Raw genomic sequence first — 70,469 nt, 5'->3', positions numbered from 1 at the left:
ACAAGAGGGGTTAGTACAAAACATAAGCAAGCACAGAAAACAAAAGTACCTAATCAGGTAGATACTAGGGGTTTGGAGTGGCTCTACCTAGGTTAAGTTCCTAAGTCTACTATATGAGGGTTGGCTCTAAAAGAAGGGTACCCGAATCAGCGGATTCCTCGATGCTCACCCATTATAGGCTCATACGGATCGAGTTCGGTTCAGGGGAATACATTTCCCTATGGCCTTGCGGAGATGAAAATCTCACAAAGACATAGGTACGGATGTATCCCGAAAGCGATTCACTATCCCATGCGGAGGTGAAAACCTCACGAAGGCGTAGTTTCTCACTCCCACATAAAAAGGAGTGACCAACGGTCATGCAATGCAATGTGCAGAAATATACATCTAAACGCAGTAATTATAAACAAGATGATGAAGACTGAAATAAAGACGAATGAAATGCAATGAAAGGATCGTAAATTTAAACCAAAATTTCAAATTTCGGCAAAAAGACAAAAAATAATCAACTCGTGGCTTAACTCTCGTGTTATGCCTTCCCCAGTGGAGTCGCCAAGCTGTTGACACCATTTTTTGGATGAAAATGGGGTCGACTTGGTTTTTTTGAAAATGAAAACGAAAATGGGAGTCGCCACCAATCTTTTTTGATGAGGTGTGATCGGGTCACCTCGAAGAATGATTATTTTTAATAAACGGTTTAGATTTATTAAGACAACGCTTTTGTTCTACGAAATTCAGAAAAATGAGTTCGGGAGTCAGTTACACACGAGGAAAGATTAGCACCCTCGATGCGCCCAAAATTGGTACCTAGTTGATTACTTAATGTCTTGGTGTCGAAAATTAAAAACTCGAAAAGAATTTAAAAATACGATCCCTCTTTACATTGCGTTATTTTAAAAATGATTCGAATAAATCAAAATGAAAAATGCCTTCTTATCTCGAATTAACAAGATGTCACATCCAGTAAGTTAGGACACGACACCTCGTATTTTTTGAGAGTAAGCTTGCCTTTTATTTTGTATTTAAACCGCATGCTTTTAATTTTAAAAGGATATTCATTATTTAGAATCAACACGAAAAATCAAGCTCGATGAGTTAGGGCACGATTTTCTCAAATTTTCTAAATACAGAATATTGCCTTTATTTTCAAAATTTTATGTGTTTGGAAATTTAAAAGGATATTTTTGCTATTCGGGTTTAACGAAAAAATCGAGACTCAGTAAGTTAGGGTACAATCTTTTCTTAATTCCCGAGATTGTTTAAAACTTGAGTTTAAAAAGATTCGTGTATTTAGATTTATTATGAAAATCGAAACCCAAGAAGTTAGGTACGACCTTCTCGAATCTAAATACGAGATTTGGTTTTATTTAAAACCATATTAAATAAAATTAACTTAACACAAAATGGTAGGAATAAATGCAATATTAACATGTATAACACAATGATAATGATAATGCAAGTAAAACTAATATAAGCAATAATCAAAAAGAAATAAAATACATAAAATAACAAATCCAAAGATATGAGATAATTAAAGCGGTTCCTAAAAATAATAACGAATACATGAATAAATAAATAAATAAATATCAAATAGTATAACAATAACAATACAAATAGTAGGAAATAAAATGTTCATGTATATATATAAACATATTTAAGTTATAAATCATAAAGTAAGTGAATGTATATATGTATATAAAAAGTTATGGAATACATAAAATATAAAGATTATATACAAAATACATATATTAGAAGTATAAAGGATATGTAAATATATATATATATATATATTTATATTTATGCAAATAAAAGAGAATACATGTAAGAATGTATATATGCATGTAAATACATACATATATAAACTATAGTATATATAAAAAATAAACGTACATATGGGCACATATATACATATATATATAGAAGCAATTATATTAGTATAATAATAGTAATAATAATAATAATAATAATAATAATAATAATAATAATAATAATAATAATAAACTTAAATAATAAAAGTGCTAAAACGCGGACTAAATCGAAATAAAAAAAATATTGGGCGAATTTAAAATAAAAAACGAAAAGGACTAAATTGTGACATTCCCCGAAAGAGGGGGGACCAAAAAGGTAAATAGACCATAGCCCCAAAAGGCAGTGCTGCAGTGGACCAAAATGAAACCAAAATAAAACTCTGGGGCTAAATTTAAAATAAAAGAAAATAACAAAAAGGGGCAAATTGCAACGCGCTTCAAAAGCGGAAGGACCGCGCATGTAAATAACCCACCTGCACAAAAAACGCGGACACAGGTCGCGGGTGGTCGACTTGCAGGTTATGGGGCTAAAACGATGCCGTTTTAAATGCTATAAAAACTATAAAAAAACCCTAAATCTCATTCTAATCTGCTTTAAAAAAATAAGAAATAAAAAAAACAAAAACTCTCCACCTCCCCCCCAACCATCCGAACGATGGGGCTAAAACGACGCCGTTTTAAATGCTATAAAAACTATAAAAAAAACCCTAAATCTCATTCTAATCTACTTTAAAAAAATAAGAAATAAAAAAAACAAAAACTCTCCACCTCCCCCCCAACCATCCGAACGATGGCCTTCTTCGGCCTCCGCTGCGGCACCCCGTGGCCGGCGGTCAATGCCGAGAAAGAAAGGCCCTTTAGCCCTCGTTTGCGGCGTCCTTGAGAGCCAAGCTCTCTCAACCCGCGAGAAAGAGGGGAATCCTCAACCCCTTTCAAATCCGAATCGGAGACGGAGGAGAAGCCCTCCGACGGCGAAACCGTGGCGGTTCCCGGCGAGTCCCCTTTTATTTATTTTATTACTAATATTCTAAAAAGGAGTAGATAAAACAAAAGAAAAAAAGATCTTCTAAACAGAATGATAGAGAAAAAGAAGGGAAAACCTTCTCTGTTTTCTGCTTTGTATTTCTTTCTTTTAATTTTTTTTTCTTTTCAAAAATTGGGACTCCCGATTACAGTGATGAAGCCCCCTATTTCATTTTACAATATTCGGCTTTATAGCCAAAGAAAGCTAAATTTTTTCTGTCTAGTCTTGCCTGCTTCTGCTTTTCTTCTTGCGTATTTGCAGTGACCGCATTTGGTGGTGGTGAGGCGTCGACGCACATGGTGGTAGCAGTAGTGTTGGCCACTGAGAGGCAGGGAAACCCTAGGGTTTTCTTTTTTGCTGAAATTTGTTTATATTTTGGACCGTTTGGGCCATTGGTCTCTTTTTTTAAATTTTGGGCTAGGTTAATAATTTTGGGTTTGTTTGGGTTAGTTGGGCCTAGTGTATCTATTTTGCTGGTATGGGCCCGGGCAAAATGGGCTTGTACAAAGACATTATCCCAAGCTGATACTTGACATGCTCCCTCTTCAAGGCCCGTCATAAGGAAAATAAAAATCGAGATTTATTTTATCCAATATCAAATGTGAGCTACGAGTAAATAGAACAACTTTCAAAAATAAAGATATCGTTACATGAATAGTAAATGCATGAATGTGGTGGACCAAAAAACCCACAATTCCTAATGAAATAGATAACAAAGTAATTTTACCCCCTTCTGCCACCTAAATCAAATTGGCGCTCGATGTTGCACTTTGAGCCGTTGCACCGGGTGCTAAAATATGGGTATTTTGCACTCATTGAGCAAAGATGGGTTGTAGGACCCGACAAAAAAAACTTTAGTCCCTAGCTTATAAAGAGGGCATAGTTAAGGGTCTCTGTTCAATTAAGCCTATTAAAAACCCAAAAACCTAAATTCACGAAACCAAAATAGAAGAAAGCATCCCTGCTGGCTGACCCCCGTGCTTCACCTCCGTCGCCCGTCGGCCGTTCCCCCTGCTGGTGCCAGCTTTACATTTCTTCTCTGTCCACCGGCTTCCGCCTCTACTCCTCATCTTTCGGCTGCCGCCACCGTCCGTCACTCTCTCGACGGTAACGTCTCTCCCTCAGTCGCTCTTTCTAGTTTCTGCATTAAAACAAAACTGATCTTGAACAACAGTTGAGACAGGAGAGATTAAACAACAGCCTCCTTTTCCAAGTTCTAAGCATGAATATGAAGAAAAAAGAAACTATCATCCACTAATTTCATTGAATAATTACCGAAGCCCACAACGTGCACTGGTGTTGTTTTCAATGAGGATTGAACATTATTGGCTCCTAAGATTAGTTCTAGGATTGATTTCATTGAATAGTTAAGTGTTTTTCATGATGTTGTGGGTTTTTCTAGTGAGTGTGCTTTGTTTGAGTTATGATTAGATTTTAGACTGTTTCTTATCCACGAATTTCCTGTGATTGATGTCTGTGTGGAAGTTTCTTCTTAGTTTCCAGGATTAATCTCGGTCTGGGATTAAATTATAATTTCAACATACTAAAGGGACTGAAATCATTATTAGACCACAATACTAACAAAAACTAACAAATAAAAGAGAAAAAAACCTTAGGAGTTTGGAAAGGAGGCAATCGTCTCTGCCCCGCCATCGTCTTACCTTTCTTCTTCCTCCAATCAATAACTACTTTTGTTTTCTTGGGTTAGTTTTTAACGCCCCAAATCAAACATTAAAAGTTTTTTTTTTTTTTTGCTTTGTTGTTTGACGAAGTAGAAAAAGAAATGGGAGGTCCTTCACGGCAGTGTCAAGTTTGCAACCAAACTCAATCCAAATACAAGTGCCCATCTTGTCTTGTTCCTTAGTAAGTTCTTCAGCTCCCTTCCATTCTTTTTACAGTTTTCTTATTTCTGGGTTTTTATTTGTTTATTTTACTCTTTCATTTTTTTTCAGCTGTTCTCTGGCATGTTTCAAGACACACAAAGGTATAACACCCAACAATTCCTTTTAGTTCTCTTTTTTTCCCCTTAATTATTCTATTTCATCTTTTATTTCTTCATTTAGGTTGATAAATATTCAAATTTTGCTTGATTTTATTGCTTTTTAATCATAGGAATTTTGTTTGCCTAATCCTTTCCTCATCAACTTATATTCTAAACTTCTAATAATGGTGTTGAATGTGTGTTTGCTAAAAGTACCTAACCAATTGTGTATGGTCTCAATTTTTGTAGACAAAGATTTAAAGGAAAATTTGGGTTTATTGTCCTTTTTAACTTACTTGTACTTTGCAGCTAAATTCGTAAGGTGACATTGTTATTGTGATACTAGAAATTGGGAATTAATGTGCTTTTATGAATAATGCAGAAACTCCCTGCGAGAAGTTGGAATCCGTAAAAGAAAAATCTGGTGAGAATTTTTTTCTAATCAATGATGCTTATATTTTTAATGCATTAGATGTTCTAATGATATCTTTTTATAGATTGGTACATGTTGAGAGGTACTAATTGATTTCACCTCAGGTCAATTTTCTTGTGTTGATGATGCTATAAGCTCTTATGAAGTGATAAATTTGGAATTCTCTTTTTGTTTCGTAACTTTCAGCAGTATCGACACTGCTTTTCTGGTCTGTTGAATAATTCATATTGAGCTTTATGTAATTGGAAACCAACTGCAAATATAACCGATGTGTATTTCCACTCAAGTTCGGGTCAACAGAAAATAACATAGCCAAGGGGTTTTACTGATGTTTCCTAGCTGAAGTTGAGCTCTGCTCTGTGGTTCTAGAACAGCCATATTTAAAAACTAATGCGATTTGTGAATAATACAGGAACCCCCAGTGTGAATTCGGGGTCCATCGATAATGCTGTAACAACTAGTGTCAAGCCGGAGTCCACCAATGATGCAGTACCCCCCAGTGTCGAGCCGAAATCATCTGAAGGAAGACCCAGTAAGAACTCAGTTCATCAACTGCATGTTTTTCGGTGATTGAAAAATTCAGAAGTTGTGAAAGACTTTTCATCGATGGAAGCCACCGTTTCTTTTAAAAACAAATGTTTTTTGTTATATCTAACCAAGTGAGTACCTTTACGGTTCTAAAAGCCCAGGCAAAGGAATCATGTTTTACATTTGCTTGCCTGACATGTTACGGTGTCTAACTTTACGAGTTTTTGGAGGTCATTGCAACTCAAAGAACTCAGTTCCATGAAATATCATTCTCATACACGTGAATTATTTTTCTTCTTCTTGGTGTGTTAATATCAACAACTTAATCAAATCCTTCTTTTCTTGGAAACCTACAAAAGCTCAAATGTTGTTTGTTTTGTTTCTATTAGCTGCTAGTCGAGAATTTCTGGTGGGGAGGAAACTAGAAGTTGAGGACCCAAGTGAAGTGCTACAAATTATGCAGATGCAGGCTATTGGTATATTCTTTTTAATCTTACCTAGCTCGGATATCTTTAGTATATCTTTGCTTCCGATAATAAGAATTCAATGTATCCATGGGAGAAATACTGAAATCTCATAGGGATATCTTACAGCTCAATATATCGATGATGGTTTTAGATGATTCAATGGTTGTAATGCGTTAAAAGGATCTGCCGATGGTATTGTGGTGGACTTGTGGTAGAATATTTTTTGCATTTTATAGTAGGCCGATTGCATTGGTTTTAGCTAGATTTGGTCTGCATGAAGTTTCACGTCAGGCCCCAAAACATTTGTCCACATCAGGTAAATTGATTCTCGGGGACTCATTGTACACCAGATTGAGATGTATGGCTTCCAGCTTAAGATAACTAGCTCGTATGATCAAAATGTTTTCATTATCCATATGATGTTAGAGCCGGAGAAACTTTAGACAAACTGTCTTGATGCCGAATCAGGTTAAATCGCTTCACACAACTATTTATATCTATCATGTTCTCTCATGCAGCTTCTTCCGATGACATCCGTGAAGCCTTGAAGGATGAACATCTTCAAAAACTTATCTCTGATATCAATAGCTCCCCAGATGCATTGAATGTCAGTGATGTTATTCCCACTTGAAAACCAAGATCTGAGACTTATTTTCCTTTTTGCTGATGTTGTTCGTGCGCCTACTAAATCGTGTTTTTACCTTTTGTTAGGAACTCGACAAAGCTATGGGACTGGATGTTTTTCGCATTTTCAGCGATAAGGTATCTTAGTCAACAAGTGCAATCTTATAGTTCTACTTTGACAATATCATCTTTTCTTCTTCGCCTGTCAGGTTTCTGTATAATTACTCGATTGTTGCCGATCGGAACTTGGTAATGCCCGAAGTTTAACTGTCTATTGTTTTCTCTATCATCAGATTTTATCCGCAATCAATCAATGACCACATATCATAAGGCCTCTGAAGTTCTTTCTCCGAATACATTGATGCCAATATATATTTATGTCCAAGGTTTGCTGCTGTCTGAGCCTGGTCGGCGGTCGATGTTTCTGTAAGTTTAGTATTTTGGTTAATCGGAGGGTAAATTTTGTGCCCGGTTTTATCTCACTTAAGGTCGGTTTTGATTTGCAAGAATGCGGTCTTTAATGATTATTGTGAAGCTTTACGAGATACGATCTTCCAGATATAAGTAAAAGTTTATTGTTCTAAAGCCGGCAATCCATTAAAATAGAGCTTAAATCCTTCAAGGAGGGTCTATTACTGTCATAATTTGTAACACTAGAACCCCAAGCTCAATTTGCACTGATTTTCTTTTAAAAGAAAAAGATTATATATGATTAGAGAACGTAAATCATGTCAACATATATCTTCTATTAATTCTTGTAATGGTTTAATATTATTTTTCATTCTTGTGAGTTATGAGCATAAGAATATAATTAATTTTAATACGTATTTGATTGGTTGGAAAGGCAAATAATGATTGATGATTTATTTACCAAATGTATCACTAAATTTATTTTATCAAATTATAATTTTTAAAGGGTACAAAATCAAGAGGGATTAAATGTAAATTTACCCTACTTAAAAGAAAGCATGGTATTTAAAGAAGTTTTAAAAATTCAAGAGCCATAAACAGAATCCGATTTTTTTAATTTTGAAATTGAGTAATTTAGTTTCTCTTAAAAAATTAAAGCAATTTAGTCCAACTAATGATATTTTCCACCAAATGTACATAATTTTAGTTGATATAATAATAAATTTAGCCTTTAAAGTTTACATATTTTGTCAATTTGGTCTCAATTTAACAAATTTATCTTGTAACATTTGTGCAAATGTGTGAATGTTGAGGTTAAATTTATTGAATTTTTTAGAGCTAAGGCCGAAATGACTAAATATATCAACATGGAAAGCTAAATTTGTTATTATATCAATCAAAATTGTATACAATTGAGGAAAACATTATTGATGTGATTAATTGTCCTTAATTGCTTACTTTTAAAATTGAAAGGGATTAATTTGTTCAATTTTGAAATTGAGAAAGATTGGAGAGACCTTTTTACCAAAATATTCACTTTCCGGAGTATTAGAGGAAGACTTTAGTTTTAGGGGGCGAAACACGTAAATATTCCAAACCCAAACTCCTATAAACCATTAAACCTACTCCTTCCCTCACCCAAATCCTATCAGCAGCGCCGCTCATCTGCTTCTCTTCTCCTTCTCTTGCCTTTCCAGGTTCCAAACTCTCGTTCTTCCTCCAGCTCCTATCCTTGTAAGCTCCCACTCTTTGTTTCTCCATTCTGTTTTTTTTAGTGTCTGTTCTTCTAGTTTTTCTTTAGAGGAAAACTGTTATGATTTGTCAATTTAAACCTCATTAATATTTTTGATTTTCTGATTTACTTTTACTGGAATCAACATAGGATCGAGTTTCTTTCTTTATTACTAATGTTAGCAGTAAACTATCCTGTCTGCAACACTTCATCGAATCTTCTTTGCTTCTCCATAATTTTAGAAAGTAATCTATAAGCAATAAATATTAAAGAAAAATAACACTACTTTATCATGCGTTGTCAAATCCATGCGTTAATCTGTGTTTTGTTGGAAGATGAATTTATATTTTTCCATTCAGTTTTAATATAGATATGTAAAATATGTTACAAAAATCTAATTTATTTTTAATCGAGTTCGAGCAGCTCCATTACATCTTGAACTCGAGCCTCAAGCTTAAAGATGGAGCTCTGAATTTTGAGTCGGTCTTGAGCTTGTCAGTATTGGCTTGATTACAACCTTAGTATCGAATCCATTATTATAGTTTTTAAAAACAGTAGTTCATAATCTGATTTCTTCTCTTTGATTTCATTTTAATTTCAGTAACAGGAAATGGCAGTTACATTCAACGACTTGGGTTCTGCTGCCGGCTTGAAGAAGCTCGATGAGTATCTCCTCACTCGCAGTTACATCTCTGGGTAATTTTTTACTTTTATGAAATGTTCTACAGTGGTTAGGTTTGATCTTGTTCGGTTTAGGGTTTTTGTTTATTTGTTTGTTTTTGCAGATACCAAGCTTCAAAGGATGATATCACCGTCTACACAGCTCTATCTGGGGCCCCATCGTCTAGCTATCTGAATGTTTCTCGATGGTACAAACACATCGATGCCCTTTTGAGGATCTCGTAAGTTCTACTTTTATTTGTGATTATTTATAAGTTTATTATGTGGGATTTGGATGGTTAATAGAAATGTAATGCTTGATTTAGAGGTGTTTCTGAAGAAGGCTGTGGTGTGACTGTTGAGGGATTTGCTCCCGCTGAGGCTGTGGCCACTCCTCCAACTGCAGATTCAAAGGCAAGTTAATCCGGGTGCTTATATGTTCTAATTTAGTTAATCAATTGGTTTGCTTGCTGATTCTCAAGTTGCTTATGCAAGTGCAGGCTGCAGCTGCTGAAGATGATGACGATGATGATGTAGACTTGTTTGGTGAAGAGACTGAGGAGGAAAAGAAGGCAGCTGAAGAACGTGCAGCTGCAGTTAAGGCCTCTTCCAAGAAGAAAGAATGTGAGCCGCCTTTAAACTTGTTTTTGTTATGTTCGTAGTTGACTATTTTAACTTGGGATTTTATTCTTCTTCGGTCTCAGCCGGAAAGTCCTCGGTATTATTGGATATTAAGCCATGGGACGATGAGACAGACATGAAAAAGCTTGAAGAAGCAGTAAGAAGTGTTCAAATGGAAGGACTACTTTGGGGAGCTTGTAAGTGCTTAATCTAATATTGTTTATATATTGTATGCCATAGAATTTATCCATCAACTGACATTGGATTTCATTTCATGTTGCAGCTAAGCTTGTGCCTGTTGGTTACGGAATCAAGAAATTGCAAATTATGATGACAATTGTGGATGATTTAGTGTCGGTTGATACTCTGATTGAGGAACATCTTACAGTGGAACCAATTAATGAATACGTTCAGAGCTGTGATATTGTTGCATTTAACAAAATATGTAAGTTATCCCAGATTTTGATATGTTTTCGATTGCATTTACACCTGGGTTCTAGTATTATATATTATATACTTCATCAGATTGTTGGCACTTTCATCCTAGCCTATTACTTACCCTTTTTCTTTTTGTTTTTGCAGAAACTATTTTGGGATGCTGCAATAGTAGTTTCTTGAGGAGTCCTTCAAATTTAAGATTTTCATGTTTTCTTGTTCTGCTAGAACTTTAATTTATTGTGTTGGTTATTGTTTTTTGTTTTGCTAGAACTCAATTTATTGTGCTGGCTTTTATTATCTTATTTATAAAAGAAACAATTATTCATAATTTTTTACTCTTTTTCAATATTATGCATATCCGTTTACGTCTTTGGGTTCAAGTTATTTCTTCCAACAATGTTGTCTTTAAAGTTCAAATTTATTTTTCTCTTTGGGAGTACAATATATCCTATCATTATACCTAATTACTTATTGGTTTATCCATCTCTTTTAAAATGTAATACACTCATTATTTATTATAAATTTATTACAATTATTATAATTATGACATTAATTTAATTATTTAATTTACTGTATTATAATTATTGTGAAAAAATATATCGTCGAACCAAATCGCAATCATTGATTTCAGATATTAATTTTTATTTAATACAATTTCGATTTCAAAAGTTAAAAAAATGGAACGGATTGATCAAATTTTGCCCAAAAAGTGAACCCAGAAGAATCCTATGCTTTCAGAGATGAACACTACCAAGATGACTCCCATTTGAAACTCAGATGAGAACGACGTCGTTTGATGATGTGAAGCACTACTTGCCAAACTCCCATACCACACCTCCATCCTCTGTCAAAAAAAGAAAAGGTGCATTTAGCAATAAGCTTTGCCTAAAATGGAAGATATATATATATATGTATGTTGATGCAAACCAAGAATCAGATGTTTCATTTCTATTCACTAGTTCTCAGTTCTGGGTGACCTTTTTCCGGTTATAATTCAAACAAACAAATAAGCATTTAAACATGTTATGATAATAACAAAAAGTTCAAACAAGAAAAGTCGGATATATATACCTTTAATTTTCTTGTTTATCCAGACCTCGAGTAACATCCCGGCGCCAATCCCACCAGCAATACACGCTCCGTAAAAGGCAAGTGTAGAAGGAGTTGACATTCGAGGAAGGAAATAACAATCCGGGATTTGCCTAATCTTCTTTGGAAGTCGTTTCTTTACAACCGATTTACCGCCAGCGCTCGGATCTTTCTGCAACTCACTACCGATTGCTTTCCAATCTACCCCTTTCAACGGGTCCTTTGTCGCTTCGGTTCCCATTAAAGACTAACCTGTTAAAAGGGGAAACCACACAAATAATAAACTATGTGAGCATATCGTGCTGCTAATGCAAAAGAAATATTATCATTTTTTAGATGCCGCTGAAGAAACCACACACCCTCTCTCAGAACCTCTATTCGAACCATGCTTGCACTCTTCAGTGCCATGAATTCCGACCACGTATCGGTTCTTTAGCAGCATGGTTCTTGCACGACAACGGCTTCAAGAGGTATCTTTAAGCTCTCTTTTACATACAGGAAACAAAATTTCGAAGATGTGTTATGTTTTTCAACAGCATCCAAAGAAGACAACACCCCATGTTTCACATCAATAAACTGAAACCTTAATCCTATGAATCTAGTGTCTGAATAAATTTATGAGCTTCAAATTTGAATTATAAAGTAAAAAAAAAAAAAAACAACAACAACAACAACAATCTAATACAGGTCTTAACAAAGTCATCAACTAATACAATTAACGCTAAGAATAAAACCAAGCAACTTATGTAAAACATTTCATAAAATTAGTCAAGGAAAATCATAAAAAAAAATAGTCTTTATCATCCCAAAACGAAATCGAGGATTTGTTAAGTGAAACTAGCAGATAGATGCGACCCAAAATCTGAAGTTTCTAAGGTCTTAAATTAGAAAAAAATCTAAGTAAAAGTAATATTAAAAAAAAAAAAGAAGGTTGGATAAGAATCAGAGGAATTACCTTTGCCAGAGATCGATGGGAGCAAAGATTGGTAGCTTAGCGTCGAGAGAGATTCAAAAGATTGATACTTGGGAGAGAAATGCAGAGGGAGATGGGATTGGGGGTTTAGGGTTTTGTTTTTTCTAATTAGGTTAAATTCTGTTATTAGCCCTTGTACTATTCATAAGTTACCTTCTTTTTGTTTATATTTAGTTCCTATACATTTCGTATTTTAAAATTATAGTTTTGACCTAGCGGTTGCTATTAAACTCATTAAGCTAAGTTGTGATATTTGCAAAATTTGATGTATATTTATCATATGTGTAATGTTATGTTACTTTGTTATTTCTATATATTATTAAAAAGAATTAAGTAATGGATTTAATTAATATTTTTAGAAATGGATTAGTGGTCGAACTAATCAGGCCATCAGTTCGCTTGTTTGACCGGTTCGATTAGTTCGATGAAGAAAATTAAAAATTTATAAAAAATAAAAATAAAAAACTTATTCAACTATCAGTTCAACCAGCTTTTAGCCGGTTCAATTGGATTGTATCGGTCCGCAGTTCAACTAGTCCGCTACCATTATCTGGACCGGTACTCCGACTAGGCGACCCAATCTGGTTCAAACATCACTAGATCTAACGATTATATTTGTGTTAAAATTGAAAATCTAAAATTCGAAAAGTATAGGGACTAAGAATAATCCAATTGGAAAAACATAAACTAAATCTATAACTTTACATATAATACAAGACTACTAGTCGAATTTAACCAACCAGATTTAATTGCAACCGTTTAAGCCAAAATTAAAATTACAAAATTCGAAAACGACAAATTAAAATTGACCAATTCAAAGAAGTATAATAATTAAATCCATAACTTACACATAGTATAAATATTAATAATAAAATTTGACATCGGGTCGGAATGTTAATCTAAGCTAGAATGTTAATTCAAACTAATATTTAAATCTAAATACCCTAATAAATTTGAACCAAGTTTAAATAAGGATTTTTTTCGAGCCATTTAACTCAATCTAAATTTAAATGAAATGATTTTTAAAATAATTTTATTTAAATTTCTTAATATATATAAATATTAATATAATTTTATATTTTATTATATTATTATTAAATATAACTCTAATATACCCATGTATTTTATTTTTTCTCATTCCTTAAGTAGACTAAGAATGATTATATTAATTTTAGGGTCTACGACTACGAGAGGAATCTTTCAACATTTTGCATTTTTCTTAATATTGAAAAAGAGAGTAATTTGTTTGATTTTACGAAGAAAATTTGGTTAAATTGTAGATGCATGCATGCATTTCGAGTTTGTCGGTAAAGTAAAATAAGGGTAAATTACACTGAATGTTAAATTATTAGTAAATTTATGTTTTGATTATTCAATTTTAAAAGTTTCCATTTAAGTCACTGAGTTGTTAAATTTGTTATTATATGACCTTCTCTATTATACAATTCTATTTCTTTTCATGAAATAGCTTTGAACATCACGAATCTATGAACCAAAATCCAAACAATTTTCTTATTCGATCTTCGACACTAACCATCAGATGGACTTGGATCTAAGGTATGTTCTTCTACTCGTCCAAGGGTATTGATCTACAGTACCAATCATCGAATTTTCGTTTGGGGCTCACTAACTAGACTTAAAAAAATAAAAACCTTTAATAGTCCAGTGACTTAAATGAAAATTTTTTAAATAATTCAATAAACATTTTATAACTTTATGAAATTGAGTGATCGAATGTAAATTCATTAATGTTTATGATTGTCAAGTTACAAGCATAGCTACATCTAAAATCATAGTTATAAATAATACAAATCCAAATAATTATTATTAAAATTAATCTTTTAAAACACAAGATTAATAATTAATATATATTTTAATTTAAATATAATAAATTTAAATAATATTTTTTATATTTTCTATATCCATTTTACAAAATTTTAAATAAAATTTATATGTTATGAAACTTAAATCAAAATCTCACATAATTTACAGTGTGCAAATTTAAGATACTTAAATTTAAGTTTATTGTGTTTTGTTTTAAACGAGAATTGGTATTGGAAGTGTTCATGGATCGAATCATATTTTGGTTTTGATTTAAAAACTTTCAGATTGAGTTTAGGTCCTAATTCAACTAGAGATTGACTTTCTCAAAAAGCTTATATAATTGTTTAAAAATAATAAAATAATAAAACATATAAATTTATATTAAAATTTATATAATTAATTTTAATAAAATATTTAATTTAAATTCAAGCCGAGTTAGACTAATTCAAGAACAAAAAATTTTGTCCAAGCTTGACCTGGTCTAAGAATGTAATTTAGATTTTAAATATTAGTTTGAATTAACATCCCAACTTTGAATCGAGGATAATTTTTGCTATTAATCTTTATACTATGCTTAAGTTATGGATTTAATATCTCTACTTTTTAAATTGATCAATTTCAATATATATTTTTCAATTCGTAATTTTACCCGATCTAAACAAAGAGCGATTAAATATGTTTGATTCAATTTTGCTATTAGTTTTGCACCATATGTAAAGTTATAGTTTTAGTCAATATTCTCCAATTGGATCATTTTAATGCCTACTTTTTAAAAATTTTAAATTCCAATCTTAACATAAACGATACCCATTAAATATCTATTGATTGAAAATTTTATCAGTAATATGTAAAAATTAATAAGCTAACATGATATTCACATATAATAATATGTTTACTGCATCCTATTTTAAAATAAAACTTAATGAATTACAATTATTGTTTAGTTAGTACTAAAATTGCAAAAATATAAAAAAATTAAAATATAAAGACAACTCTTATGCATAGTAGGAAGGTTAATTTCATAATGAAAAAACATCACGTGAGTCACCAATATATTTTTATATGTATGTGACTTCATCTTTCTCAATTGGATGTTTACCAATGGAGTTTTCCACCAAGTTCTAATATTCATGGATTTTGCTGCCTGGATGTACTAAACATAAAATTCTTTTGTTACACAAAATTTCGAGTTTGGGTAAATTTGCAGTTGAAATCATTTTAAATTTTTGATAATCTTGGATTCAGATTTAAAACTTGAATTTATCAAATCATGTTATTATAAGTTACGATCACTTTAAATTCAGGTTAAAATCATTTTAGATTCATCGAGATTAGATTGAAATTCAACTTGAGTCGAATGGATAACTTGTTGATTTATTATGATAAAAAAAAATAACTTCAAATTCAATTTAATAGATTAAAATTTTAATTTCAGGTCGATTTTTCTAATAATTTCATGTTGCGTGTAATTTAACAGTCAAAAAAGACTTTGCATATATATAATTAACTTTGGTTACGATAGAAACAACTATGGGTTAGTTTCTTTGATGATACAACAAAACCAAAAGCTATGGAGTGTTTGCTACCCGTTGATCTTATGGATAATAGAAACAAGCTTAGACATTGTCAATGGCTTCTCTTGGTAATCATCTAAACCAGCTTCCATAAATTCTCGTATTTCTTCTTCCATTGCTCGTGACGATACGCCCGCAATCACGCTCCGAATTCCCATTTCACGAAGTTTCTTCGTAGCCTAACACATTCCGGATGGAAGCCGAGTTTCAATCAACCAAAACATTTATATATGTGTGTATATATATATATATATATGAAGAAAATAAGATTTTGTACCTCAATGCCATTCATGATAGGCATATCCATGTCCATCAAAATAAGGTCGAACATCTTCCCGGAATAGTGGATATCGACGGCTTCTTTCCCGTTGCTGACAACTTCATTTTCGACCCCCAGATTGTCCAAAAGTCGATGATGAATCGTTCGGTTGATCATGTTGTCGTCCACGACGAGTGCCGTCATCTTGTTGGATTGCCCTAATTTTCTCCCACCATGTTTGCTTTGAGCCATCTAAGCTACAATTTGAGGTGTTTTCTTTTTTTTTTTTGGGTGAGTTTTGAGTTTCATAATTTGTAGGACTATGAAACTCAAAGAAATAGACAAATATTAAACTACATTAGTGAATAATTAGTGAATTTTTTTGTGTGAACATAAAAAAAAAAAACAAATAATTGTTCGGTCAAAATTTTGTCAATAATTAGTAAAATTGATTAGACTGGAAGTGTCCTGGGTGAGAACAAACTTTGACCATGTTCACTAAATCAAAGAATAACATATATATATAGGTCTAATTTTGCTCTCAGTCACTATACTATTCCAACCTTTTAATTTAATCCCTCCACTTGTCTGATTTAAAAGTTAAAATTCAATCAATAACACTGTTAACTAACATCTACTAAATGTGTTTTCTTTTCAAAATTAAACTTTTGAATATTGAAGACAAGTACAATGATGAAATACCTAAAAATAAAAGTAGGAGGGACTAAATTGTAAAAATCCAAATAGTATTTGGATTGGAAACAGAATTATACCATATATAATACTATCCAAAAGGAAAAAAAAAGCCCATTCCCATAAAATTCTTGTATTTCACCTCAGAATATGATATCTTGTTGGTTCAAAAACTACAATTTTATTTCTTTTTGAAAATTATGGCATCAACTTCCATGGAGAATATGCCAAGGAGATGAGTTCATTAAGATATATTTGCATCTCATACAACAGATATTACCCGGATTTTTATTTTTTTAAATATTCATGTTCGACATTTGTGATTAAAGTTCCAAAATAAAAGAGTCAATTTTTAAAATTTTATAAATTAAGATAATAATAAAATTGTATTTTCACACCCCTAATCCCGACATATGTTCAGAAAAAAGATTGAACTTAGCTGGTCAAAGGGAATAATGATTTTGGTTCCAATGGTCGATTCTTGGTTTAAATTATTGAGCTTTGCTCAAGAGCTGAACAATGATATATGTATATATATTATAGATTTTGGTTCCAATGGTCGATTCTTGGTTTAAAATCTAATAAATGGGATTTTTTTTTTCTATAACTGGAGAGGAATGTTTTCAAGAAAATTAAATAAAAAAATCTGCAGTTTAGAGTTTAATGAATCGAATCGAGGAGATGAACACTCAAATATATATATATATTGCTTAGATAAGCGAATCAGATGCACAATTTTATTGAAACTGTACTACGGGATTTTCCTTTTTGTTCCTATCAAATGGTGCATATGATATTGTGAGCCATCTCATCCAATAATGTTTCTTTACATTCATAAAATAGTTTAATAATAATAATATTTGAGGTAAAAGTATAGTGAAGGTCCCTGTATTAAAAGTTCAATTTTATTTTATTCTTTTTGTTTAAAAATGGGCAAAACAGTCCATATGTATTAGATTAAAGAGTAAATCAGTTCTTTTTGTTAAAATTTTTATCTATTTGTACTGTTGAAAATTTGCGTGGTTGAAAGAATAGCCAAACAATGACATGTGATGTGCCACGTATATCTCATATTAACGTACAGGATCAATTTTTAATAGAATGACCGATTTGCTCTTTGATCTAATGCAATTCACCCAAAAAAAAAACTCAGAGAGAAAGGGATTGTATGAAACCGGAGGAAGAGAAAGGGATATAGATGACACGGCATCACAATTTGGTACAATCTTTTTTTAAACTCTGAATAGAATTCATAGTATATTTAATTTGATGTTATATATATATATATATATATATATTTGCTATTTTCTCTTCTTTTATTTCAATTTTTGCATTTGTATAAAATTAATTAATTAATTAATTAAACATGGTAGTAATTAAGCCACGGTTTATATAAGACCAACCAAATTGTAGGAAATTAAAAATTAGATTATATTTGTAGTTATTAAAGTGATTTGATTAAATAAGTAGAAAACAAGGATTTAGATAAAGATAAAGCATATAAAACAGAAACAGTAATAACGATAAAAGGCATTTAGTGAGGACAATCTTTATTTATGTCTTTATGATTTACTCATATTTTACCATAATGACAGCCGACAACATTCAACACAAACATCCCAAAGCTGGTGACATTTAACAACTACATCAATGGCCTTTAATTAGGGGATTTATGTTCATTGTGCATTTGAGTTAACTCCGTTGTGAATTTTGAAGTGTTCTGCAATGTGTACGACATTTGTATTTCACAGGACTTGAGCTCCTGTTGCTGTGTTTAGGTCACTTGTGAACAGCTATGCTATTTGCTTAATACAGCAGGTTCAATACAGTGGGAGCATCCCGTTGGGATGAATTATACGTGATCTATGATAATTTATTAAGAAAATGTCAAGATTTGTGCTTGGTAGGATTTGAGCTTGTGCCTTACAATATATAGTGCAAATGTCTGCATTTGCTTGGTAGATAACCTTGCGGCTAGACAAGACTCTCCTACTTTGTTGAATCTGTCGCCTCGAGCAGCCTCTTAAAGCACTTGGATTTTCACAGGACTGAAAGATAAAACCTCAATTAGGAACAATACCAACCTATTGAAAATCTAACAGTTCTTAACAGGTTACGTTATGAGAACTTCTTTCAAATAAATAAGTCATTTCTCCGATCATTAATGAAACTCGTCTAGTTCAAGCTATTAAAAGATCATTTTGTTAGTATAATTCTTTGAATATACTCCTTATGATTCTTTTTATACAAAGAGTGATCATAATTCATATTCTTCAAATAAAAATAAATATTTAATACAAATATGTTCCTAATGTGGATATTTAAAAAGTGATGATGTTGAAGTGTATATTGAATATTAGACGTTGTAAAACAATTTAAAAATAAAATAAAATGTTGTATCTTCATATATTTATGGGCCCATCATTCATTGTAATATCATGATTATTGTTATTTTAATAAACTTTAAAATCAATTAAAATTTATTAAAATATTTAAATATTCCAATTTAAAAATATAATTATATGTGAAGAAAATATTAATACCTCACGATCACTAATAAAAATCGCATAAAATAAATGTTAGTAAACAATGTCAAGTAAATATGTAGCTAAATACAAGTAATACATTTATATAATTACAATTAAAACTAATTATTTGATAACGTAATTATGAAAGTTTATTTAGTTCATCATCAATGAAGTTAAAAAACTCCACAGTCCTTAAGGAGTATTAAAAAATTATAAAAAAAACACATGTAATATAAATCAGAATTAAAAGTTTCCACTAGTAATCAACAGAATAATAATTTTAAAATATATCCAAATTTAAATCAGAATAAATTTAAAAATATTACACATTATGTGACATGAAACCAAAATAAAATATAAATTGAAAATTCAAACATAAATGTAAAATATCCTAAACCTCAACCTTCATCCAATAGTCAAGATTTCACATAAAATCAAGAGAAAAATCATTTGAGCCAAATCGGACCAATTGAATCAAAAACCAATCAAAGTATCGATTCAAAAATCAAAATTGAACCGAACAAAAAAAACTAATTGAACCAAAATTTTAATATTTTTTAATATGTTAAGAATTTTTTAATAATTTATTTAATTTTAACAGACAAACTATCAAACTACAGATCGAATTCTAAAAACCCTATCGGCATTATTAGATATATTTTAGATACACTTTGTAAAACTCTGAAACATCCTACACCTCAACCAACACCAACAAACATAGTCAAAATTTCATTGACGTTATTACATGAACATCATTATATATGAAGCCAAACCCAACTAAAAAAGGACCCAACCTGAATTTATATTTCTCCAAAACAATATTTCTTTTCATCAAATATAGAACAATGTTAAAGAAAATGGTGATTACAAAATGGGCACAATAGTTCGTGCAATTTCACTATCTGATTACTCACCAGAAACACTCTTTTGCCAAACTCAGCAAACCAAAAAAAAAGATGAGTATATATTTAATTAAAAAGAACATGAAATCATCATTGAAATGTATTCACACAATATACAAAATACACAACAATGAATTAAGTAAACGTTTCTGAAACCCGACATCCCGTTCCAAATGAACCAGCTATCATTGGTTAGCATCTATAGGGGTACCAGTCCTGGCCTGTGAAATCCGATTAGCATAGATTGTAACTAACCGCAACTGTGTGCTGTTAAGTCCCTCCAAGTGTGGTAAAAATGCTTTCCCAAGCATTATATAAATATCCACCAAACAGAAAACCACCGTCTGCATAATCAAAAAAAATAATGCAATGAGACAACCGAACTTGATAAGATTTAGAGAGACTAAAGGAAAATAAAATATGCTAGGAAGATTTTGAAACAGTTGGAGAGGTCATTTGGTTCTAGGGAGAGACAAAAACAAACGGATTCCTCTACCATTTTTTCAATGTAACGCTCTTTTTCGTCAGAGTTCTAAAGGAAATTTTGCTATAGGCTTTGGTACGAGAATATGACCCTCCAGGAATCCTCCATATACATGGAAAATCTTAAAAGACAATAATCATACTGGTGTCAACTATAGGTACTAGACACACTTGAGTCCGAGTAATATAGGAAAATTCAATCCTTTAGTTCAGAAATGCTAATGCAGAAGGCACAAAAATATTCTTTCTACCAGATGATAAATTCTCTCCCTTCTCTCAACTGATGACACCCAACCCCATAAGAACAAATTTATAAAGCAAGAACGACAAACATGCAAAAACATAAATATTACCTTCCGGACATCCGCACTCTGGTTTCCGAAAGCTTCAAAAAGAGAAGGCAAAAATGAGGGCAGTTGAGCCATTAGTTCCTCCTGTGATAGCCGGCCCACAAGCTGTAAAGAAAAGCAAAGAGCTTAGAAATACGTAGACAACACTTAACATTACCTGACAAAAGTTACTTGTAGGAACAATGTAACAGTCGAAGGAAGTAAACAAGAGTCTAATCCAAACTGAGGACATCTTGCATATAAACAGGGAAACAATGGTCACAATCATATGCCCTGATTATTTTGCTATCACTCAAAAATACATATATATATATATGCACGTGACTTTGATTCCCGTATGAAGAATCTTGGCCAGAAAACTATAGGGGAAATTAAATTAAAATGTTAACTTCAACTAAGATTCAGAATAAATACCTTCGTTAAACAATTTATGCAAATAACTAGAGTCTTCTCATCTTCAGTAACTAATAAAGGTACAATGACCTGCAACCCCAGTCATTTGACAACATCAGTACTTATAATAACCTGAAACTAGAAGGGAAAAAGGACAAAAAGGACTTTCTCTAGTTGGGAAAACAAATCAGACATCCATAGGAGGAGCACATACACTTAAACATCTGAATGGATCATACTGAGACAGCACAGTGTTCAAGCAGTGCTCAGCTTCATTTGAAACCTGAACATGGAGCAGACAATTGAGAGGGGAAAGAGGAGCAAGAATATTTTCAAGGGCAACTTTGAGGAAAGTAAATTACTTTTGGAACAATATCCTTTGTTACATGAAGCAGCTTCTCAATTACTATTTCAACAGAATCTTCCATAGCATCTTTCTGGAATCATGACAAAACAAAAAATAAAAAGAAAGAAAGATGGAACAAGCACACTAGCTTATGAGAGAAAAGAAAACCCATACAACGTCTAAAACTAACTATGAGCAAACCTGGTTTTTAAGCATTTCAACTATCAATGACAGCGCAAGTTCTCTGATTGAAGAATCAGAATCATCTAAAACTTCAAGTATAGCTGTCAAAATCTGATTGAAGTACTGCATAAATACAATTAAATATTACATTTTTTGACATAGAGGCTTAGAGGACACTCTTTTTCGTAAAAAGTACTGCAAGGTTAAGAAGCTTTCAACAGAAGGAAACAAATCTCAGTCAAACTTGCATAGAACATGTATAAATATATATATATACACCTTGTTCCAAATCGAGGGATCATTAGCCGCAGAAATTTCAGTTAATTGCTCAAGTGCACTGCGCTTACTTGCGGTAGGGCTCTCATCATTCCCATTGCAGATCTAGGAAAAATAGAAGAAAGCATTTATCAAGTGGAAGTTCTTGAAACCCAACAATCTATTTCCTACAAATGCTCAATTGGAAAAACAATTATCATCACCAAAAAAAGGCAGGATAAATACTAAACTCACCATGTGAAGAATTTGAGGAATGCTAGGCCCAGCATCTGGCATGGAGTTAATCTTTACAGCTGCTGGTTTAAGGTGATTAAGATCTAAACCTGATGAAGTCTCATAATTATGAGCAACCCCACCAATAGCCCCTAATGAGTCGGATCTACTCAGACCATTAATTTCCAGTTGTGGAGTAGATACACCTTCCAAGTTAAAATTACTTTCCAAGTTTCGAGATCCCAAGTTCTGACTCATGGAATAAACCATATAAGATGATTCATTAGTTTTAGAAAGAAGAACATCTGCATTTGGACTGGTCTCAAAGTTCTGATATAAGTTCTCCCGAGTTTCATCAGATGTTGCCAGGCCAATACTGCCAGTGATCAGGGTTGATTCCTGGGTGGTACCCCATTTCCTACCTCCTTCACTATCAATGGAACTGGAAGAATACCTCCCAAGGAAAGCACTCTTCTTGGACACACCAATATATCCTTCTTCAGATGATGTTCCTACAACATCATAGGGATCATAGGATGACTTAGAGCGCTGTCTCTCTTTCTTGTTTTGCAAAAAGTTTATTAGATCCACCTCAATACGAGGTGTGTACTGCTTAAGTGCCCGTCTCAAGGAATTTTGTTCTTCAACTGATAAACTAAGAATAAAATTCAGAACAGCGGTTGGATCGAAATGCGTGTATACAGATATGATGCAAGTAATAGCTGCATCCTTAAGCTTAGTATTTTTATCATGGGCCAATGGCGTCAACTTAGCAAGCCATAACTTCAGGATGCCAATGTTACCAGAACCTTCAGGATTCACAGCATGCTTGTTGAAGGAACTAATGGCAAACTCAATAACAGCCAATTTTGCCTTTGGCGACCGCTGTTCATCCAGTGAACGCAGCAAAGCAGGTAAGAGAGAATCTATGCTATAAGTCTTACTTACTATTTCCAATGTCGTTGAGCAAGGTTGCCTAACCAACTCCTTGGGATCAATTAAGCGTGAGAAAACATGGGGTAAGATCCTTTCCATGTAACTCTCAAAGGGCTTTCGGCATGATGGAATAATATCTGCAAGAGTTGAAAGGGCAGCCTGTGCAACTTTATGGTGGGGGTCATCCAAGTGCTGGAAAAACAGTTTCATTACCTTCTCAAAAGTTTGAACCACTTCCTGAATACCTCTTGGGCCTTGCTTCAACAAAGACCGGAGATAAGAAAAAGCAGCAACCCTTGCAGACCAATCAGAACTAGGACTAAGTCCCTCACTTAAGGCATCATTGAGAGAAGCTGGACCTTCAACATAATTTGACATCTCTCCAAGTGACAGCTGGTTATCATCAAAACTTCTTCTCCTTCCAGCAGACATACGCCCAGCTACATGCTTTCTCAAAAGCGGCCTTTGGAAGTTAGGAATGTAATTGTTATGTGAATCCCTAGAGCTTACATCTCTGTATGGCATTTCCAAATATTGCCCTTCAATATGTGGATTTGTAAGCCGCCTGGCCTCCCTGATGTCACTATTCTCTTCAAAGGAACCACGATCTTGTCTTTCAGATGCCCTCTTGGCCGAGTATGATGAGAAAGTTGGCAGAGACTCTGTTGCCACAGTACTTCTATATGATAACTTGCCCGAGTCTTTGGAAGCTTGAATTTGAGAAATGATGTCAGACATGATCAGACCACCGTTACGGTTACTACCCTTACCGACACCAGAGGTACTTGATTCTAGTCCTAAAGAGCTTGTGAGACTGTGAGAAGCTGGAACAACAGCAGGGAATGGTGGATCACGAGATGATGGAGGCTCAACTCCTGCACTAGTGGGCAATAAAAGAGAAATTTAGCCGCTCACAATTTTAATCAATTTCCATATCATTTAAGGCAACTATCACTGCATCATTTGACAACCTCATCTAAAATAGGAATTCTAGTTCAAACCAAGTAAAATGGAAATTCCATTCAATACCTAGATCCAAGCTTGTTGACCTCTGTTTTTCGGAAATGTCCAGACCTCTAAGCATACTTTCGATGGCACTCACTTTCTGTTTGCTTGCATGCAATACACTCTCCAGAGTACGCTCAGCACCTTTACCAAGGGGCTTTGACTGGGATAAATTCATCCCAGAAGAAAAGGACGTCCCTGAAGATAAACTGGAAGTTCTGTCCATTGCAACTATAGCAGATGTTCCATATCCAGGTATATTTGAAGTAGAAGAAGTTCGAGTGGTAAATGACATCTGTACATTCCTGTCACGGAGAGAAGGAGAAGCATGCCGCCTATGCATCCCTCCATCTTCTTCATTAATTATCTGTACAAAAAGCCAGATTTTGAAACCACGATCTAGGAATGGAATTATTCCAACTATCCATCAAATAGAGAATATATACCCTTTGAATGGCAGGATCAAAGGAGGAGAACAAGCGACGAGAACGATCTGGCCAAGTTTTGTTGAACATTCTATAGCACATTCTAGCAGTTGATCTTACCTGTTAAATAGTATGGGTTCAAACAAGTAGAAAAAGGTAAATAACATTAACTTTTGAATTGACATTGCTACATAAAGTCATCTTATCAGACTCCCTATATAGGAAAAAAATTATATTAGTAAAAGATGCCAAGTGAAGCATCAGCCAGCCGTGAACCAATCATGTTTCGAGGAGAGAAACCTATAAAATGGATCAACTCAGACCTTCACATGAAGGGCTGAATGCAGGACTATGTACATCAAACATTAACGAATAGAAGTAATTTCCAACATAGATACCTCACTCATTGCATCAGCAACACAACATCTAATCAGATCCTCATATAAATCAGCCGATCGCTGTATTTCAGGTGCATCTGGCCAATGTTCAAGTATCAACAATGCATATTCACAGCACCTGCAGCAAAGAGATAAAAAGTGAGTAGATGCATAACAAATAAAGGACTTTATCATTAAATAGAAGAGGCATTAGAATACCTGGCACGGAGTACAGCATTACGGTCGTTCTTTGCACAATCAGCTATGCGAGGAAGTACACGAGCAACTTTGCAGTTACGCAACATCTGCAAAATTGAAAAGATAACATCAAAAACAGAAAATCAAAAACAAAAGGGAAGATAGAAAAGGGAAGGGGAGATAAATAAATCATTACCGTTTTTATGCAATTATCAGCAGACTCTGCAATTACAAGCACAGTAATCACAACCAACTTGAAAAGGACCTGATTATCATAACATGAGATTAAGAAATGCTTACAAGAATAAAAATGTTGTTACACTACACAAGAAAGTTGAACTTACTGGAATGAAGATCTCAGCACATGCCTCAAAATCTCCCAATAGCTCCTTCGATAAGAATGATAATAAATGGCAAGCCTGAAAAAGAAACATGCTCAGAAACAACCATATGTCCAAAGCCAAAAAAAAGCACTTATGGGAGAGGGAAATAAACTATTGTCTTCAACTCAACCACCAGTAATATTTTAACTCTCTCAAGATTACTGACTGCCACTATATTAAATTCCATTCAAAAGTGTTAAGAGGCAGAAGCTTAAACACTATGCACAAACATGGAATCTCACCAACAAAGACCATGTAACTATGACCTCTGCTCAAGTAAAAGTTTTCAGCTCATATCATCCTCTACAGGGTGGAATAGAAGAAACACTGTTCTTGGAAGTTTCAATAGTGTCAATATGGAAAGGACGGGTACAATAATGGGTCCATGACATGTTCCCTATCAAGAACCTTAAGCAATTTTTTTACTTTATGGATATGTTCTAAACAAATAACCATCCTGGCAAAATCAAGGAAGAAAAGAACAAAATTCCCAGGGATTGAATCTGTCTGAAAATTCACTGAACCACTCTAAACAAATTTCACCAGTGAACTTAATAAAAAGTAAGTATTTAGAAGGGAAAAAACACCTTACTCTCGGTGCTAGAATAAACACTACTAATTCATAACCACATTAATAACCTATAAACACCCGGAAAAAATCTCCTAAAATATTAAAATAAAATAACCTCAGCACTAGGAGACACAATAAAAATGGCACAGACCTGCTTCACAATGCTTGACCTTCTATCTGATAATTGTGTACTTAGGGGGCCAACAAGCTGCTTTAAGAGTCCCCGGAAACATGGATAATCAGCAGCTCCTGTTTATTTATAGTAGTATTAATAGTTAAAGCCATTAGGTCTCAACCCATAAGCTATATAGGTATGTGACAGATATGTATTGGGTCTGTGACAGATATATATATATCCAATATGCGTGTGTTTAATATTTTCTGTTTTTCCACATATTTGGAGGATCTTACTCCATAACTATATCTGAATATGTATCGGAAACAGGTACTTCAAAAAATGAAGAATCAGGATAATATAGTATGCCCGTGCCATATAAAATTGGATTTCTGATAGCAAATAAAGAATATAATAGTACAACTTTGGATATGTAAAAACCAAGGGGAAATAGGTTAAAGAAAAGGGACAGCCCAAAAAACTTATTTACCTGGGTCTTGACACCCCTTTATGTACCTAGGAATTTATATATCTAGCTCAGTTGACATTGGTCAGTTCTTTAAGACCAAGAATTTTGTTTCAGCAGAATCAACAAGAAAGAACCATTTCTTAACTATTCATCCAATAACAGTAACTCTTATATTCTTTCAGTATAGACACGTGTAAGAACAAGATTGGTGGAAGAATGAGAATAAGGATAAAAACCTCCAAAAACAAGGCCTTCAACCCTCTGCATGGCAGCAATGCGTACAGACCAATCTTTTTCCGGCACAAGAGTAGAAGAAATTTTCTCAAATTCCCTTATCAGCTCCTTCTCTGAGTAAACTTTAATCGGATCTATGGGTTTTTCTGTGATATCACTTTCACCTGCAAAAAATCAAACGCAAAACACTTCAGTAACATTTAGATCTTTGAACCATGGTATAATGTAATCACCACATTTGAGAAACATATAATGTAGAAAACATCGAACTTATTTTAACCATAAATGTCAAGAGAAGAAGCCAATATTGGGAACTAGTTTAGTGTGTGCAAAGGTCAACATATCATGAAAACTATTCTAATTAAAAAAATAGAACTAAAAAGAGTTTGAAATACACAAATCCAAACCTGCAAAAAGAGATGACTCCCTCGAAGAACTCTTGGCTCTTGGACTGCTTTTCTTGGGGTTAAGGATTGCAGGCTTCATCTCTCCAGAACCAAAACCACCCAAAATTCCATCTGAAGATCTAACTTGTGGCTCAATTTTCTCTAGTCTAGCATTGATATCTCTCACCTGCATTTATATGCTATTTTGTAAAACGAAAAAGTAATAACACCAATAACTTTCTTCTATAAGGAAATTTGATCAGCATTGAATGATCCAAACTACCATTTATAATAATACATATGGGAGGGAGCAGAGGAAGTAAAAAGTAGATCAAAGTTGGGATAGAAAAGAGAGAGAAAGAGAGAATATTATTCATCTGCAGCTATGAAAAAATTCAATATGAAGATAGAAAATGGAATATATTACTCAAAAATTAAATATTCAGTTATTCACCATAGATGCAGGAAGCTGATGGCGATGAAGTTCATCACGGAATTGGGTACCAGCCTGCCTATACATTTCCTGGGAAATAAATGATTTGATCAGTGTTTGCCACCAGATATGACAAAATCTTAATATATATATATATATATATATATAACCAATCTAAGAGCAATTTCTCCAGAAAAAAGCATGCCACAAGTGAACATATTATCAAAGAATACTGCACTCAGCTCCTGCAACACCCGTTAAACAATTCAAAGCAGAAATATTTAAGAATAAATAACACAATGAATGATTACTGAATGACTCTTACACAAGATCAAAACTATTAAGGACAGACATTCATCAAAAGAAGCACGAAAATTTTGATAAGCAATGTACATTGACACTAAACCAAGGAGCAAATAACCAATATTAAAGTTAGTAAGTTACTGAATTCATGAAAATGAGGGTTACAATAGAACTTAAAGAAAAAAAAAAAAAAGAGGATCTAAAACTTGAAAGGCAAGCAATCTAAAATTGAGATAAATTTTCTTTCTTTAAATGCTAAATATAACTACCACAAGGCCGGGATTGCATGCGCAAGCTACAACCGTCAAATGACATAAACATGTTTTAGACATATTAATCCTAGGCCGCAGCAAGATGCCAAGAAATTGTTTCTAGTTATCTTTTTCCAATAAAAGAGAGTGCTGACCAATGAGTTTTTTTTTTTTTTTAATGTTTTCATTAGTAATAAACAGATTCAGATCCCTGATGTTTGTGCCTATTAATTTTCTCGTTATACTCTCCCTGTCCTCAAAAAGGCAAGTAAAATGCTTACGTGGAGAGATTAACATGTCCTCATAAAGTTGTCAATATCTTCAAAAGATAACACTGGAAAAGAGAAGTTTAACTGACCTCAATGCACAATATAGCAGCTTCACGAACACCAAGATTTGGGTCACTTAACATCTGCAAAATCTGATGAATTTATAAAGGTCAGCTAATCTGTCACATTTGATAAATGAGACAATAAAAAATATATTTCAGAAATGTAAAAAAGCATACAGGTGGAAGAATAGCCCGTTGAAGTGGAAGTTCAGTAGATGCAAAAAGACTTATTGCAGATGTCACGGTCCGGGCAAACTCCTCCCGAACTCTCCAACTTTTGTGTCTCCAGGCATAAGAGCCAGCTCTTTCGACGATAATAGTTGGAGAAGAAACCTGAAAAAAGATTACAAATCAAACTAATTCATCATTTAGTGTTAAAAAGTAAAGCATTCCAAAAGCTTGACCTGGCACTCATGTTTACTCCGAAAATTAATTCCATCCAGAGGGAACATTGTCAATGTCATTGATTCAACTAAACCTATATAAAACACTACATCCAACGGCACATTGCATATTTCCATTCAAAATCAGCGCTAACACACATTTTTGAATAGGGTCAATTCAGCAAAGTCAAGAAAAAAAAGAATTTGTCATGTGCCAATTCTAGTGAGGTGTAAATGGACCCAGGTTCTCCAACCTCGATAGTTAGCTATTAGAGTGTGGTTCCCCAAAGACCTGTATCAATTGGCATCAGAGCCAGCCATGATGTCTCCTGATTGCAACTGTGCGGCACAGGTGGTGATGTTAGTATTGCAGTGTACACCTAGGGCTAGATTAAGCTAGCGCAAAGCCAGCAGCGTGTGCACCGGGACTGCGCAGCATGCTGAATTGTTATGTGCCAATTGCAACTTGGATCCCAAATAAGAAAGGAATTTTAACTTTGTTTCAAATTTGCAATTTGAAATATAAACTTTTGTTTATGCAATTATGCACATGCAACTTGAATCAAATTTGAATTATGATTCATATGTAAACATGAAACTTAGATTTGGATTAAAAATGTTGCTAATTTGATAATATTGTTAATGATTTTAAAATTTTTAATAAAATCAAATTTTCATTCACACAAAATCAAAATTGATCTAAACACCGCACATTGAATCAAAGTTTTTATATAATTTTGATATTTATCCAAATATAAATAATAACTTTTACCTCCATGAGAGTGACCAGTAAATGTCTAGCAGCATCCCTAACAGGCTGTTTGCCGTCACCTAACCGTTCAACAACCGCGGGAACGAGCGCATTAAAGTGCAACTTCAAGTGATCACCGGATAGAACGGCCGCGGAAGCAAGTGCCTGGAGAGCACCCTGGGAGACTCTGAAGTTGTTGTCCTTGAGGAGATCCAAGCAGCAGTCAACTATCGAAGTGACTTCCGAAGAAGTGAGATTCTTTCTAGTACCTTCGAGGAGTTGGTAAAGCCGTTCCACCGCCGCCATTCGCACCTTGGTGTCTTTGGCACGTGCCAGCTCCAATGCCTCCTCCATCTTGACTCGGATCCGGACCGATAGTACTCAGATCTAAACAATTACTCAACCAATCCAACAATTCGAAACTCAAAAACGAAAAATAATAATAATAATAAAATGGAAAACGTAAAAATGTGTTTAGCAAGAAAGAAAGAAAAAGTATTAAATGAAATAGAGAGAAAATTGTCGTGGTTGAAGAAAGGAGACTTGACGGAGAACTCCCGCTTTATTTTATTTATTATTTTCTCTTCTTTTAAGTTTATGGAAGAAAAGAGAACAGAGGAACAGGAAAAAAAAAAGGGAGAGAAAGTAAAGAGGCTGTTATCAACGGAGAAGATGATGAGAGTGTGTGGTTAGAGTGGTTAAGGAATTTAACCACCCGTTTGGGGCTAATTTACGAATATTGCCACTGTGGGCTTTTTTCATTTTTCTTGACGGCATCTATTTAATGTTCACTTCAGTTATACGGCTATTCAATAGAACGCCAAGTTTGCTGTCCAAACGGGACCGCAAAATCCGAATTGTTCCATAGTTATTAAATAGGATAATACGTGTTTATACTTATTTAATTAGTATTTGAATTTGAATTTGTATTCTATTATTTACATGATATTTTTGTATTAATATTGCTAATTTGTACTAATGTGACATTAATTGAGGTGTCCATGGGTTGGGCTGTGTCGGATTTGTGTTGGGTCTAATTAAAATCTTAGGCCAATTTGCTAGATCGACGGAAAAATGGGCCTAAAATTTTAGCTAAGTTCAATCAGGATAAAATGCTAAAACTCGAGCTCAGCCCATATTAAGTTTGTTATATTATTTTTAAATATATATATAATAAGATAGATGTAACTTAACAAGTAAGCGCATCTAAAAATAATAACAAATTTAACAATAAAAAGAGGTTATACAATATCCAAATAATAATAACATAATAGTTTTTTTGAACAAATAATAACATCATAATAGTTAAATGGTAATAAAAGGAGAAAACTATAAGAAAATAGCATTAAAACAACAAAAATAGTAATTTCTTTATCCTTTTGTGAATTCGGATCGTGCCAAAAATGTCTTACTCGAGGCCTACCCATTTTCAAGCGAGCCTTATTTTTGACCTAGACTCATTTTCGGATCTATATTTTATCTAAATCCTCCCACTTACGAAATGGCCTATGAATAGATCTAGACACTAATAGTCAATTAAGTCCATATCCAACTATTTTACAAAATAACAAATACCGGATATAGCACACTTGTAATATGAGAAAAACATTGTACAACAAATATTTTATAAAAATTTATATTAAAGACAAATGAAGCATAGGTAGAATTAGTTACTTAAGTTCAAATATTACGGATTGATATTAAGTTGATTTGTGACATTTATTTAGTAAAAAACTTAATACATACTATAGTTAAGAGCTTGGTATAAATTCTATGATGGCTTTATTGCCTTTTTTATATGAAAATATACATATAATAGAATTTGAATCATAATCTTTAATATTTTAACTTTATTATTTGAACCTGCGACTATGCCTCATTTTTATATGATTTGTTATATCACCTCCGCAAGCTTTACTTATGTCCCTTTTGGATGAACCTCACATCCAACTGATATTTAACATTGGATAGCTCTACGGTGAATTGAAAATATGTTTGCGTGAGACTATTTCCATAAAAAATACATGGAACCTTATGCTCATTGATTGTCTGACCATCCTAAAACGTTACATTATCAACCTATAAAATTTTAGAGAACTCCCGCTTTATTTTATTTATTATTTTTCTTCTTTTAAGTTTATGGAAGAAAAGAGAACAGAGGAACAGGAAAAAAAAAAGGGAGAGAAAGTAAAGAGGCTGTTATCAACGGAGAAGATGATGAGAGTGTGTGGTTAGAGTGGTTAAGGAATTTAACCACCCGTTTGGGGCTAATTTACGAATATTGCCACTGTGGGCTTTTTTCATTTTTCTTGACGGCATCTATTTAATGTTCACTTCAGTTATACGGCTATTCAATAGAACGCCAAGTTTGCTGTCCAAACGGGACCGCAAAATCCGAATTGTTCCATAGTTATTAAATAGGATAATACGTGTTTATACTTATTTAATTAGTATTTGAATTTGAATTTGTATTCTATTATTTACATGATATTTTTGTATTAATATTGCTAATTTGTACTAATGTGACATTAATTGAGGTGTCCATGGGTTGGGCTGTGTCGGATTTGTGTTGGGTCTAATTAAAATCTTAGGCCAATTTGCTAGATCTGACCAGAAAAATGGGCCTAAAATTTTAGCTAAGTTCAGTCCGGATAAAAATGCTAAAACTCGAGCTCAGCCCATATTAAGTTTGTTATATTATTTTTAAATATATATATAATAAGATAGATGTAACTTAACAAGTAAGCGCATCTAAAAATAATAACAAATTTAACAATAAAAAGAGGTTATACAATATCCAAATAATAATAACATAATAGTTTTTTTTTGAACAAATAATAACATCATAATAGTTAAATGGTAATAAAAAGGGAGAAAACTATAAGAAAATAGCATTAAAACAACAAAAAATAGTAATTTCTTTATCCTTTTGTGAATTCGGATCAGGCCAAAAATGTCTTACTCGAGGCCTACCCATTTTTCAAGCGAGCCTTATTTTTTGACCTAGACTCATTTTCGGATCTATATTTTTATCTAAATCCTCCCACTTACCTGAGCTGGCCTATGAATAGATCTAGACACTAATAGTCAATTAAGTCCATATCCAACTATTTTACAAAATAACAAATACCGGATATAGCACACTTGTAATATGAGAAAAAACATTGTACAACAAATATTTTTATAAAAAATTTATATTAAAGACAAATGAAGCATAGGTAGAATTAGTTACTTAAGTTCAAATATTACCGGATTGATATTAAGTTGATTTGTGACATTTATTTAGTAAAAAAACTTAATACATACTATAGTTAAGAGCTTGGTATAAATTCTATGATGGCTTTATTGCCTTTTTTTTATATGAAAAATATACATATAATAGAATTTGAATCATAATCTTTAATATTTTAACTTTATTATTTGAACCTGCGACTATGCCTCATTTTTTATATGATTTGTTATATCACCTCCGCAAGCTTTACTTATGTCCCTTTTGGATGAACCTCACATCCAACTGATATTTAACATTGGATAGCTCTACGGTGAATTGAAAATATGTTTGCGTGAGACTATTTCCATAAAAAAATACATGGAACCTTATGCTCATTGATTGTCTGACCATCCTAAAACGTTACATTATCAACCTATAAAATTTTATCGTCACCCTTGTAAGAAAACATGATTTGGCCTTGCCGATAATGAGATCTTTTAATACAGGTTATATACTACTTCCCCTTTGTGGATTCAACTTATCAACAATTTCTTTTATAAATATTTGTTATACATGTATACATATATATTTCACTCACGTAATTTATTTTAATTAAAAAATCCTCAAAATATAAAACAAGATTATGATTATAATAATCAATTTAATCAAAAATTTATAAAGATTTAAGTAAAAACTTGAAAATTTGACCCAATCCAATCCAATCAATAGATAAAAATAATAAAATAGAAAGGAAATATGAACAACCAATACGAATAATAAGTTTCACCAGAAATTAATAACAAAATGTTTGTTAAAAGGTCATTCAATTTCATCACGTCAAATGGTAATCATGGTTGATGGAATGGTAGGAATGAATTAGTTTTAAAGCAGGCTATGATTTGATTTGGCCAAAAAAAGGAAGTTTATAAACAATTTTAAGAAAACAGTCTACCTTCTTGATGAGGACAATCCCAACAATAATCCCTCTGGAGTCTGGACATTAATAAATTAACCCCTTTTTTATTGTTTATTTTTTAATTTTTGGATCCACCCCTGATAATGTGCAAATCAATCAAGTGTAGATAATGTTCTATGAATTAATTACTACCTACTTAAAGCCCTTTACAGGTTGGCCCATTTGGAGAAGTAGGAAAGACTCAATTATTAATAGGGAAAATATAAGTCCACAATAAAGTCCACTGTAGTACTTGAATTTGATAATTAAGTCTATTTTGGTCATTGAAATTGAATTTCATCAAAATTTGATGATGTGGCACTCTGAGATTATGTTACATCATCAAAATTTTATAATTATCAAATCTAAGGACTAAAATTAACTTAATTGTCAAGTTTAAGAGCTAAAGTGAATAAAAAAAATTATAAATACCAAGGTGAATCTAATTGCCAAGTTTAAAACTAAAATTATGGTAACCCTTATTAATATATAAGCCATTAGGCATTAGGGTCTTTGTGTAATTTCCTTTATTTGTGTTATAATTATATTTAATGCATCATATATTTATATAACTAGTTTGTATACCTGGGTGGTGCAGGGGCCAATTGTGTTTATTAATTAAAATGCGCTTCATTAATTTTATGATTTTTTTGTAATGTTTTAATAATATTTTGATTACAAAGTTAAACTATGATGATGTGTCAACATGTAATAGGTGACAAATGTCTTAGAACTTAGTTTAGAACTACTCGTTACTAAAATTATTCCAAATTTTTATTTTATTGCATATATATATGATATATACGATATAACATGTGTATGTATGCTATCATATCCATAATAAAATAAAATAACTTTTTTTCCAAATTTTACTGATAAAATAAATCTTATATTTATATTTTATTCTCAAATAAAATAAAATCATTATGCAATTAATAGTAAGGTATATAATATGGTAATTAAATTAAATTAATAATGGAACAATATGTGATACAACATTGTTCTTTGAGTTTCATGCACAGTTAGTAAATAATAATCCAAGTCCTTATTAATAGGCAAAAAAATAGTAGACGAGTTATAAATAATTACTAATAAATTTACTTGAATATTAATCATAATTATTATATTTTCTCTGCTTTTGAGTTTAGGATTTAGGTTTATACTAAATATTGAGTTCGAGTTTAGGGTTTGAGATACATATATGTTTATAATTTAATACATATGTTTTAAACACGTTTAATATTATATTTAAAGAGACATTTAACACTTACAAATTGTTACGTTGATGGAATAACCAAATCGATAAAATACTAATATTTTTAAAACTCAACTAAAATATTTTAAATTTTGAAGATGAATTTAAAATAAAGGCGATAAATTGGAGACATTTGACGAAACCAACTATTTTCTTTCGTGCTTTTCAAACAATGTCAGCTCAATATGTTAAATGTCTCCAAATTACATACTTGAGTTGTTCATAGATCATGTTGAGAGTTTAGGGTTTATGACCATAAATAATATTGATATTGTATATAGTTGGCCAAACTTGATTTAGTTCGAAATATCAATTTTTTATTTTAATCTAAATTTGTTTATATTTATCAATAGTTTATTTTAATTTATTTTTAAATCATTTAAAAAATTTCACTTGCTTTCGAATTTAAATGGATAATTTGATCATTAAATCTAAATTCTGACCAAAGTTAAATTCCAACTCTCCTCATTAGGGGTGTTCATGGCTCGGTCAAGGCTCAGTTCCAAAAAATTTACATGCTCAAGCTTGATATATTCAGGTAGCTTATTTTATTATTTGAAAATAATAATGTTTTTTCATTTAATTTTAATTATAAAATATATAAATATTAATATAAATTAATATTTATATTTTATATTTTATATTTTATATTTTATATTTCTAAATAATAAAACACGACAAAGACAAAGTAAACTGATTCGTGATGAAAATATAAACCCAAATGTGAACAAAGTCGGACCAGGCCAACCCTACCATACATCTCTGTTTCCCACTCAAACTAGAAAAAGGAAATAGAAAAAAGAAAATCAGAAAAAACAAAGAATTTTGAAGCAAAATAAAGCCAAATGAATTAAATCCAAAAGACGCAGCTTCGATCTTATCCATTTCTCAAAATCCATCATCAAAATTAGGGTTTCTGTAAAGTAAAAAAATAAATTGAAATCAAAATCGTTTCGAAATCTTAGGGAATGCGGCCGAATTGTTGTCATGTTTCGTTTGCTTTTGTTCTGAAGTTCTTGAATTTTCTCCAAGCTTTCCTTGGAGTGTCGATTTTACTCTACTCGTTTTGGATGTTGGATCAATGGAATCATCACGTCCCCATTTCTCCTCCGCCGTCAGTTCCGTGGCCGGATTCTTCTCTCTCGGTTCTCTTCAATTCGAGACCGGAGGTTGGGGGAGCTCGAGGAGCCAAGGTTTTCGATGATTTAGCTGCCGGTTTGGTCTCCGGGTTGGATAATGGAGTCGGGTTTGAATTGAGTTCGGTTAAGCTACCTGCTCCATGGTACTACTTATTCTATTTAGTGAATGCTTTTTTAATTCTTTTATTACAATTAATTGCTTCTAGTTCCAGGGGATTTTGAATTGGGCTGCATTAAATGTTTTATCAAATTTAAAAGCACAGAGCTGTAAATGTTTAGAAACTAAGGTCTCTTTGATATTGATATACCTTAAACCTTTGATCATTTTATGTAATCAGTTGCACTTAGATATGCTTTTTATTGTATAATATTCAAGAAATACTTTGTTAGATTGCTTAGATGGAGTTCGTTAAACTATGCAGCAAAATCATGCCATGTATTAGAACTGCTAACTCAATGCTAAGTTGGTCTTTTGAATCTTAGTTTCAGCTCTTAATATATAGTCGATAGTTTTAGAATATTGAATTATCGCAGAACTTAGCAACTTCAAAGCCTTACTTTTAGGACCAATTTGTTAGTGTGTATTGAGCACCTTTTTTTTAAACAAGTACAAGAGTGTTTTTAGTGACTATTACAATTCAGAATTTGGTTGTCTTTCAATTCGATATATTCATATGATTGGCGATACAACATTTGCTTTTGGCAGTGATTGTGGTTGAATGATTGGGATTCTAAATGCTTGCATGAGTATTAAGTTGATGCTTTTATTCTTTGTTTCAGGTTCATCTATTCTTTTTTGGGTGTGGGCATTGTGCTGTGCTGCATTAGTCTCATTGGTTGCATTGCAGCTGAATCTATTAATGGCTGTTGCCTTTGTTTTGTATCCTACCTAGACGAGTCTTTATATATTCTTTCGAATGAAGTTGGCTTTAGAGGTTTAGATGCAGCTAGTCTGAACATCTCTACATGCCTGAATTTATAACGAGAATTGCAAATTTTAAACCATGGTTTTCTATATACTGAAATTTTAAGTTCTTCAACTTTATATATGCTTTTGTCTATGAGAAGTGATGGTAACAGAAGAAAATGACATGCTTAAAATAGGTTCAAAACTTTAAGCACAAATTTCATAATTTCATGTTCTACATTTTCAGTATTAAGCCTCTAGTAGTTGGTGTTACAAGGCTCTATAACAAGGACTATAGTGTTGAAGTTATAGCTGTCCTGCCAATTGTATAATGGACCACATTCTTTTGCATTTTTTCCCTTGACTTGATCAACTGCCAGTATACACTCATCAAAATTGTTCTCATTTTAATAGAAGCTTCTTTGGTGGCATTTATTGCAATTGATCGTCATTGGGAGAAGGTAAATTAGTTTCCTTGGGGCATTGTGTTTGTGCAGATTATTATCTATTACTAAATAATGTATTTTATGACAGGACATTCCGTTTGACCCAACTGGAGAACTTGACAGTCTTCGCTCCTTCATAGAAGACAATATCGATATATGTAAATGGGTTGGCCTCAGTGTGGTCATAATACAGGTAGTTAGCCCATGTTCTCAAGCATTTTATACCTTACTAAATTTGTTGATTGCAATTATTATGATCAAAAGTCAAATGAAAATCCAGTAACAAAATGAGCGCATATTGTGTGATTTGTGGCACTTCATCAGATGATCTACTAAAGTTCATTGATTGGCAATGATCTTCTGACAAGTTTTTGCAGTTTCTCTAATTTGGGACCCCCCCTCTTAATATGGATGCCCTTTTTTAGTGCTACTACTGAACTGTCCCTTAGCTATATAATATATTATCCCTTGGGCTTTTGCTCCAGCAATGATTGGATGGGTGTAGGATTGTTATTACACGTCTCAGTCTCTCAGAAATCAAACTGATATTGTAATTTAGTTAGCCTGGTGCTATCTTGAGAATAGTCAGTTGAACTAGTTTTTTTCTTCTTTTTTTTTTCTTTTGGGGGGGGGGGAGTGGTTGCTGTAAGTTTTTGGTTCAAATCTTAACAAGTATGCATGGGAACGATTAAGAATACTAGTTTTCTACATGTTCAAAAATGATGATGTCTTTGTAGCATATTACTAGTCAGATGAAAAATTCATTAATTGATCTGATGAAATCCTTGGCCTATTTTCCTCGTTAAGGTGATAAAATTAAGTTGATAATTATTTGAGATTAAACCAAATCACTGTGCTTTCCCATCCATGATTAATTATTTTTTGGAGAACAAATGCTGTTTGAACTCTACATTAGGTGAAGTCCACTTCAGGTAAATCTCTTCTGTTTGAGATGAATCAAACCATTATGAGATGGTTAGAATTTTAGTTAGCATACATGGTAATATATTCAATGGCTAGATGGAATTAATTGTGTTTTTTATTAGAAAAATAAAATTATCATACTTTTTTTTTTTCAAACATCCTGCAAATATGCGTGCTTCTTTACTGTAAGAATTTTTCCTATATTCTTCAGGTATTAGCTTTGCTAGTGGCAGTAATTTTGCGGGCAATGGTTTCTGTTAGAAGAAGGGGCATTGATGATGAAGATGATTATGAAAGAGGTAGAACTAGGGAGCCACTCCTAAACCCTCAGTCTAACCACACATCTACTTCAGCCAAGGGTGACGGCAGGGTTTCTCACTCTGATTTCTGGGGCTCTCGAATAAGAGAAAAGGTATCCTGATTCTTTAGTATTATAACTTATGTTTTGCAGAAAAAAAGATGGACAATCCGCTCTTTGCATTATGAGTTTATTCTATATCATGTCAAATCCTCTATGCAATATATAATTCTGGATTGAATGATCACTGTGTGGAAATGGTTCCTCTTAGATGTCTTTATAGGACAGTCATATCATTACTGCCAGGTTATATCTATGGTTGCGGGGAATCTAATGAAGTATTTGGTGGTAGAACGACTAATTAATGGTCCAACTCATTAGTGACAATTAACCAAGCATCTCTGTAGCAAATGCCTAATGGTTGAATATTTATGCAGTTTGCAAGTGTGCATATGGTTTTCTTGCAGATTCACACCGTAACATTACCACATCGACTCTAACTAGTGACTGATTGCATCAGACTCGAATGATAATTTGATCTGTTGAAATGATTCTTTGAAATAGAATTAAGTCTAGTGGCTCTTATCACGTAATATAATTGATTTAGTGGCATGGAATCTATTTAAGAAATCAGTCTAATCTGAAACAGATTAATTATCCAACTCAGTTCCCAGTCTGAACTGTCAGAAATAATTGAATATGCATGCGGTTCACAGCTGTCGACATGATTATCTTTGAGATATGCTTTGACTATGGGGATTTGATTGATAGATCCTGACTCTAAATGACCAACTAAATAAATTCATTTTGTAGCCTTTCTAGATTTTCATTCATTATCATCGATACTTGTATGTGATACTCTGCCTTTATTTCGGTTGTGACAGTTATCATTGATTTCCGCCCTTTATATAACTAATGGGAGCCTAGTTTTGTCAAGAATTAGTATACTCTTAATTGTTAAGACCATAAAGACAGACATTCACGTACTAGGATACTGAACATTTCTGTTGTTCCGACCCATTTCGTTTCAACAAAACAAGATTAACCTATTATTTTCATTCGTGCTGAATTATGTTTTGAGCTACAATACCTGCCATTTAACATTAGCTGTTACTTCCTAAATCATGCCCTTGAATTTTTGTCTTTGCAGTATGGTATGAACAGTGGTGATAGATACAACAGCGCTGATAAATATGATTTACTAAACCAGAACGCATCTAGCACGAATTCCAAGTAGAGCATGATCAAGACAACCGTTCCCATCTCTCAGGTGACGATATCTTCTGTATGTTCGACCCATTTTATTATTTTCTTTTTCGCGTCAGATTTGTGTTCTAAAATAGTATATAGATTTTGACATGTTTATGTCTGTGTTGTGTTCATGACTGTTTTTTTGGCTTATGTGTAATCATATTGTGTAGAAAATTGTCGGGTCTCAAACTGATCAAATAGGATAGCATCACAGTCGTTTGATGTGTATAGCATATAGGTCTTTAAGCCCAGTTTTAGCTGCATTGCTTTGTAATTGAATGTGAGAGTGAATGTACTATTTTCTGAACCTATAAATATATAATGCAGTTGATTTATGTCCCTTATTTTCCCCTTTTCATCAACCCTATTGTTCCAATCGTATATTTTAGATGTAGATTATTTCAAGCCAAATATTTTATTTTATTTTTTTTGCTTTTGACGATTAAAAAACTGACCCTAGGGTCGAGTCATCTTATTAAATGTGTGAATTCTTATCCTGATTTATTTTTGCTAATTAGCTGGTTATGTAGAGATAAATTTGTTATCCTGTTTAATGATTGATTTATACTAGATTCTTATTCTACTAAATTATTTTTGTTATAATTTTTTAACAAGTTTAGTTGTTTTAATATTTTAATTAATTTTCATAGAATTACAATTTATATATTAATAAGTAAATATATAATGGTAAAATAAATTTATAAATTATAATTAATATACTAATAAATAACTATTTAGAGTAAATATCATAATTATAATGTTAAGGTATGGTATCTATTATTCATTCTTTTTAGACTAAAATTTTATTTGGGAAACAAAAAGAACGAAACTGAGTACGATAATAAAAATAAATGCTAAATTTATTCAAAATTAATATTACAGTCATTAACTAAGGTATCCTAAGGGATGTGTGGATTGAAATTACATTATATTTTAACATCTTGATATTACTTGGGAATCTAAAATTATAAGGTGGTCGGTTGGAGTGTTGAGAATTCAAACAACAAAATGGGAGATTACGGTTGTAATGTCACATTCAACAAATTAAATGTATCATTCATTTTTTTATGAGGGAATATTTTGTAGTCCATTAATCGTGAATATGAGACTTAAATATGACATGTATGATTTATATGGACAAAATATTAAAAAATAGTTGAATTGTTAAAATATCAAATTTTACATCGATGTAAGAGGATTTTCTCTTACTCCACACAAGCATAAAATATATATATATATATATATATATATATATATATATAGATAGATATATGTGTACGGAGATCTATTTACACCATTGTACGTTTTGTATCCTTTTGTATATTTTTATACGATTAATATTTTAACAATCTAATTGTCATATTTCATACTCCATTCATATAGATTATGTATGTCAAATTGACGTAAATTAAAAATTCTTAATTATTTTTATGTAAAAAATTTAACCATTTCATAAATATCAATATATATATATATATACTATTTTAGATTGAAATGATAAATATCGGATCAATTAAAAAATTTACATGTATGATAAATTCAACGATTAAATTATTAAAATATAATTATACAAAGATATTCGATATCTCCCCTCTTATCTCTCTCTATATAACTTGCGCTTGTATTTACACAAGGTCTGGTCCTCCTTGTCTTATTGTTTGTCCAAATGCTTCCCTATCGTTGAGCAATTTGCAGAAGGTATTGACTAATTCATTTTTTAATGTTCTTTTTATAACCAAAGTTTACATTATAATCGAGACTGATGTTAACTTATAAATATTAAAATATTTATTTATGGGTTGAAAGATGACAACATTTCACAACATGCATTTTGGCAGTCAGAAATAGAATTAGGCAAACCAACCAAAAGAGCCAATGGTTTTGGCTGCTTGTATTACAAAATTTACACGTGAAGAAGTTCCACCAAAAATCTCAGGAGATAAGCTTTTTAGTTACCGTCAACCTGCATTCCCCCACTCCCTATGAGGGTTTCCAAGAAATCTTCAAGTTACCACAATTAATAGATAAATTCTTCCTTTTTTTTTAAATATCCAAAAAATATGATCCAACCCACTCTTAATCTTTGCTTTAATAATTGTTCTAACCACAACAGATAGACTACTTCGTTATAACAGTCTTACATTTTCACCATTTCCTCCAAATTAGAATTCACTTTTGACCTAAAAACTTGTCAATGCAAATTTAGTTTTTGAAAAACCTTAACCACCACTTTTGACACACTACCATTCTATAAGTAGCTTTGAAAAATTAATATGTATTTTTCTTTAAAATATTTATTTTTTAAATATTTTATACTTGTCAACCCCTAACACTACTTGTGAAGTGGTAGAAAATTTCCCAAACTTATTTTCTAAACACCAGATAATAATGGAAAATACAAGGGTCAGTTGGTGAGGGGACAGAATAAGATGCTCAAAATTATATATACCAAACATTCGCGAACCAATTCATTCTTGAGAATCAAATGCATAAATTCACAGATAATATATGAAGTTGTAATAAATAAAGGACGGGGAGAAATACAAAAATAAGAGCTTGGTTAGAACATTGTACCGGTTAAATCGACCACGGCCTCTTCCACGAGCTCTTGTAGCAACTTCCCTTCTATCTCATTTCCTAAATTATCTGTTTCCGTTTTTGTTTGATCAACCCATCCTTTACCCACTTCTTTTCGCACTGCCTTTTCCACCACCAGGCTGTCAGTGTCCCAGTCATCATCATTGTCCACCACATGATTACTGTCGCCGGAAACCCATTCCTTAATTTGGGCACACACATGGTCAACCAATGTGGGCGATGCACTCTCCATGTCCCTGATATGGGACCTGCACAATGACATCTCGTTCATGCGATTGTTTGATCCATAACCTGTGATTTCCACTATGGCTGCATTCACACAGTCGAATACGAGCTTCTTGTTTGATCTCCATTGTCGTCGCTTAGCCTCATGTAGAGGTTCCTTGTCGTTCAAGTTGGCATATTTGTCTCTCAAGGACGGGTCCAATGGACTTTCAGGTGAATGCCATCCATCAATAAATGACTCAAAATACTCCTTGTCATTGAGACCAGCAGATGATAACAGTGTTTGGACCGATAAAACCCAATCATGTTCTTCTTCCTTGGCACCTGGGGACACCTTAGAGGGTTTTGATGAATTTAATGTGGCTGTATCTGAACACAAATCATCCCACGACAGGGTGCGTGCAATCGATCCTATAGGAGGTGACTTGTCAATCAAGTTAGACTTAGGTGGCACCCCTGGTCCAGTATTAATAAATGGGACGGTATATGAGGAGAAATAAAATCAGACAAATAACAAAGTTCCCAATTTATTAAGTGAAATTTACCTCGGTGCACTGGTTTGCTACTGCACGAGGACTCTGGATTTGTGTTCTCATCCTCGTAAAATGGAGGTTCTAAAACTGAGATAGGGCTTGGCTGGTCCTGATTCTCACTTATATGGACAAGCATTGAAGGTTTTGCTACAGCCAACCCTCCCTACATGAGGTAAGCACAGTATTATTAAGTGACTAACAAGTTCAATCCACAGAATGGAAAATATAACAATTAGTTATTTCAATCATAAAAGGCGGAGATTTTTCCTTTTCTTTTTGTTCAAGCCGATGAAGATATTATTTCATTATCACAAGATGTAAACATTCAATAAAGATATGCATGACCAAGAACGTGAGGAAGTTAGAAGTACCTCCACAGCATTTGTGCCTTGTTTCTGTCCTGTGCCAGTCAAATCTGGTAATGTACTTTTACTTACTGATCCATCTAGAACTGGAGATAAACACACTTGGTTGCAACTGTCATTAAAGCTCTGAGATGCATCATTGCTAATCTTTAGAGGATGACTTATAGGTGACCCGAGTCTTCCAGGAGTTGTAGATGGCGATTCATCTGTAGATTGAGATCCAGTACATTTTTCTATATTCGTTTTCTTATTCTTTGAGAAAAAGAAACTTGAAACTTTCCCCTTTAAAGATGATTTCATGCTCTTTGCCTTTGTAAGTTCCTTAGAAACTTGTTCTTTGCTAGATTCAGGATCTGATAATTCAACACTATGCCTTGCACTGTATACAGTGGAAGACACAGGAACAGATTTTGACCTGAGAAGATCTTTGGGAGAATCGCTTGTATTTTCTTCTTTATTCGGATTACTAGCCGTGCAGGAAGTTGATCCCCTAGGCTCTTGGTCCTTAGTACTTCCCTCTTCTTCAGATCTTACCAACTTCTTCGTATCAGAAAGAGCAAGCATCTCACCCAATGTGCTTGAGCTTCTCCTCACATGCCTTTGTTCTTGAGAATTCCCATTTGATGCCATCATGGTCATGGCCCATCTTTCTGAAAGCCGCTTCTTTGCTTCCCGGCAAACCGAGGACTCAGGAGAACATGATGCGTGACTGAAGGAAGAGCAAGAATAAGGGCTACCAAACCTATTGATGTAATCCCATGAATGTCTAGAAGTTGGGGACACAACTTCTGAATCACTGAGGTTTTCCACAGCATACTCATTTTCAGATCTATTAAGCGAACTATCATCACCAATGTAACCATTGGAGAAAACAGAAGAAAGTAATGTTTCGTCCCTTCTGTGACCCATCGTATTTTCATGCATCTGCGTAGTGATTTCTTTTGCCACTTCTCTTGGTTCTCGTGCACCATCATCTTCAGGTTCATCACAAAAATCCTCACCATGTAATATCCTAGGTGATGAGGGGGATGGAGATGCCACAGTCTTAATGTCCTGAGACTTCCCAGGGCTGGGCTTCAAGACCACTATTCTAGTTGGTTGAGGAGGATACTCGTCAACTTTCGGACTGGGGAGAGAAGGATAACATGCCCTGTTATTTCTATCATACTTGGTTACGTGATGCATCCGAGATGGTTTCTTTTTCTGTTTATCACCGCTCCCTATTCCAGTAAATTTTTCTTTGTCAACCATCTTAGGTTTAAGAACCGTGATACGCTTTTTCTCAGGAGGTTGAGGTAAAGACTGGAAATCATGCTGAGAGAAATTAGAATTTGGCTCTTCCAGAAACTTGAGGAATAACTCTCTATTGGAACTCAAAACTTCTAGTGCATCTTGAAATTCCTTGGTTTGGCGAAGCTTTTCATCTGTCACCAGGTGTTTTGCTTCCATAAACTTCTGACGAACTAGAGCCATTTTTTTCTCATTCACATTATCCTTATACCTCCCTTTTTGTGGAGAGCTATCTCTTGAATAAGTTGCCCTTGGGGACTGTTGCCAGATTTCATAAACATCTTTGTATTTGTCCAGCTCTTGACAGGGGTTTACTTCGGATAGCATTTCCTTGTCTGCAAAGCCCTGATCTTGCTCCCAGCCTTCCGCCAGTATATGAGAATGACTTGAAGATTGCCGAGAAGAACCTTTAGAATGGCATCTTTGTGCAGATAAATTATGCTGCTGCCTTGGTAGTGCATCAAGTCCCATCAGTTTGGCAACCACATTGGGTGGGTTATGCCTAGATGCCATTTCTTTAGACATTTCCTGGGCCATGAGCATCTTTATGGGTGTTTTATTACCTTTCTTGTTCGAAAAAGCTCTCCTTAGCTCAGATATAATCTGCAGGCACCAAAAATTGCAACACAGATCAAAACACAAGGATGTTTAAGCACAATTCAAGTGGAAGAAATAGGGATGAGTTCTGCTCAGAATTTGATTTCAACTTGTCTATAATAATTGCTATCGCAGAGACTTTAAGCCCAGTTTTTACCACTTTATCCTCTATCTGATGATTCTGATCTCCAAAGGTGGGTCTCAATGTCCTTGCCACGTCAGATTGACTCCTTGAGAGTGAAGAACCTGCCCATCAAACAGCACAATGTCAACAATAGCAAGAAATAACTGAATCATAAATATCCAACGATAAGCAACACAGGTTCATGTATAAAATTGGATACGAAAGGTATTTTAAGGGGAAATATGAGCTAACACCATAAACATAGAAAGACAAAGAAAAGGCAAGCACCAGTAGTAATCAACATGAACTAAAACAACAAGCCTCCAGGATCAGAATAAAATTCCATAATCTTAAAGCACTTTAAAAGCTGCCAAAATGTTGCAAGAAAATGTAAAGGTATATATGCAGTAGTACCCTTTCCCAAGTGTCAATTTACAGAGTTCTCAATATCCTTCAATTAGTAAAGGGGGATTGGAGAAAGAAATACAGAAACAAGTGCCGATCAAGGAAACCATGCCATAATTAATCTTATCAACACAAGTGAAAACAACTCTCTCCAAATTATCCCAATATTTAGAAAACAAATCAAACTTCAATGTAGATGAAAAACAAAACTAGATTTTTCATGAAAAGGAGATCACCATCATGCTGCTTGTCAGTAAGCAGGCGGTTTCCAGGAACATTTGTGTTCAAATCAAACAGGTTTACCATCCTGCCTAAGCATCCTGGAAATTTCTCAATATTCTGACCTCTCCTGCTCTCAAACCCATTCATTTCTACACCTGTTAACATCACATATAAAATCCCAAATCAATTTCTAAAGATTTTCCCCTTAAAAATACATAAAGAAAGGTAAAATCAACAGAGGAAAAGGCAAAATACCAAATCCAATCTACAAATTAGTTTAATGAGAGTGCAGTTAACAGAATAAACTTCAAAGGAAAAATACAAATTCAAACAACAAATCCCATCCTAAGTTCTAACCAACTCAAAATGCAACACTCCTTGCAATTCAAACCTGTAATTTTCTTTACCAATCAAGTTCTCTTGGAAAAAAGAGAGAGAGAGACCAGAGACAAGGAGACTTCAAAGCAAAGAAGAAAAAAGGAGCTTGATTTTGAAGGGATAAATGATAAATATGAGAGACTCTGAAAAAGACAAGTCTAATATTCTTGAAGAGAGAAAATTTCAGATAATATTCTCTTTTTCTCAAATGAAATGTTGCATCACATCACACGTCGCTATTAGCTCTGAACAAAACTGCAAAGTAGTATTTGTTTTTAAAAATCAAATTTCTACTCCATCTTGACACTGATCAAAGAAAGAAATCAACTGCATTCATTGAACAAAAAGAAAAAAATAACTGCATTCATTGGAAAATGAGAAAAAAATAAAACAAAAAATGACGACAAAAAAGAAAAAATGCCATACTAAATTAAGTAAATAGAACGAACTTTCAGATTCAAAAACTAGAATATGTCGAATCACTAAGTAAGAATCTACGTTTTCAATAAATAATAATCAGCTTCTAAAACACTGAATTTACTGCGGACTTTAATATGGAAAAAAAAAAGAGCAAATCTAGAGAAAAACAAATTAAATTTAATCTAGCAGTTACATTTCTTTGAAAAAAGAATAAAAATCTTCGAAGAAAAATGAGATCGGAAGAAGAACACCAGAAAGCAACGAAACTAAAAAAACTGCTTCACAGCTCTCCCTAGAAACTCCGCCGCATAGAAAACCAGTCGTTTACTGTTCAGGTGAGAGGCACACACATCAATTTAAAGAATGAAAGAAAGAGAGTGACCTTGGTGATGAGAATCTCGCATCAGGTGAAATGTGGCCGGAGATTCGCCAGAATCCGACGATAACGACGGTGATTGGTGGCGCCGATTCCGTAAAGTACTTGTCTGAAAAGGAAACCTTTGCGGGCGAGAAGGTTAGACGAGAGAGAGAGGGAATTTTTGGTGTTTAGTTATGGCTTTTTGGCGTTTTGGCTTTAAGCTTTTTTGGCTATGGAGGACTTTTTGGTGTCGGACTCCAAATATATTATTTAATTCTGATTAATTTATCCAAGCAGAGCTGGAGAGAGAGGGTAGCGAAAAACTGGAGGTTAGTTAGTCAGTTAAAGTAGGATTATTTTCACTAAAAGTCCTCAAACTATTGCTTAAATTGTAATTTGATCTTTAAATTTCGAAATTGAGCTCTCGTATGAGTATTATAATTGTATCGATTATGTTATTATATCTATCTAGTTATCAATTTAGAAATTAAATATATTTTAAATTTGACATTGAATATATTTAGAGCAATCTAATCAAACTGTAAACATGTGTTTACCTGCACGATCTTGGATATATGTCTTTTTTCACTTTATTTGTAAATTGGTATTTTAATTATACACTTATTTTAAATTTTTACCACAAGTGATATTTAAATTATCGATTTTCTTTCATTTGACTAAGAAAATACATAGTGTTCAATAATAACATGCCATGTGTCAAGTTCTTACGGAGTGATATCATTTTTAGGATAAATTAAGATAAAATTAATAATTTAGGTATCACTTTTAAAATTGAGCTATAATTTAGGACCAATTTACTAGTAAAATCGATATTTTAAATGAAATTTAAATTTGGTTTAATTATAAATTTCATCCTTTTATTTTACAAAAAAAAAAACACCTACTTTAATTACTTCAAAAAAGAAGAGAAATTAATATAATTCAGTAACACTATTAAATTATGTCGTTGACTTGAAAATTAATAATTCAACCATTTATACGTAACAAACCAGCAAAAATAAACAGTTCAAGTGTCTATCAATAATTGAACTAATTCATCAATTTTCGTAAAATATAAGGATCAAATTCTAATAAATTAAAATGAAATAACTAATTTCTCAAAAGGATGAAATTAAAATGTCTTTAAATTATTTTTTGAAAATAAAGACGAAATGAAAATTAATTAAATACAAAATAAAGCCAACACAATCAAATCGTTGTCATAAGCTGGGAGCGTGGGGTAATCAAAAATGGAATAATAATTGTTGTTCCTATTTTACCTTTTAAGTCCCAAAAGTTAATAATGATGAGGATAATGATTTTTAACGAAATTTCATTTACGTCGTCCGTCTTTTTTTGTATTTCGAATTTAGCCCCTATTTTATCATTAACGAATGTATTTTACCTTTATTATATCTGCATTGTTTTGTATTATTTATTATTTTAAAATTATTGTCTTCTAAATTATTTTTAATAAATTATAATTATATTAATTTTTATTTCTCGTGAGGAAGAGAATAATATAATTTTTAAAAAATTAAAAATAAGCTCTAAAATGCAAAATTAATTTAGCAAGTACAGTTTTTTAATATATTAGTTAATTTTATTTAAGGTAAATTTTTATTCAATGAAACAGTTGGAATTTAATTTAATGAGTTTGAAAATTTTTATTCCTTGATATCGTAATTTAAGAGATGAAAAAATTAATAGTTGCTAGATTTTTTAAAATGGCCTGTTTGTTGTTTTTAGTAGCGAAGTTAGATTTGTTTTTTTTAGGGCCAGAATTAAATTATATATTTTTATTATAATTTTATCATTTTAATAGTTTATATATTTATAATTTTAAAAAATTAAATTTAGTCAAAATATAATTTTATCGTTACTATTTTAAAATTTTATACATTATAAAATATTTAAATGAAATTTTTGAGGCAGGGCTGTCCACTGGTTTTTTTTCTTTTCTTTTTAAAAGGTAGGAAAATAATAAATGTTCAAAAGCTTAACACCAGAAAAATTATTTATTTGTTTATTCATAAAACTTATATTATAACCGACAATCTGATTATCTGACAATCAGATTTTGATTTTATTTTAATTTTTCTTAATGAAACTAAAAAGTATTATTTAGTGCTAATTTAATAATAACTTTTATTTTAGTTTTTGAATTTGATAATTAGATTCATTTTGTTGATTTTTGAAATTGGTCATTAGATCCATTTTAGTCCTTGAACTTGAATCAAGATTTGAGGATATGATCAGTGTTATTGAAACATAGTCAGATCATACGGACTGAGAACTAATTAATATAATAGTCCGAATAAACGGGTTGAATTGATTGACCCAAGATTGATAAAAATAAAAAATCGAGACAAAAATCAATAGTTGAATAGGTTGAATAGATTTAATAATTTTTTATGAATTTTTAATTAATTAATTATTACTAGTTTGAGGGTAAAATCGATTGATATGGTTGAATTGGGAACCGATGGTCTAACATGTTCAACCATTGTTCTAATTATTAAAACACTGGATGTGATACTCTGAGATTATACTACATCACCACCTGAAAATTCATATATATTTTTTAATTTTCAAGTGATGATATGGCATAATCTAAATATATCACATCATTAAACTTTATATTTTTCAAGTTCAAGGACTAAAATGGATTTACTTGTCAAATTTAAATGTCATAATAAAAAATTACAAATACCAAAATAAATCTAGTTAACAAATTTAGGGCAAAGATTATATTATTATTATTATTATTATTATTATTATTATTATTATTATTATTATTATTAGGCATTATGATAAATTTGGCCACTAATGTTTGCATGTTCTGTCAAAATGACTTTAATTGTATTTTGAATCTTTTTTGGCCTACAACTTTTGTTCTTTTTTCTCAATCTGCTTTTTCTAACAAATTTAATGAATAAATTGAATGTTTCAAATTTTCTTTTATTTCAAAAGATTTCAATCTTTCATATGTTTGTTTCTTGAGAAGTTTTTCTCTGAGTTAATTTTTTATAGATAAATACGTTTATTTTCTTTAGATTAAGAGTTAGTTTTAACTTAATGTATTATTTATTTATTTTATTATTTTCCGTATGTAGTTATCTTATTAGGTTATCTCATTAGAAATATGTCACATATGAAATTTCATATCATCCCCGTTAACTTTTTTAATGGTACTTTTATTAAAGGCTAAAAAATACAATCAAAACTATTTTGGTAAGATATGTAAACGTTAGTAACTAAATTTATCATTAAACTTTTAGAAGCTTTTTGTATCCTTTCCATAGTCAATGGCTCACTGCTCAACAAAACGCGGTTTTGACGGTGGAAAATTTACTCCCATAATGTTCACCTAAAGTTTAATTTTTATTACTAACTCACTTTTTTTTCACTTAAAATCTTATTTGTTTTAATTTATTTCATTTAATTTGATTGTTATTATTGTTAGTATAAGAAGATGCGAGTTTGAACACATTAAAATGTATTTATCTTTTTATTTGAAGGTTAGAAAAAATCATAAATAATTTTAGATATTAAATATCACAAACATTTTTCCTTCATCATAAACATATTTTTAGTAAAAAAAACATAGAAATAACAGAGGTTAGTAAATTTTGGATTCAATTTTAAAATTTCTAATTTTTATTTTAAAATAATTAAAACAGGATAATAATTACAAAAAAATCATTAGATTGTTTGTCATGCAAAGTGTGATTTTATCCTAAAAATAATAAAAATTAAAAAATTAAGGGTAAATTAGTAAGTTCATGTTTTGGTCATTCAATTTCAAAAAGTTACAAAATGGTCACTGAACTATTCAAAAGTTTTCATTTAAGTCACCAGACGTTAAAATCGTTGTTGTATAACCTTATTTATTCATACAACCTACACCAATAGAAAGCTATCATTTGCTTTCTCTTTTACATCTCATTTTTTAATGAAACAACTTTGAACGTCACGTACTGCGAATCAAAATTTGAACAGTTTTCTTCTCTTATATCCGACACTAACCGTCAGATCAACTTGGATTTAAGGTTCTAGATACCAATCCATCATACAAATCGTCGCTTGAAACTCGCTAGTCATACTTAAAGAAAAAAAAAACTTAATAACCCAGTAATTTAAATAAAAACTCTCGAATAATTTAGTGCCTTAAATGAAAACTTTCAAACAATTCAGTGATAATTTTATAATTTTTTAAAGTTAAATGACTAAAATGTAAACTTACTAATAATTTAATAACCTTAAGTATAATAATTACTTTTAATTATTCCCAAATTTAATTATCAGCTAAATTTGAGTAAAAAACAAAACTTTGCTTATACATAAATCTTTGTTTGTTCTGACTAAAATGGGAATTTTGTTAGAATTTCAATTAAAGGTTCCTTATTTTCAGGAATATTTTCTGTCAATAAGCCATTTGCCATATTAAAAATGAGGGGAAAAAATCTAAATACAAAAGAAAGATAGCTAAATTGTAGCATTGGTATACTGACCTTGCAATTTTGTTTAATTATTAAATTGCTTTAGGTGAAAATGATTGATTGATCCATCCATGTTGTTTCTTAAATGACGATTTTCTTTTTGGCATTTGAGAGGAAATTTTGGGCCCACGCCACCTACCAAATCCACACAATAATAAGATTTTATGCACTATGTTTCACACGCATCCACATACCCAGCCTTTTCTTCCCCAGCTTTTTCATTTAGGGATAATATAATTTTTAGCCCTTCGATTTAGTAATTAGATCCATTTAAGTATATGTATTTATTTTTTGTCCATTTTGTCCTTGAACTTGACAACTATACCCATTTTTGCCTGTGAATTTGGATACTGTCAAGGTTTGATGACGTGACTAGTATTATTGGAACAAAACTGGATTGGATGTAGGACTGATTGATATAATGGTCTAAACAAAGGAGTTGAACCGATTGACTCGGAGAATATTTGAAATTAGTAAAAATCGAATTCAGGACAAAAATTGACAGTTGAGCAGGTTTAAATCGGTTTAATAATTTTTTTTAGAATTTTATGATTATTTATTTAATTAATGTTGGCCCAATGATTGAATTAGTTGAATTGAGAACCAATGGTCTGAACTATTCAACCACTGATTCAGTTATTAAAACACTGAGTATATAACACTCTGAGATTGTACCATATCATCACCTGAAAATTTATATAAAATTTTTAATGTTCAAGTGACGACGTGAATAATTCTAGAGCGCCACACTATCAAACTTTTATATTTTTTAAATTTAGGAATAAAAAATAGACATAATTGTGAAGTTCAAGTGTCAAAGTGAACAAAAATAATATAAATATCAAAGTGAACCTAGTTGCCGAGTCTAAAGGCCAAAAAAATTATTAACCCTTCACACTATATTTAAGTTCTATATTGTTACGAGTTAGTCGAGTATCAACTCATTAATTTAAAAAGTAACAAATTAGCAGTGTAAAGGAACAATGATCGGATTTAAACTTTGTTGATGTAATTACGTTCCCTCCAATTTATAATATATTTAAAAAGTAATAAATATTATAATTAAAATATTTTTATATAAAATACAAAATGATTTAACTTTTATATTAGCCACGCTAGTTCATGATATTCTTTCAATCACATCACTATTCAAACATGATTAAAGGCTTAGAAAAAGTCAAATCCATTTCCATTTATCACGGAGAGAAACTTGACCCTACAAATTCCATGCATGTATTCCTCGTAATTGTATATATGAACTTTAAATTTGTACAATTATACACATAAAACTCTATTTATGGTTCAAATGTATACTTAAAATTTCAATTTTGGTTTAATTATGCATTTAAAGAAATAAATATATCGATTTATTTTTATCTTGGATAAATATAATTATTTATGTATGCAATATATAAACATAAAATGATGCTATATCAATAATAGTGTTAATAATTTATAAGAATTTGATCAAATCAAAATTTCATGTATACAACTACACATTAAACTATAGTTCATGTATAATTTTAAGATTAACCGGTAAATTAACTGGTTGAACCGATTTTGATTTTTTAAATATTATTTTATTTTTATTTAAGTATTATTAAAGGGATGATTCAAAACTGGTTAAATAAAAATTAGTTCGACCACTAGTATGATTTTTATAACATTAAAGTTGGAAGTAAATGAGACATTGGTGCGGGTAAGCTATTTGAGTTCAACTAGAAAAATATTTGAACTCGATTCAGTAATTATTGAACCTAACTCAAGTAGCTTGAGCTATCCGTTAAGTCAATTTCGAGCTTAATAATACTTGACTTGAACGGCTCGCAATCATTATCGAAATTTTTATATTTTATATTATTAGACTGCATTACTCTTAATATATATTATTAACCCTAACTTTAATTATCGACCTGAACTCGAATTTAAAAATATATATTTAAATATTGAGTTTCAAATTTCGAATCAAACTTGACACTTTTATATTAAAGTATACTTTTAAAATATATTTTAAAATCAATAAAATATGTTATTAATCCCGAATAACCTGAAGCGGGGTAAAAACTAAACTACGGATGGTCCCATTGGAACACCCAAAAAATTTCACGTGACAAAGCTTTATTCATTACATGACAACGGTTTAAATTAAAGTTTTAAACTTAAAAGTTAAATAAGTTAAAACGGGAATATTCGTTAAGGTAAATGTGAACAAAGTGAATGACGATTGACGGCTTAATGCTCGACAAACGACGCCGGCGGGTAAATACAACTTGGGGATCAGTGACGTGGCTTATTTGTGGGACCACTATGTTCAAAACAATTGAGAAAATCTATCATTTAGACCTCCATGTATGTGTGTTTTGTCTCTTTGAGTTTTCTACTTTGTGTTAGACAAAGGTTGTAATTGAGTCGAGTCAAGCTTAATCAAATAAGAGTTGAAGCTCAAGTTTGATTCGAAATTCATTAGGCAAAGCTTAATTTAAACTAGATCAAATATTATTTTTAAGATAAACTTTAACTCGAAATAAAATTAAACATTCGAGATTGGATCAATTAAACTCGTTTAGACAAGTTATATACTTAAACTCCTCAACTCATTTCAATATACATTTTTTCGGAGTAAAATAGTGATTTGAAAAAAAATAGTTTAATCTAGTCTTTGTACCTTATTAAATTCTCATCAAACCATAATTGTTAAATTTATTGAGTTATGTTATTTTCAAAATATAATGTGCCAAACATATTATCATATGTGTAATATCATATCTGCTTGTTATTTCCCATATTTCTCACTAAAAGTTCAGTTAATGGATTAACAATTGTCATTTGGGTCAAGGCTGAAATTTCAAAAATTGAAAAGTATATGAACTTAGAACGATCTAGTTGGAGAATATGTATTAAATCTACAACTATACGCATTGTACTTGATTAGTAATTGAATTTAACCAAACGAATATAATTACTACTGTTTGAGACGTGATTAAAATTTTAAATTTTGAAAAATATAAGGACCAAAAATGACCAATTCAAAATGGTTTAGAGACTAAAATTGATCAAATTAAAGTATAGAGACTAAATCCGTAAATTTTGCAGAACACATAGACTAATAGCAAAATTTAACCTAAAAAAATACATTTACAATAAAAAATTAGATTAAACTCTTAAGTAAGCATTTCTTGTAAAATATGAGCAACGCCAAACCTCTCTAGAACCTAAACCTCCATTTCTCCTACCCTTTGTCCTCCTTGCTTGGACCTTCCTCTAAGTGGTTGTTGTGTAGCAATTGCATAATGTCCATTGGAGCGCTTATGTATTTTATCATAAACTTGATGAATTAATTTCAAGATATAGGGTTTTGCTATTATAATAGGTTGCTCAAAGATGCCCCTGTTCTTCCATCAAATATTCTGATTTTTCTTGGATATTTGAGTTCAAATACCCATAGATTCGTTGTTTGCTTACTGGCTTGATATAATTCGAAAAATACTATTTTTTTTTTGCTTTTTTCAAGTAAAACTCGAATAGAGAGTGTAATTGTCTTACTTACTCTTTAATTGTTTTATTTATGATTTTTTTTTTAAGTTTTGAAATGTTCTTAGCATTACATATTTTGCAATAGGTCTAATAAAAATTGAAATATTTAGTTGAATTAAAGATTTAAATGATTTTTCATGTTCATAATTAGATCAAACCAAGTAATTATGCTTATTAAAATTAAAAAATCAGGTGAATTGAATTTGAGATTGGGTCATCCATAGATATAAACCCTAATTTTAGGTTTATTAAGGGTAAAAATTGTGAAATTCGTGCTAATAAAAAAACTGATATGATATAATATTATTGGTCAGATATATAATATTATTTATTTATATATAATAAGGTTATCTAAAAATCATGGAAGAGACGGCTGTCACTGCCCAGGTGCCTTTGTTAATAATAATACCATTGATAAATGGCTCTTTCCTTTAAATATTTTGTTAGCCTGTACCTATATTATTCCCTAAATTTATTATAATTATACATCCCAAGTCCCAATATATTTTAAATGATAAATAAGATTTTATAGACTTGAAATTAACCTCTTAAAATTAAATCATATTTTTTTATATAATAATGTCTAAAATTACTCATAGTCCCTTCCTAAGCTTTAAATAGGAGGATAAGACGTTTCAACACACTCAAGCCCACATCCTCTTGCATTGACAACAATACCGATACCAACCGAACTAAAACTCAATCGGCAAAACTAAACCATTTTATGTATATTGAAGTATATGATTATAATGCGAAAACATTGTTCCATTTGAAGTTGTCTATTTGTTGGATTGAGTAAAGGTTGTCATAGATTAGTTACAAAATGATTTTTTTTCAAGATAGACTCGTTTTCAATCTATAGCCACTCGGCCGTTTTAGAGTTCAAATGTTACTTGAATATTAAAATATGATTTATATCAGACCCGGTCTTGGGGGTAGTCTGAAAGTGCAGCCGTCCAGGGCCTAGGGCTGGAAGGGGCCCAATTTTTTTTAATATATGTATTAACCCAAAAAAAATTTTGTGAATACATTTTATAATTTTTTATGACTTAAAAAATGTCAAGAACGGAACTGTTTTATATTAATGTTTTTAAATTTAGATTTAAAAATATTTTTTATTATTTAAAACGAATTTAGGTTAGGCTGATTGTCATGAGCTATCGAAGTATTTGCCCAGCCTAAACGGGTCACAGCACATGGGTATGTTTTATTTCATGGGCTCCTTTAATTGGGCTTGGAATGTTCAAGACTTTCTTTAGCCTATTTCTTTTACATCTCATATAAAAATAAATAACTTAATTACTATCTAATTCATTTGAATTATATTTATAATTTAATATAATAAATAATTTTAAATAATTAATAAATTAAAATATTTGTATAAATTTGTTATACCATTACCCGCTGAGGACATGTGGCACTGTGAGAGAACATTTGAGAGGCACTCATAGACAACTCTCAATTGACTTTTTCCTTTACAACACTTGGTGCATTATCCACCTGAAGAGTGCCTGGACAACCCTTCACTGCTTAGTGACTAGCCGCTCGGGTACCCTGTGTTCCTGATCATCAGTTTTTAGTGGGAATGCACTCACTTCCTAGAGGGGAACACCAAAGGCACATGCATAATAAACTCGTACTACCTTACGCCAAGGAATGTCAGAGCAGTATAATGCATGAGGACAACCAACCTGCCCCCTGATCAACCACACAAGAGGACCATCACCTATATTGTCGATGACGTGGTATCACCAGCCTCAAGACCTTTTATAAATACATTCCGCTGTTGTAATGGAGAATGGATCTTTTGTCCTTTTAGCAACCTTGAGCACTATACTGCTCGCCAACCTCCTCTACTAACATACTCTCCTACCTCATCCTTTATTTTCTCCAGCTCTCCGTCTATTTAGGTGAACTGACATTCCTTACACCATCACCTATTTCTCATTGTCTCCTTCCTTGTTGATACCCGGTATCAACAACATTTATAAAACAACATTATCAAAATTTTAAAAATTAAATGTTATTAACATGAGAATGAAGGGAAAAGAGCTCTTAGGAGCTAATGGTACAATGTGAGACAAAAACTTATAATGGCCCCATATGATCCAAAATGAATTATTTATCAATATTAATTAAAGGTAAACTACACTTAAGATCACTAAATTATTAGTAAGTTTATATTTTGGTTACTCAACTTTAAAAAGTTACAAAATAGTCATTGAACTATTTAAATGTTGTCATTTAAGTTACTAGACTGTGAAGTCTTTTTATTTTAAAAGTCCAATCGGCCAGCTTTAAGCGACGATTCAACGACCAGCACAACAGAGTATTACCCATCGACAAGTAGAACATATCTCATATCCAAGTTGATTTAAAAAATTATAAATTAATATAAAATAAAATTATACTTTGATTTAAAAAATTATAATTTAATTTTGATACCTAAAATTTTTTTGGTGTCCCCTCTATCTATCACCAAAGATGAGAAAGGTGCTTGTTCCACTGTCCATGGGCCGGGCGGCCCGGCCCGACGATCCGCCCAAAATATGGGAGGGTTCGGGTAAAAATATAGGCTCAAAATATGGGCTTGGGCAAAAAAACGAGGCCCGTTTAAAAAATGGGCCGGGCTCGGGCTCAACTTTTTTGGCCCGGGCCCGGCCCGGCCCGAATATAATAAATATATATTTTTTATTTTTATTTTTTAATTTTAAAATACTTTAAAAATATTTTTATTTTTATTTTTTATTTTAAAATATTTTTTGTGTTTATTAAAAATCGGGCCGGGCCGAGCCGGGCTCGGGCTTACTCTTTTTTTCCCGGGCCGGGACTGGGCAAAATTTCGGGCCGGGCCGGGCCCGGGCCTAAGAGTCGGGCCGAAAATTTTTTCCGGGCCCAGCCCGAAACCAGCCCGGCCCATGGACAGCTCTAGTTTCATGGTACATCATGAAGATGGGTTTCTACCCATCTATAAATAAGACCCTAATGGACAACTTGCAGATCTTAAACATTGAATCAATTGGGCTTTCACCTTTGATTACTTGTAAGCATATTTGCATATATATATATATATACATTCCAAAGAGAGATCGTTCAAAAGTCCAAACCCAAGACCTGATCAATTAAATACGAAAAACCAAAGAGAATCAATAACGAAAATGGACTCGGAAGGATTGCAACTTTCTTGGAATAAAGGGTTTAAGGAAGTGGAATTGGAAATTCACAATGTTTTGTTTATTGAAACTCTTCAAACGGGTCTTGCATCGGTGAACAATATTGTTAAAATTCAGTTGATTCGGGACTTACGTCTCAAAAATTGAAGAGTAAATTCAGAAGTATCCGAAGATCATTTAATAAAGTGACAGATCATTTAGCAAAGATGATAAATAATGATATTAGACATCTCGCAATTCTTGAAGAACCACCGCATGAAATCAATACCTTATTAGAAGAGAATTCTCATTCAGAGTTTTCTTGAGGAATTAATTAATAATTAACATATTTTATTGTATGGGTTTTGGCCTATGTTTCTTTCTAGAAAATAAAAATAAAAATGGACTTAATAGCCATTTTTTTATGTCAACAATTGAACTTGCATTTTAAATCTGAAAAGTAAAGAGACTAAAGCTATGTTTGATAAATTGAAAAATTAAGTGTTGAAAATAGAGAGGCTAATGCTTAAAATTAAGTACCGACAAAATAACCATTGAATTTAAGTTATAAAATCCATTTAGTATATTACTTAAAATTAAATATCGAGTATAATTATATTATTTGATAAAATATAATATAATCTTAAAAGAAATTTTTGAAAAAGTTAAGTGATAAGTAGGTCTCTATCTATCTATCTATCTATCTATCTATCATTTTCTATCATTTTCTATACTTTTTGTTAAAAAATTATATAGTAATTTTCATTATGAATTATTAAACATATTTAAAAATTGATTTTTAAACATTTAATCAAAGAAGGCCTAAATTTCTTAAAAATAATAATAGAAAAATTACATTCCAAATGTAAAAAAATAAAATACAAGAACTAAAATATATTTTAACTATAATTTTTATTGAACAATAATAATACAAAGTACAAATGCTGTATATGAAAAGAAAAGAGAAAAAACCTCATCGTCTCATAATACAAAATGCCCAAAGAAATAAAAAATCAACTCGGGCTTTTGGAGAGAGGGCTCTATGTTGATCGTAATCAAGGTATTCACCATCAACAGCATTGACTATAATTTCTTTGCCGTGGGTGCTATTTTACTACTACCTAATTTTTTTTTCTTTTTACACCATGAAAAAAATAAACAAAACAACAAAGGTAAAGTAATGTTCCCATGCTACTGCTGATATATATATATATATATATAAAAGAAATTTAGAACTGTGAAAGTGAAATGCATCGCCTATGGCAAGCAATGGTCCTCTTTTTGGGCTGCTTATTTTCTTGTTTCCAAGCTTTGCCAATATCTTGAGCAATGTTAATGGCATCTGAGGAAGCACCAGATAGGCCTCTTCTAGTGAACCCAACTGCATACAGTCCACCTTTCCCTTTCCATCCATTTGGGAATGGTGCCTTGGGGAATCCATTCTTGGAGAAAAATTCACCTTCCTGTTTTTTTCATAATAAAAACAACATTAATAAATGTTTGTGGTTTGAGATAATAGGGTCAAAATTTATATTTTAGTCCCTCTAATGTTATGTCGAAGTTGAATTATAAGAATAGTTAGTTTGATATTATGGTAAAGTGATAAATGGGCTAAAATATAAGAAGTAAAATTTAAATTTAAACAAAATGAAGGGACTAAAATCTAAATTTTACCAACATGTATATATGAGTCAAACAATTTTCTCACCTGAAGCCAAGCGGGAACATTACTACGGTACCCAGTGGCTAAAACAACTGAGTCAACGTCGAGTTTCTCACCATTAACGAGCTCAACTCGTCCACGTGAGAACCGCTTGATTCCAGGAACAACTTGAATATCACCCGATTTGATTTTCTCCAATGCCCCAATATCCAACACCGGTGTTTTCCCTTTACTGTTCTTAAGCTCTAATGGACCCATCAATGGCCTTTTCAATCCATATTTCTCAATATTTCCCAGCACCAACCAGGCCAAAATCAACAAAATCATGTCGACGAGCCAAAGTGGTAGCCATTTCATCATCAAAACAGCTAATTCAAACGTCGATTTCCCTAAAACTTCTCTTGGTAATACATGAACCTGTTAAAACATAAAAAGAACCCATCATTAGAATTCAATCCAATGATGAAATCGATTACTTTATTTGTTTAAATAATGAAACTCACCGAGCTGCGAACCACCATTGAAGGTGAAGCATTATGGTTAGCAAGGTCAAGTGAAACTTCCATCCCTGAATTACCACAACCAACGACGAGTACATTTTGGCCTTTGAATTTCTCACCGGATTTATATTCACTAGCATGAATAACTTCACCACCAAAGTCGGCTAATCCGTCGATATCCGGCACCACTGACTCGGCATTTTCGCCGGTGGCCACAACTAGCCATCGGCAAATGTACTCGAACTCGGCTTTATTAGAGCCTCTTACCGTCTTAACCCTCCAAAATCCACTGGTTTCATCGTACCTAGCTGATTGTACACACTCATTGAACTTTGGGTTAATATCAAAACGCTTAGCGTATGATTCAAGGTATTCAATGAACTGTTTCTTTGTTGGGTACTCAGGGAAATCTTCAGGGAATGGTACTTTAGGGAGTTGACAAAACTGTTTAGGAAGATGAAGTTTGAGCCGATCATAGGCTCGTTTTTGCCATAGAGATGCTATGCATTCGGCTCTTTCGAGGACAACAGAAGGGACACCTTGTTCTCTAAGACAAGCAGCAGTGGCTAACCCTGATGGACCAGCACCTACTATCAATGGACCATTGACTAATGTCCATTTACGTTGAAAGAAACCTTGATCTTGATCCACAAGTCTAAACAAGTTCTCCATTGTTTTTAAGTTTTGGCTAAAGGGTTTTTGAAAAAAAAAAAAGGAAGGGTTTTTTTTTTTTTTGATGAACTGAAAATGGATGAAATTTGGTGTTTTTGTGTTGTTGTTGTTGTTGTTGATAAGGAAGGATTTGAGGTAATGGGGGTGTGTTTATATAGAGGAAGTGGTGGTGGTGTGAAAGGGAGTCAAGGAGAGTGAAGGACCATGTGATGACATTCAATAATTAATGTGATCTCAAAGGGCTTTCAAATCATATAAGCTAATGGCTAAGTTTTGTATTTTTGTTTTATTATGGAATATAATATATATTAATAGATCTTATATAGATTATACTTGGTTTAAGAAAAAATTGTTGAAGGATATTTATTCTTTCCTTTAATTAGATGAAATCATGATTATACAAAATTGAATGATTGAACTTTTATATAATAATAAATTTAGTTTAATATTTTTTTTTAAAAAAAATTTAGCTCTAGTCTTTTTAATTATTTTGGTGCTCAAGTTTCAACATTTAATTAAATCGGTTTACTTTAAATAGAAAAGTTGATTGAACTGTTAAAATTTTAACCAGAGTGACGTGGTCGCCTGTGTAGCAATTCATGTATATACTTCACTGCTGTGGTGGATAATCATTTTTACTTTTTATGAACTTCTTTTTGAAATTTTTTATTTTTATTTTGAAATTTTATGAAGCACACACGAATTATCACGTGGGCTACCATGTCACTATAGTTAAAAATTCAACATTATAGTCTATTTTTCCGACCAAAGAAAAGTAAATGACTAAAATTTAAATGTTGAGAGTCAAAAATGATTCCCAAAAAAATTAAACAGTAGGGACTAAAATTATCGTTTTACCTAAAAAAAAAATTAAAAGTGTATTTTTTTTCTTATTTCCACACATTCGAATATGCAAACATTGAGAAGAATCATTAGGGGCCTAATTAATTTGGAGTCTAAATGTTATAATAGCAAGCTTTAGATTATATATACTATTTTTCTTTTATTATTATAGGTGTCCGTTTTGTGGTCGAATAATATTCAAGTAAAATCCTTTTTAATAATGTCAATTTTAATATTCGAGATTTCATATAGCACAATTAAAAATCAATTAGCATAAATATAAGATGAAGCAGAGAGCTGAGAGGGAATATTGGGGAGCAAAGAAAATGACACAACAGTCACAACATCCTCATTTGATTCTATGGACCTCTTGAAAGAGTTTCTTCCTCAATGCTCAAAAAATTAATTATAAGGTAAAACATTGATTTTGGTATTTCTATTTTATTAAAGTTTTGATTTTGATTTTATATAATTTGATGATTTTATTTTTATAATATTATTAATTTGTTCATATAGACACACACCATTAACTATGTCAATATAGATTTTTTTTTTGTAGTTAATTGAAAAGTCGATATAGATTTTCTTTGTTACAAAAAGGGTAACGCCTCAGAACTTAAGTGATGCTAACAAGTTTTAGGAAAAATAGCTCTCTCTATATCAACTCACAACTGCTTCGATCATAAAAAGATTCATGTTAGCCAATTGGCATGGACATTATTGCCAATGCAGGACGACGTGGGTTCGAGTGTGCTGAAGCAAGTTATCCTCCTGTTTATGAGTTGGGAAGGGGCTAGAGGTAGTGCTATGCATTGTGTCAAAAAATATTTCTACCATAAATACCCGCTTATACTTTGCCAATGGGATGATTGGAAAACTTTCAGAGTCGAGATAAAACTAAAAAAATTGGAGGGACGAAACTAAAAAGAATTGTATTGTAGAATGACATTTGAGAGGCATTATAATCATAATTATACTACTAAGGGGCTAAAGCCCTTGCTCGTCACTTTAGTTAGACCCTCTCAGATAGAGAACTTAAATTCAAACCTTAAATTAAAGATCGAGTTCCAACAATAAAACACTTACATGAATAACATATAGGCAAGTGGTGAGTGGGTGGAGTGGATGAGGCAGCTAAGCCAAGTTGCCAAATAATAAGGGTTTCTTCACACACACACACAAAGTGCCATAATCAACAGCTCCTCTCCTTTGGGATTAAGACTTGAAAGGCTGTTTCTACCCACACAAACCCCATTTCGCCAACTGTCTTCCACACAAGCTTTCCCTCATCTTCTATTTGTTTACTAAATTTTCACACCATTTTCCAACCCAATCCCTCGATATCCCTTCCAAGAAATCTGCTCTATCACTTCACTAGCTACTCTCCACTGTTTTGCTAGTATTTATTTAAGAAACCATACACACACACACACACTTTTTTTTTTATCTATTTGTTTCTAAGCTTCTTTGCATGGTCCATTAAGATCCTTGAAAATGGTCTACATACGTTTAAAAGAAAAGCTTATGTAGCACAAAATATTTATGTAACAAGCCTCCAGCAATTAATGGTGGGATGAATGTAGATATGAGAATGAATGTAATGAAGAGAGAATATATATACTTTATTCAAATTAAAAAGATTAATTGTGGAGTACTAGGTAAGGAATGAAATAGAGGTTCAAAGCATAAGACAGTAATTATACACAGTTTTGATTGTTACGATATATTGAAACTTACAAAAAAAAAAAAACTTTAAGGTACATGGAAAGGCCGTCTTGTTTTCGGCAAATGCTCGTTAGTCCGACACACATGCATGCATGCATGCATGCCCATTCCTCCTCATAATTAAAGCCTTTTGTTGCATTCCCTTTTTTAAAATTTTGATTATGATGGTGCATGGTTCTGTGGCTGGAAAGCTTTTTAATATTTAGGGTTTAATCGTAGTTGTACCTTCATGAAATAAAATTTAGGGTTTAGAATTTTTGGGTTGGTAATTGCATTGCATGTGGACGACCCTTGAGTTCCCAATGAATGTCTCTCCTTTTCATGAAAAAAAAAAAGAAAAGAAGGGAGTAAGAGCTGTTTTCTTGGTTTGGAGTTTCTATGTATATAGTTTACCATATAATATAAAATCATTTCCAAAAAAGTATTATTTTCCAGCTTTAGAAAAAACTATATAAGATGTGTGTGTATATATATAAGCACATATTTTCATGCATGCATGATATTTGATTTGAGAGGGAAATGTGGTGTGTATTTGTGTTGAACCCAAAGGCACCCATGCACGTACACCAAGTGATGAACAGCTTTGCCTTGCACCACAGTCGCTTTGCACACCACCCGACGTTTCTACTTTTAGGGACTGGATTTTCAAGGATTTCCTTTCTTATTTTCGTTTATTTTTTCCTTTTCCTTTTAATTATCATTTTAGATTTTTTTAAAAGATTATATCATAAAAGAATTTTCCTGAATACATTCGCTGAATTTGCTCTTTTTGAAGAATGCTAAAACCACCCATAATCCCTCCTTAACTCATAAATAAGAGGATAATGCATTTCAGCATGCTCGAATCTACGTCCTCCTGCATTGACAACAATACCCATACCAATCGAGTTAAAACACAATGAGCCAAAAAACAATAATTTAATTTAAGGAAAAAATTATATATATTTTTTGTCCCTTCCAAAAAAAATAATAATTTAATATAAAATTTTAACTTACATAGCATGTTATGCTAAAATTAAAAGCCTATATTGTAAAGAATCTAGTTAAGAAGTCAAATTTAACAATAGAAAGCAAATAATGAGGGATGCATTGTGTAAATATTTTATTAAAATTATTAACGATCAAATCCCAACTTCCATATTCGGTTGATAAGTTGAAATGCAATATAACAGTTTTAATAATTATTTTCCCTTCAACTAGAATTTTGAAGTCAAACGTCGCCAACTAATCGTCACTAAAAATCAAATTTATTGTATCTAACTACAACTCTCTCAATCAATCATTCTATTATTTAAAAAAAAAATAGATGAAACCAAATTTGAATAAAAGTTAATTTGCAAAAGCAAAAATAATATTTTTTCATGTCAATTTTAAACTAAATAATAATTTTAGGGATTAAATTAATCTATTTAAGTTAGGATAATTATCATCACTGGCTCAAAACCCGAATGAGTTTGGGCCGGATCGTAATGAGCTCGCAGGCCAAGCTCTCTTGCGAGGTTACACGTGCATAAAACTGTATAAACACATGTTGAGTCAAGAGTAGAATAATACACGCATCATATAACTTGATTGAGATAGAGAAAAGCACCTAACAAAACCTAATATTTTCACATTGCATCTAATGGCAACACCAAATCCTTTCACGTGGCAATGATCCCCATTTTCTAAAAAAAAAAATGGTTTGTAACCCACTAGGCAACAAAAATATATAATTATTTAATCATGTGAATTTTCAAACAGGGTTTCTCTCAATTCTAGGTGCCGACCTCCCTTCTAAATCCCCAAAAAGAACTACACACATGGATTTAGATTTTTTTTTCAAAGATGGGAACCATTGGTTTTAATTTAAAATTAGGGAATTAGAGGTTGAACTTGCATATGTGGTGACCCATTTAATGATGAGAATTATTTCTTACTTCTTTTTTCTCATAATGTTTATCCACACCTATATTCCATGCATGGTCACATGAAATTCTATATAGTTAGTTAGTTAATAGCAACTAATTAATTTAAGTCAAAGTTTGTATGTAATGTTTTACTATTATATATTTCCTTCCCACATTATGGTAAACTTTAGTCAAAGGGGAGATCCAATTTGATTTTATTTTCCCTAAAACAATTTCAAAATAAATTTCCGAGCCCGATTAATAAAAATATCTTTATGAGTCAAATGAGCATAAACTCCGTTGAATAGTGACGAAAATATCCTTACTTTACAAAGTAAACTATATTGTTTTAAGGGTATTTATTTATTTATTTATATCAATTTTTTTATAAATATATTCAGCGCATGATTACGTTTTTCACTCACCTCGTGCGTCTGGCGTGATCTAATATAAATTATATCATTATTAATATTATTAATATTGTTGGTTTTATATATTTTATACAAAAAAAAGTTGTTAATTTTATCGTATTGCATAAACATTAATTTATTTAACCATTAGAAACTATAATTTTATTAATGGAATATACGATCATGTTATGTATATGATTTGACTAGTCTACCACCCAATTAATTTCAATGTTAAAATTGTTTAGGATGAACATGCCTGGCTATGCTATGTGTCATATGAAACGTAATTTAATATATGAGAAAACTACTTGAGAAATGCTTAGTGGTGCGATTAAAGCATGATATTCGTGTATAGTAGATTATGGATTTTTATATTTTTAAATTTATTTTGATAAAAGCATACTTATTTATCGCTTTCCTTTTATAAATACTTTTGAAAGAGTAATTTTCAAGTAAATAAAAGAAATTTAGGTACTATTTTAAGTTATTTTTATTATTTTAAATATAAAATATTTATTTTAACATTATAATAATTAAAATTGAGTAAGATTATATATTTACCACTCTACAGGTTATAAGAAATTTATTTTAAATTTTCGTGCTTAATTTAGTGATTAAGAGAAGTTTATTCATGGAATCTATTCAAATTTTAGTTTTCGAAAAATAAATGATATACTTTTATTTAGATAACTCGTTTAAACGTAGTGTATACGTATAAGTATGTCCTTGCCATATGTGTGGATACTAACTTTCTTATTATATAGTAAATAAGGAAAAGAAAACCGACTCCAAGTAATCTTTTCCTCGTGAAGCTGAATTAACATAAACCCAAGAGCTTGGAGAGAATAAACTATAATTATTTAATGCCCAATGTCCAAGTAAAATCTCACTAGGTATATATTAATATAAATAATAAATTTAAGACATAAAAAGAAGTGAAAGGAATGACATATTGGGAAAATGTTTTTAGTAGAAATAAAAAGCATTAAGCGAAAATAAAATAAAAAAATCAAACAATTTTATTGAGGAAAATATTATTAGACTGTACAAATTTTTTAATAAAAACTGAGGACTTGAAAAGCATCAGGCCCAATGAATTATAATAAACGCATTTCGCTATTCGATCAGCAGTTATGTTATGAGATCTAAAAATGTGTCGAATTCTTATCTTTTAATCCCGATTAAAAAAATTAATGATTAATTGTGGCTCCGATATACTGGGAAAATGTTAACTAGGGTCATTGGTTAAAGTGAAATATGTATAATATTAATGCATCGCATTTTCTCAAATTCAATAAATTTAGTATAGTAATTATAATTTTTTAAGTTTTTATGAGTAGTGATTAAAATTTTTGTCAAATATCTGTTTAATACGAATTTAAATGTATTATATTTATCTTTCATTTTTAATATTGTATCGAACAAATATAAATTTTTTAAAAATTATAATAATTAATCCTCGATTAATACGTATTAAACCTCTATTAAACGAATCCATTTACATTAGATGTAACGTGTTTTAGACCCTAAATCCTAAATGAGAATCTTAAGGTATATACGTGGTCGTTTTAGCAACAATGAAAGATGCATGCACGGTGAAATGAGGAGCCTGCCACTTTACCTTCATTTCGATAACCTTGAGAAACTACATTTTTAATTTTTATTTATTCTACAAGAAGAAATGTTGGAAAGAGAGAGTTAATTATATGTTTTAATTTGGTTGGTATTAGTTACGAGCGAAATCAGAAAATCTTTTAGGGTCGAAATAAAATTATAATTTTTATGATAATAAAAACATAATTTTGCCATTTTAATAGTTTGTATTTTTATAATTTTTAAAAGATTAAATTAATTTTTATATTTTAGAGGGACTAAAGTATAATTTTACCTTTACTAATTTAAACTTTTAAAAATTTTAAAGAGCTTAAAATAAAAATATTCACAACCTCTATATATATTTCCCATATCGCGATTAATATTTTAGTAATTTAATCATTAAATTTATCAATATAATTGTACTGTAAATTTTAAATCGATTTGATATTTTTATCATATTGATATAAAAAGTGTATATGTTAATATTTATTAAACGATTGAAAGCTTTTTATGTAAGACAAATAGTTAGAAAATTTTAATTTACGTCAAATTTGATATGCAAGATTTATATGAATGAAATATGAAATATAACAGTTGGATCGTTAAAATATTAATCATACAAAGTGGAAGTAGATCCCTTCCCATATATATGGCTTTATTTCATGGGACTTGTAGATGAAGAGAGTCGCCTTAAGTTTGTTTTTATTGGAAAGAGCTCATATTAAATGTATTTGGGTGAGGCTGCAATTATTCAAGGAATAAGATAGATTGGATTTAAATTATTATTTTACACCACGAGATTTAATAGTGAAATTTTTTTTTGGGCAAGGCATTATAAACAAAAAGTTTTATTTAAATTGCGTTAACAACATTTTGCGTTCTATTCTTGCATTTTATCTTTGTGTGTGCTAAAAGGTATGCCCACTTCCCTTGTCACACCTTATTAACAGATTTCAGATTCTTCAAATCTCATATATAATTAAAGATTCATATTTTTATAAAGAGGTAGGAGTGATGGTTATTTGGGGATTGAACTTAGGACCGATGTTAACTGAAAATTTGAATACAAATATTTTAATAATGGAAAATATTAATAGAATTTATTAGACATAAGGTTATTTTAAAAAAGACAAGTTTGAAATGAGTATGTCAGGGCTTTGTCCTGTTGATTCATATGGTGAAATTGTATTTTGACTCCCTCAAAATTTAGTCATTCTTAACATAAATATTTTTATTTAGCCTCCCAATAAATTATATTTTGGTTGAAATATGCCATAAGTCCCTGCAGTACTCTTCACAAATCCGAAATTTAGTCATTATACTTTACTTCTAAAAATTTAGTCTCTCTACTTTCCAAAGTTCAAGCCAAACTATTAACACTGTTAAAATTATTTTGTTAAATTCAGGTTCATTACATTGTCATTTTTTAGTTACATGGCTACCAAGTGAGTTTTTATTTATTTATTTCAAAATGCCATAGCAATCAATTTAACAGTATTAACAATCGGACCTGCATTTTGGAATTTAAAAATTAGAGGACTAAATTCTGAAAATAAAAGTAAATAGATTAAATTCCAAATTTGTAAAGAGTACATGAACTTATAACATTCTTTTTACCTTGTTTCTTATACAAAATTTTTTATTTCTATATTTTTAATTAAATATATGTTTTAAAAAAATCATAAATAGATAATTATTAACTGGTGATTAATTGGACCCAATTATTACTTCAAGAAAAATAAATAAATCTAGTACATTAATTTTATTAAACTCAAAAAATATATAATTTTTTTTAATAAGCTTTCAGCACATGCATGGGACAAACAAAATCCAAGGGCGGCCATGGTTTTAAGGAGAAGAACATTAAGGCAAAGGCAGAGGATGATCGTAGCTTAAGAGTGATCACAACCGTCCAATTTTAATTAAGTAATAATTATTTATTTATTTATTTTTAAGACCATGTGATGAGTTATATTAAAATTAGTCAAAACTAGAAACTAAGTCAAGTAGGGTTCATGTTACTATATACCTTTAAAACATGTCTACAAGTCAACCTTTTTGTTGACTTCTTTTGCTTTAAGCAATAATATTTTTATTTTTATTTTTCAAATTCTTTTATTTACAAAATTTTCTCAATTTTCTAGGATTTTTTTTAAATTCAGATTCAAGAATTAAAATGCCTTTCAAAAAAAAAGAGTTTAGAGTTGGTTGTCGAAAAT

At 31.6% G+C, this 70,469-nt stretch overlaps 8 protein-coding genes across 11 annotated transcripts; 3 read left to right on the top strand and 5 right to left on the bottom strand.

Annotated features, from left to right (window-relative positions):
* The first annotated feature begins 3,723 nt into the window (after positions 1 to 3,723).
* Positions 3,724 to 7,602, top strand: LOC105792336 (uncharacterized). 2 transcript variants are annotated; one of them, XM_012620863.2, is made up of 9 exons: positions 3,724 to 3,939; positions 4,605 to 4,695; positions 4,785 to 4,816; positions 5,196 to 5,237; positions 5,659 to 5,778; positions 6,164 to 6,250; positions 6,760 to 6,848; positions 6,953 to 7,003; positions 7,159 to 7,602. In XM_012620863.2, exons 2-9 carry the CDS (start codon positions 4,616 to 4,618, stop codon positions 7,180 to 7,182), a joined length of 525 nt encoding a protein of 174 aa, XP_012476317.1. In that variant the 5' UTR covers positions 3,724 to 3,939; positions 4,605 to 4,615; the 3' UTR covers positions 7,183 to 7,602. The 2 variants fall into 2 exon arrangements, with proteins under 2 accessions (XP_012476317.1, XP_012476316.1); XM_012620862.2 differs by having other exon boundaries at positions 3,725 to 3,939; positions 4,608 to 4,695.
* Positions 7,603 to 8,348: 746 nt separating this feature from the next.
* On the top strand, positions 8,349 to 10,554 carry LOC105792335 (elongation factor 1-delta). Its single transcript, XM_012620859.2, has 8 exons — positions 8,349 to 8,509; positions 9,109 to 9,203; positions 9,293 to 9,409; positions 9,494 to 9,581; positions 9,668 to 9,791; positions 9,872 to 9,985; positions 10,072 to 10,233; positions 10,371 to 10,554. Coding segments are annotated over exons 2-8 (693 nt in total). The 5' UTR covers positions 8,349 to 8,509; positions 9,109 to 9,117; the 3' UTR covers positions 10,373 to 10,554.
* Positions 10,555 to 10,823: 269 nt separating this feature from the next.
* LOC105792337 (uncharacterized) lies at positions 10,824 to 12,439 on the bottom strand. Its single transcript, XM_012620867.2, has 3 exons — positions 12,271 to 12,439; positions 11,298 to 11,567; positions 10,824 to 11,070 (listed from the first exon to the last, which is right to left on the bottom strand). The coding sequence occupies exons 2-3, from the start codon at positions 11,554 to 11,556 to the stop codon at positions 11,036 to 11,038; spliced, it is 294 nt and encodes a 97-aa protein (XP_012476321.1). The 5' UTR covers positions 11,557 to 11,567; positions 12,271 to 12,439; the 3' UTR covers positions 10,824 to 11,035.
* Positions 12,440 to 15,694: 3,255 nt separating this feature from the next.
* LOC105793697 (two-component response regulator 24) lies at positions 15,695 to 16,208 on the bottom strand. The gene is made up of 2 exons (XM_012622543.2): positions 15,964 to 16,208; positions 15,695 to 15,865 (listed from the first exon to the last, which is right to left on the bottom strand). Exons 1-2 carry the CDS (start codon positions 16,195 to 16,197, stop codon positions 15,695 to 15,697), a joined length of 405 nt encoding a protein of 134 aa, XP_012477997.1. The 5' UTR covers positions 16,198 to 16,208.
* Positions 16,209 to 19,944: 3,736 nt separating this feature from the next.
* LOC105792332 (CLIP-associated protein) lies at positions 19,945 to 30,536 on the bottom strand. The gene is made up of 21 exons (XM_012620856.2): positions 29,885 to 30,536; positions 28,907 to 29,062; positions 28,757 to 28,819; positions 27,866 to 27,934; positions 27,433 to 27,598; positions 27,028 to 27,189; positions 26,359 to 26,456; positions 25,598 to 25,672; positions 25,450 to 25,518; positions 25,275 to 25,360; positions 25,077 to 25,194; positions 24,700 to 24,798; positions 24,278 to 24,620; positions 22,334 to 24,123; positions 22,103 to 22,204; positions 21,842 to 21,946; positions 21,657 to 21,731; positions 21,509 to 21,577; positions 21,316 to 21,384; positions 20,905 to 21,006; positions 19,945 to 20,412 (listed from the first exon to the last, which is right to left on the bottom strand). The coding sequence occupies exons 1-21, from the start codon at positions 30,215 to 30,217 to the stop codon at positions 20,254 to 20,256; spliced, it is 4,308 nt and encodes a 1,435-aa protein (XP_012476310.1). The 5' UTR covers positions 30,218 to 30,536; the 3' UTR covers positions 19,945 to 20,253.
* A 5,495-nt stretch (positions 30,537 to 36,031) lies between these two features.
* Positions 36,032 to 40,584, top strand: LOC105792331 (tetraspanin-20). Its single transcript, XM_012620855.2, has 6 exons — positions 36,032 to 36,566; positions 37,204 to 37,303; positions 37,711 to 37,791; positions 37,865 to 37,969; positions 38,912 to 39,112; positions 40,149 to 40,584. The coding sequence occupies exons 1-6, from the start codon at positions 36,253 to 36,255 to the stop codon at positions 40,233 to 40,235; spliced, it is 888 nt and encodes a 295-aa protein (XP_012476309.1). The 5' UTR covers positions 36,032 to 36,252; the 3' UTR covers positions 40,236 to 40,584.
* A 2,077-nt stretch (positions 40,585 to 42,661) lies between these two features.
* LOC105792330 (uncharacterized) lies at positions 42,662 to 48,028 on the bottom strand. Of its 3 annotated transcripts, none has more exons than XM_012620854.2 (6): positions 47,789 to 48,028; positions 46,623 to 46,763; positions 46,015 to 46,103; positions 43,977 to 45,863; positions 43,618 to 43,768; positions 42,662 to 43,483 (listed from the first exon to the last, which is right to left on the bottom strand). In XM_012620854.2, exons 1-6 carry the CDS (start codon positions 47,808 to 47,810, stop codon positions 42,810 to 42,812), a joined length of 2,964 nt encoding a protein of 987 aa, XP_012476308.1. In that variant the 5' UTR covers positions 47,811 to 48,028; the 3' UTR covers positions 42,662 to 42,809. The 3 variants fall into 3 exon arrangements, with proteins under 3 accessions (XP_012476308.1, XP_012476305.1, XP_052490613.1); XM_012620851.2 differs by having other exon boundaries at positions 42,662 to 43,528; positions 47,789 to 48,027; XM_052634653.1 differs by lacking the exon at positions 47,789 to 48,028 and adding an exon at positions 47,000 to 47,127 and having other exon boundaries at positions 42,662 to 43,528.
* An 11,950-nt stretch (positions 48,029 to 59,978) lies between these two features.
* Positions 59,979 to 61,798, bottom strand: LOC105793696 (probable indole-3-pyruvate monooxygenase YUCCA5). Its single transcript, XM_012622542.2, has 3 exons — positions 61,119 to 61,798; positions 60,661 to 61,032; positions 59,979 to 60,415 (listed from the first exon to the last, which is right to left on the bottom strand). The coding sequence occupies exons 1-3, from the start codon at positions 61,785 to 61,787 to the stop codon at positions 60,182 to 60,184; spliced, it is 1,275 nt and encodes a 424-aa protein (XP_012477996.1). The 5' UTR covers positions 61,788 to 61,798; the 3' UTR covers positions 59,979 to 60,181.
* Positions 61,799 to 70,469: the final 8,671 nt, after the last annotated feature.

This window comes from Gossypium raimondii, chromosome 8 (assembly GCF_025698545.1).
Source record: "Gossypium raimondii isolate GPD5lz chromosome 8, ASM2569854v1, whole genome shotgun sequence".
In the NCBI taxonomy this organism is placed as follows: domain Eukaryota; kingdom Viridiplantae; phylum Streptophyta; class Magnoliopsida; order Malvales; family Malvaceae; genus Gossypium; species Gossypium raimondii.
The sequence above is the reverse complement of the archived record's forward strand: the minus strand, read 5'-3'. Positions and strand labels throughout refer to the sequence as shown.

Excerpts from the sequence above, each read along its gene's own strand:
- LOC105792336 (XM_012620863.2), top strand. The coding sequence starts at position 4,616 with ATGGGAGGTCCTTCACGGCAGTGTCAAGTTTGCAACCAAACTCAATCC. Across the intron at positions 5,238-5,658 it reads ATCCGTAAAAGAAAAATCTG|GAACCCCCAGTGTGAATTCG; the intron begins GTGAGAATTTTT and ends TGAATAATACAG. Across the intron at positions 7,004-7,158 it reads TTCGCATTTTCAGCGATAAG|ATTTTATCCGCAATCAATCA; the intron begins GTATCTTAGTCA and ends CTCTATCATCAG.
- LOC105792335 (XM_012620859.2), top strand. The coding sequence starts at position 9,118 with ATGGCAGTTACATTCAACGACTTGGGTTCTGCTGCCGGCTTGAAGAAG. Across the intron at positions 9,410-9,493 it reads GATGCCCTTTTGAGGATCTC|AGGTGTTTCTGAAGAAGGCT; the intron begins GTAAGTTCTACT and ends TGCTTGATTTAG. Across the intron at positions 9,792-9,871 it reads CTCTTCCAAGAAGAAAGAAT|CCGGAAAGTCCTCGGTATTA; the intron begins GTGAGCCGCCTT and ends CTTCGGTCTCAG.
- LOC105792337 (XM_012620867.2), bottom strand. The coding sequence starts at position 11,556 with ATGGGAACCGAAGCGACAAAGGACCCGTTGAAAGGGGTAGATTGGAAA. Across the intron at positions 11,071-11,297 it reads GATAAACAAGAAAATTAAAG|AGGATGGAGGTGTGGTATGG; the intron begins GTATATATATCC and ends TTTTTTTGACAG.
- LOC105793697 (XM_012622543.2), bottom strand. The coding sequence starts at position 16,197 with ATGGCTCAAAGCAAACATGGTGGGAGAAAATTAGGGCAATCCAACAAG. Across the intron at positions 15,866-15,963 it reads CTATCATGAATGGCATTGAG|GCTACGAAGAAACTTCGTGA; the intron begins GTACAAAATCTT and ends GGAATGTGTTAG.
- LOC105792332 (XM_012620856.2), bottom strand. The coding sequence starts at position 30,217 with ATGGAGGAGGCATTGGAGCTGGCACGTGCCAAAGACACCAAGGTGCGA. Across the intron at positions 22,205-22,333 it reads TTCCTCAAATTCTTCACATG|ATCTGCAATGGGAATGATGA; the intron begins GTGAGTTTAGTA and ends TATTTTTCCTAG. Across the intron at positions 21,947-22,102 it reads ATCCCTCGATTTGGAACAAG|TACTTCAATCAGATTTTGAC; the intron begins GTGTATATATAT and ends GTATTTATGCAG.
- LOC105792331 (XM_012620855.2), top strand. The coding sequence starts at position 36,253 with ATGCGGCCGAATTGTTGTCATGTTTCGTTTGCTTTTGTTCTGAAGTTC. Across the intron at positions 37,304-37,710 it reads ATGGCTGTTGCCTTTGTTTT|TATACACTCATCAAAATTGT; the intron begins GTATCCTACCTA and ends ATCAACTGCCAG. Across the intron at positions 37,970-38,911 it reads TCAGTGTGGTCATAATACAG|GTATTAGCTTTGCTAGTGGC; the intron begins GTAGTTAGCCCA and ends TATATTCTTCAG.
- LOC105792330 (XM_012620851.2), bottom strand. The coding sequence starts at position 47,810 with ATGCGAGATTCTCATCACCAAG. Across the intron at positions 46,764-47,788 it reads GCGAGATTCTCATCACCAAG|GTGTAGAAATGAATGGGTTT; the intron begins GTCACTCTCTTT and ends TGATGTTAACAG. Across the intron at positions 45,864-46,014 it reads ATCAGATAGAGGATAAAGTG|ATTATATCTGAGCTAAGGAG; the intron begins GTAAAAACTGGG and ends TGGTGCCTGCAG.
- LOC105793696 (XM_012622542.2), bottom strand. The coding sequence starts at position 61,787 with ATGGAGAACTTGTTTAGACTTGTGGATCAAGATCAAGGTTTCTTTCAA. Across the intron at positions 61,033-61,118 it reads CAATGGTGGTTCGCAGCTCG|GTTCATGTATTACCAAGAGA; the intron begins GTGAGTTTCATT and ends ATGTTTTAACAG. Across the intron at positions 60,416-60,660 it reads ATGTTCCCGCTTGGCTTCAG|GAAGGTGAATTTTTCTCCAA; the intron begins GTGAGAAAATTG and ends TGAAAAAAACAG.